General features: G+C 40.4%; 2 protein-coding genes across 2 annotated transcripts; one reads left to right on the forward strand and one right to left on the reverse strand.

Moving 5' to 3' along the window:
* Positions 1–16,536: 16,536 nt before the first annotated feature.
* Positions 16,537–20,679, reverse strand: LOC149182569 (uncharacterized). Its single transcript, XM_089414599.1, has 2 exons — positions 19,346–20,679; positions 16,537–18,691 (listed from the first exon to the last, which is right to left on the reverse strand). Exons 1-2 carry the CDS (start codon positions 20,677–20,679, stop codon positions 16,537–16,539), a joined length of 3,489 nt encoding a protein of 1,162 aa, XP_089270725.1.
* Positions 20,680–26,848: 6,169 nt separating this feature from the next.
* LOC149182570 (uncharacterized) lies at positions 26,849–27,631 on the forward strand. The gene has a single exon (XM_089414600.1). It carries the CDS (start codon positions 26,849–26,851, stop codon positions 27,629–27,631), a length of 783 nt encoding a protein of 260 aa, XP_089270726.1.
* Positions 27,632–72,089: the final 44,458 nt, after the last annotated feature.

Below are 72,089 nucleotides of genomic sequence, written 5' to 3' on the forward strand. Positions count from 1 at the left end.
TTTGGTCTTTATTTTTATATATCATTTAAGCTATAATTGAAAATATGAAAAAGACAATATGGTTTTACCATAGGCACATAAGTTCTCTTTTAAATGCGCTATGAAAAGTTACCACGGGCAATGAAAAGTTTATAAATTTAAATTCATGGTTTCCAATAACAATCATCATCGTTATGCGCATCGTTGTCATAACAATTATTCACCAACACACCCTTATTCTAAATCACTTCATAAATCTTTGTGAAAAGGTTATCAACTATTTTCCTTTAAAAACCAATTTAACTGAGTGAGACTAATAGAGTCAATTTTAGGTAGTGTTGATTTTATAACGACTTGTGGTAGAGTTGGCATCATTGATAGGAATTGAAATAAATCTTCGAACTTTGGAATAATTGCAACTTAACTATATAAATTTGGCCACTCATATTTCTCAAGTCATGTGACACTCTTACAAACATGTTCAAACCTGCATTACTATCAATGAACTAAAATTTAATAAAATTATGAACTTTGAGGACGTGCATTAGAGATGTCATCATTTTCTTGGTCTTTATTTACTTTGGAAACCAAAGAAAGGGCGATTGTTTTATATAATACTTTTTTCTTGATAACAAATCTTTGGTTAAGAGAATAATGTCTTATTAAAGTTATTCTCATTTAAATTGTTTATCAATTTGCACATTATGCTTTTCTTTCATGAATTTATTTTTCGAAATTTTGTGGTTGAATAAGAACATTAAACTGACTTAAGGCCTTTATGAAAATTTTAAAGAGAAAGAGTTAGAAAAAGACATTCTTTTATACCATACTTCTTAGGCTAGACTTTTATATAATACTTTCATTTTTTTGGTTAAGGATCTTTGGTTAAAGAATAATGTTATTAATATTATTAAATGGTTGATCAATTTGCACACTACGTTTGGTTGGTTATCAATTTAGTGAGAAAGTATAATTATCAATTTGTTTATTCAAGATTAAGAGGGTTTATATACGAAACATCTTCCGGAAGGAGATTCAATTAGGAAAAATTTGGTACTCAGATTCATTTGCATAATTGTCAATTAGAGATATGTATTTGCATAATTGTCAATTAGAGATATGAATGTCCGTTGAGCACTCCAGAAGTTGCAACATGGTCTATTAATGACATATCTTCATGATAGTCGAGAGATTTTTCGGAACAAATATAAGTTTCTTTTTATATGTTGGGTCATGATCTATTAAAGATATATCTTCATGATGGTTAAACTTGATTCCAAATGAAGCCAACAATGCATTCGAAATACCTACAGAGAATCAGGGCTAGCTTTGACACTCCAAAAACTCCGATAATAATTATAGCTCTCAGTAAAATGGGAATTGAGCTGTCAGAAGTTGAGAACATGGAGGCAAGTTGTTACATTGTGTTTACAAAATGATTTTCAAACTGTCATGCTAGTTTAGTTTCATTTTTGGAATGTATACTATTAACTGTAATGCTTACTTGGTTTAATTATTTCATCATTTTGCAGGCTTCATATTTCTTTAGGAAACCAACAAAATTTTCCCTCGAATTTAATCTTTTTATATCTGAACTTGCAACATTGGACATGTGCCAAAGTAGAGTTGTATTCAAGCCCATAACACAATCAAAGAGAGAAACTATGAAAGAAAGATGTAGAGGTTGTTGGAAGTTGGTATTGTGGTTCTTGATAGCTGGGGAAACATGCTACAGGAAGGAAAAGTTTCAAGCCATAACTGGTCTTGGTCAGTGTCGTGGTAACCAAGTCTGGTGTAGTTTATACATTCACCTCTAACACCTCTGGACATCTTGGCCATGTGACAACAAAAGAAGAATGACATCCAATTTCAAATTCATATTTCTTGAGACATATCCATGGTTGCTCATGCAAAGGTATGTTATAGGTACTGAGTGTGTTGTCAATAAACCATGACAAAAATGAAAGAACCATTTCTAGATTAGTCTAGGTTGCACACATAATTACACAAAATTTTAAGGGTTTGATGTATATGTTGTGTAAGGTTGGTGTCAAGCAATAGCTAGGATATTCAGTCCATACAATTTGCTGAGATTCACAAGAAACTGTTGCGCTTTCTTGGTTGGATTTCATTCTCTGCATACGAGCTTAGAAAATGCCACACTCTGGGATATTTGTCCTCAAGGAAGAAAACTTGAGATGGAATGTTGTATTCTGGGAGCTTCTTAGACCTACGCATAGGACTGATGAGTTGCATGATTGCCTTGTAGGCTGTCCTCTTAGATCCTGAATATGGATAAAACCGTGTGCTGGTGAGAGTATACAATGAAAAGAAATAACAAAATTGAGTAATTACCATTCCTTTAGGATTTGGAATTTTTTAAGTTGTTGAGGGATTGTGCTTCTCATTTCCCAAGGAGCCAATTTCCAATTATATCAGGTCACATCAATGTTGTTTTATCAGGCACTAGAATTTGGCCAACCTAAGTTAGTAAGGAAAAGGAAAAGGATAAGAACTTAGCAGTTGGAGTTCGAGTTCCTTTTTTTTCAAACTATCTGAGTAATGGTATAATTGTTGTCTTTTCGTTGATATATGTTTTATTGGGGAAATGAAATTGTGGCTTTGGGATGAAATCCTATTTTTGAGGATGCAATTTTGATGCTAACCTTGATGTCAACTACATATTTACATTTGACTTAAATTGGTTGCGAAACTTTAATTTCTCAAGGATAAAACAGGTAGCAAAATAATGGGGCCTAATAAATTTTCCATGAATGAATTTTGTAATGAATTGTGTAGCAAGTTTCTCTTTGCTGTGAAATTCATCCATGTTATATAGATATCGGGAGATTGTATACACCCGTGACTGTATGATAAGGAATAATATATTGGAAATTGGTTGTAGGGTAGGTGAAGTCGTGAACAAGGAGGTGCCTACAATAGAAAAAAACATTAGAAGGTGTGTGAATTATGGTTGGAATTTAACCACTCAGTTGGTCCCAAATGTCACAAAATAGTTGAACCCCTCCCACCCATCATAGACTCCTACCCTTCCAGATTGTATATACTGTGAGTTGTTTGCTTAACCTATGACTAAAAACTGGATTAATGATTAACCCCTGACCAAAAACTGGACTAAATACAGTAGCTCCCCACGACCTGATCTGGGTTTGAATGCTCTGTTAGAAATCTGCAGTTTCTAAATCTGAATGTGACCCGATTAATTAAGTCATAAATAAATCATTCTATAATTAGAGCATTAAAGCGTTAAAAGCATTAAAGCATTAAAGCATGCATTAAAGCATTAAAGCGTTGAATTGGTATATGATGGATGTACCAGATTAAGAGTTAAATGATATATATAAAGGATTGGGTCCTCTCTCTCCCACACACAAGAGTTGCATTCTTCTCCATCAAGAAGCACATAAAGGAAGTGAGGGCAAGAGGAGAGAAACCGAATTCTGAGAAGAAGACAGAAGACAGAAGACAGAAGATGGCAGCCATTAATTCTTCCGCTGTTAATAAAGGTATGTCATCTTAAACAAAGATCATATTAAGTTTGTCAGTGAAATATTTGGTATTGATGATCCTTGGGTTGCATAATGCAAACTTTTACATTTGGTATCAGAGCCAATCAATAACTGAATATTTCCTATGATTGCAATTGAGCTTTACTCATGATGTTAATCAAATCCGTAAGCGCCCTTACTCGCTCAGCATCGTTTCAATTTTCAAGCTCAATTCTTGCCTTCAAAATCCGAGCCATGTAATTGCGCTGCCGGTGTCAAAACACCATCCTTTAGGCTTTCGCCTGTAATGGGATCCTTCAATCCGCCTTTGGCAAACTCGTGCGAGATCGCTTCCCTCTCGTAGGTATGGCCATTTGAAATGAGAACAGGGTCGTCCATCACTTTACCTCTCAGACGGATCCGAATTCCATTGACTGAACTGTGTACTCTTATCCGAGTTTCTGAAGTGATGTCCGAACTTGTTCCTCCCATTATGCACATGATGTCATAGTTTATGCATTAATTTTTATTTTTGTAAATACGGTAATCTTGGGTTTCAATTGGGTTAAGATTCGTTTTTCCATTGGGGAATTTCGTCTCATTTTCTTTCTCTGTCCGGAATGGTAAAAATCAAGGCACAGAGTTAAGATCTTAGCTTTATGCGTAAATCTTTATTAAAAGATTGAGTTGTTGAGACATGAGTTCAACGCGTAAGTGTTTGATGGGAAGATTAAGATATTAGATTCCCGTGTAAATCTTTGATTAAGCGAAAAGATTATTCCATATAACACTCAACTTATATGTCAACACTCTGGAGAAATTATTCGTTGGTGCTCTGTACTATCGACAGAGTATATATGTGACAAAGCTACATCACGGGTTTCTTTACATGATGTGTTACGTTATTTATGTGGTACATTGATACTTTATTAATAGCTTTATTTACACATTAAGGATGGTGTGTATATATATTTTTAAGAGGAAAATATATATTTTGATATTTTGATAGAAACTCAATTTACACATTAAGAAGGGTGTGTATATATTTTGATCAATAATCAGAGTTTTTAGGGTCTTTTCGTGCATCATTTACTGTTTTGGCTTTGCACGATTAAAGTTTACTGGTACAAAATAATTGTTTGAAACTTGGGCATAAAAGTAATTGCTCTATGACTGATTGTTTTGCATAAGGTATGTGTTATAAATTATTTATGCACATGAGATTTATGATTTTGTTAATCACCAAAGTGGTCAAAATCAGAATAATCATTTAGTGCATAAGTGACATAATGATTATTGATAGAAATTGCCAGCTATAATAATACCAATTAAAAACTGGCGTCACTAATGATAGAACCTGAGAACTTACCCAAAGGAAAGTCTTGTTCTATAACTAGTTGACATGATGAGGTTTGATAGATATTTTGATTAAATAAATATTGATCATCCAAAGATGTCAGTTCTATTTAATTGAATATATTTATTACCTACTTATGTTTTGGTATTTAATTATGTTAAGTATAAGATAGTATCTACCCAAAGGAGTGCTATATTATACTATTATGTCTACATCTGAATCGCGTTAGTTATGAGCTTATAGTTCCCATGAATACACATGCTTCATCTGTTACATTGTTCACTGGTGTTAATTTTTCTGAATGGAGAGAACAAGTCAATTTCCATTTAGGTGTTCAGGATCTTGACTTGGCACTCCTTGAGGATAAACCTGCTGCTCTTACAAGAGATAGTACTGAGGCAGAAAAATCACACCATAAAGCATGGGAACGCAGTAACAGATTGAGCCTTATGTTTATTAAGATGACTGTTGCTAACAACATCAAGTCAACAATTCCACAAACAGAAAGTGCTAAGGAATATATGCAGTTTGTGGAAGAGCATTTTCGTTCAGCTCATAAGTCACTTGCTGGTACTCTTATGGCAGAACTCACGACCATGAAGTTTGATGGGTCGCGAACTATGAAAGAGCACATTATAGAGATGACTAATCTTGCAGCAAGGTTAAACTCCCTGGGACTTATCGTCTAATTCTGGAAAGTGGATATGTATTAGACTTATACAGTACCCTTTATGTACCTTCATTATCTAGAAACCTTATTTCCGCAAATAAATTGGATAATTCTGGTTTTAGATGTGTGATTGGATCTGGTTGTTTTGATTTATATAAGAATACTGATAATGTTGGTTCTGGTATTCTAATTAATGGTTTATATAAATTGAAACTGAATGACACTTATGCGAATTCCTTGTTGAATGTAGTAAATAATGTTGGATGTAAACGTAGCAGGTTGAATGAAAATTCTGCTTTCTTGTGGCATAAATGACTAGGTCATATATCCAAAGAAAGAATGATGAGATTAGTAAGTAATGAAATTTTGTCAAATTTGGACTTTAGTGATCTAGAATTATGTGTGGATTGTATCAAAGGTAAACAAACCAAACATAATAAGAAAGGAGCCACTAGAAGCAACCAACTTCTTGAAATAATACACACTAATATTTGCGGACCTATGGACACTCCAGCCTTTAATGGAGAAAAGTATTTCATCACTTTTATTGACGATTTTTCCCGTTATGGTTATGTCTATTTGCTTCATGAAAAATCTCAATCTGTGAATGTCCTTGAGACGTTTGTAAAGGAAGTTGAGAGGCAATTAGATAAAAAGGTGAAAATCATAAGGTCTGATAGAGGTGGTGAATATTATGGTAAATATAATGAGTCAGGTCAGTGTCCAGGTCCATTTGCAAAATTCCTCGAAAGTCATGGCATATGTGCGCAATACACAATGCCAGGTACACCACAGCAAAATGGTGTAGCAGAAAGGCACAATAGGACGTTAATGGATATGATTAGGAGTATGATGTCAGATTCTACACTACCTAAGAATTTGTGGTCGTATGCTCTCAAAACCGCTAATTATTTGTTGAATAGGGTTCCTAGTAAAGCTGTTCAAAAGACTCCTTTTGAGTTATGGACTAACAGGAAACCTAGCTTAAGACACCTGCATGTTTGGGGTTGTCCAGCGGAAGCGAGAATTTATAATCCACATGAAAAGAAATTAGATTCTCGAACGATCAGTGGGTATTTTTAGGATACCCTGAGAAATCTAAAGGGTATGTGTTTTACTGTCCTAATCATAGTCCAAGAATTGTAGAAACTAGTAATGCAAGATTCATTGAGAATGGTAAAGTCAGTGGGAGTACAAGAAGAGAAATAGTAGAAATAAAGGAAACAAGGGTAAATGTTACATTGCCTAGAATAGTTCCTCCATCTACTATTACTCCAAATGTTGTTCCAGCTGTTGTAGAACAGCATGATGATAATGAACAACATATAAATGAAGTACTGTACTTCCTGAAGGAAATGACTTACATAATACTGATATGCATGAACCACAACAAGTAGCATTAAGAAGACCTCAAAGAAATCGTAGGTCAGCTATTTCTGATGATTATGTGGTTTATATGCAAGAATCAGATTATGATATTGGAATCAATAAGGATCCAGTTTCGTTTTCACATGCTGTAGAAAGTAAAGAGTCAAAGGAATGGATTAATGCCATGAAAGAAGAAATGAAATCCATGCAACATAATGAAGTTTGGGATCTCGTTGAGTTACCACATGGCTGTAAAAGAGTCGGATGCAAATGGGTTTTTGAAACCAAACACGACTCTAGTGGTAATATCGAACGGTATAAAGCTAGACTTGTTGCTAAGGGTTACACTCAGAAAGATGGTTTTGATTACAAGGAGACATTTTCTCCTGTTTCGAAAAAGGACTCACTAAGAATAATAATGGCATTAGTAGCTCATTATGATTTGGAGTTGCATCAAATGGATGTGAAAACAGCCTTTCTGAATGGAGATCTTGATGAGGATGTTTATATGGATCAACCTGAGGGTTTTTCTGTAGAAGGTAAAGAACAATTGGTGTGTAAACTTAAGAAGTCAATATATGGGCTTAAACAAGCATCCCGGCAATGGTATATTAAGTTCAATACCATTATTACATCTTTTGGTTTTAAGGAAAATACGGTTGATCACTGTATATACCAAAAGATCAGTGGGAGCAAGTTTATTTTTCTGGTCCTTTATGTTGATGACGTCTTGCTTGCTGCAAATAATTTAAGTATATTGCATGAGACTAAGGAATTTCTCTCAACGAAAGATTACATGCTCATCCAATGAATCGGAAGTGATTGGATATAGCGATTCAGATTTTGCTGGATGCATCGATACTAGAAAATCGACTTTTGGTTACCGGTTTATGTTTGCTCAAGGTGCCATATCATGGAAAAGTGCGAAACAGACTATCGTTGCTTCATCATCCACTATGGAGGCAGAATTTGTGGCATGTTTTGAAGCCACAATTCATGCATTATGGTTGCGGAACTTTATTTCAGGACTTGCGGTTGTCGACACCATTAGCAAGCCGCTGAAAATTTATTGTGATAACTCTGCAACAGTATTTTCTCAAAGAACGACAAGTACTCTAAAGGTGCCAAACATATAGAACTGAAGTATCTTGTTGAAATATGAGATTCAGAAACAAAGAATGTCAATCATGCACATCAAGATAGAACTTATGATTACAGACCCTTTGACGAAAGGGTTACAACCAAGACAATTTAAGGAACATGTTCAAAGAATGGGTCTTGGTTGTATTAATAATAATTGATGTGTGACATTCTGAGCTCTTTTATGTGTTTCTGATATACAATTATGTGTCTCTTGTTTTAATGAAGTAGTACGTATTTTATGTAATTTTAAACAAGAGAGAGTCTTATAAAGATATTATGTTTAATCATTATGATATAAGACATTATGTGGACCATTATGCTGTTTTATATAAATTATGAGTATGAATTGATGGATTGCTGGTATTGTAGTATATGGAAGGGAATGCATTGAATTAATAGTGCACAACCGCCATAACTCTCAGCAATTTATCATAGTATGATGTTCAACGCTTAATATTATGAATAGTCGGGTCAAGTGGGAGAATGTTAGAAATCTGCAGTTTCTAAATCTGAATGTGACCCGATTAATTAAGTCATAAATAAATCATTCTATAATTAAAGCATTAAAGCGTTAAAAGCATTAAAGCATTAAAGCATGCATTAAAGCATTAAAGCGTTGAATTGGTATATGATGGACGTACCAGATTAAGAGTTAAATGATATATATAAAGGATTGGGTCCTCTCTCTCCCACACACAAGAGTTGCATTCTTCTCCATCAAGAAGCACATAAAGGAAGTGAGGGCAAGAGGAGAGAAACCGAATTCTGAGAAGAAGACAGAAGACAGAAGATGGCAGCCATTAATTCTTCCGCTGTTAATAAAGGTATGTCATCTTAAACAAAGATCATATTAAGTTTGTCAGTGAAATATTTGGTATTGATAATCTTTGGGCTGTTAGCTGTTAGTAGCTATATTTTACATGCTCTTCTTATTTGGTTGGTATGTCTAGTTAACCTTTCAAGGATTTATACTCACTGCAGACTACTTTTATTTACAAGTCAATTTTTGTTAAGTTGTCACCAGATTTCATATCATTGAATGACTGCCCATAAGGATTTGGCTATTAAACTGAGAGACCTTGATCCGTTAGGAACCCTGCAAGCGTATATACATAGAGGTGGGTGTCTTCAATTTTTTCCTTGGTTATGGATGTTGGAATTGTGGTTTTTACGTTGCCTGTACGAGATGTATTTTAATCACAGAATCTAGATTAGTTGATTGCCACGCATGGTATCAATGAAATATACTCCAATTCGATTGTGAGTGTATTAAACCCCAGTTATGTTCAACCATAGCTCCATGCTTTTTAGGCAACCCATTCTGAGCGTGGCTTGGAAGGTCCACAGTTGCTCCTTACAAAATTTCAATCACCGCAGTTTATATTTAGTTCATCTGCTTATAGCCGAAGGTTGCATATCTTTACCCCTTATGAAGTAACATGAAGCACTGTCGTGGTCTGCTAGATGTTTTAAACTTAAAGGTCATTTGCATTGGGATTTTCTATATGTTTTGGCTTGTATGTATTAGTATCACTATTTAGGAATGTATACTTCATTTGTTATCTTTGTGCATTTCGGACCAGGGGTTTCATTAGAAATTTGAGTTATATCCATGCCTATCTTGATTGGCGAAATCATCATCATATTCAGGTTATCAACTAAATGATTTTCTTCATCCTACATTATGCAATTTTAAAATTCAACCTAAATCAACCACCTTCTAAAATGTAAACTTAATTATCTTCTTCATTTGTTTCAATGCTAGTAACCATGGCAGATTTTATTTATCAGTCAGTTAAAAATTATTGCTTCAAATCTGTATTAGTCAGCAACTATTATTTAGTTTAGAAGTATTAGAAAATCAGAGAGATGCACAAGATGAAATCAAATCTCATTGATCAAAATTATTAGACAACCAGTATATTATATAGGCACACATAGACAACATCTAGGACAATCTAGATCCAAATAATTCGGATCACCAACTCACAACACAAACTACGAAGACACAACTCATGACAGATAGACTCAACACTAACTACGAGAATACAACTCATCAACTCTATCTGGACATATCATTTCTACATTATTCCAACATCCCCCCTTAATGGAGAAATGGATTTTCAACAATGCCTAGTTATTGTCTACATGTTTCAAAGTTCATCTTTCTAAGAGGCTTGGTAAAGATGTCATCTACATTCGCATTTGTATTACAATACACTAAATGAATCTCATTTGATTGTATCTTTTCTCTTACAAAATGATGCTAGACTTCAATATGTTTTGTTCTGGCATGATAAATTGGATTATTTGCCAGCTTCATGGAACTCTGGTTGTCACATTTGATGCTTGTTGGTCCTCTTTCCTTTTCTCCAACATCTTCAAGAATCCTCCTTAACCAAATAGCTTCACAAGTTTCATTGGTCAAGGGTTTGTATTCAGGTTTTGTGGATGACAAAGAAACAATTGGTTGTTTCTTGTTTCTCCATGATACGACCCCCGATCCTAAATTGAATGCATATCCAGAGGTTGATCTCCTATCATCATGATTTCTAGCTCAATCTGAATCAGAAAAACCTGCCAACTCAACATCAAATTCATCAGTATACAAAATACCAAAATAAAGTGTTCCCTTCAGATATCAAACGACTTTCTTTGCTGCTTTCTAATGTCTTTCACAAGGATTAGCCATAAGAATGCTCACAGAATATGCTATATCTGGTCTAGTAGTGGTGAGGTAGTTCAAACTTCCCACCAATTGACGATACAAAGTTCCATTCACTTCTTTAAATCCATCATCATTATACAATTTGTCATTCTGTTCCAAAGGAGTGGACATTGGTTTGCATTCAAACATATGAAATCTTTCAAGGATTTTCTTTGCATATTTTCTTTGTGTGATGATTGTCTTACCAGATTCCCTCCCAATTTCAAGACCCAAACAATAATGCAATTTACCAAGATCCTTCATTTCAAATACCTGTGACAACTGAATTTTAATTTCTTCAATCAACCTGAGTGCACTACATGTTATGATAAGATCACCAACATACAAAGATATCAAGGAAATGTTCCCATCTTCATCTCTCTTGATGTATAAGTTAGGATCACTCTTGATTCTCACAAAACCTGTTTCATAAAAGAATGAATCAATTTTCACATACCAAGATCTTGGTGCTTGTTTCAAACCATACAAAGCTTTCTTTAACTTGCAAACAAGATGCTCCTGTCCCTGCTTTACAAACCCTTCAGGTTGAACCAAATAAACTTCTTTTAATTCACCATTCAAGAAAGCAGATTTGACATCTAACTGATGCATTTTCCAATTTTGTTTTGTAGCTAATGCAATCATGATTCTAGTTGTATTCAATTTAGCTACAAGTGAAAAGTATCTTCATAATCAATGCCTTATTTTTGTGAATAACCTTTTACAACCAATTTAGCTTTATACTTATCAATACTACCATTGGCATTAAACTTTGGTTTGAACAACCATTTTCATCTTATGAGAACTTTATCTTTAGGCAATTATGTTAATTCCCATGTGTCATTCTTCATTATGGAGCTATATTCTTCATTCATTGCATCTCTCCATTCTTTATATTCTTTAGCTTCTTCATAACTTGAATTTTCTACAACATTCATTACATGAGACATCAATGCATAATCTTTATACCTTAGAGGTGTTTGAATTTGACGTGATGACCTCCTTAGAGTTTTACTGCTTTCATCCTTCTTCCAGCTTTGTGGAGTCTCTTGTTCTCTTCTTGGAGTGCCATGACTACCGAATGATTCCTTCTCTTGAACCTGTACCTGTTCATGTTCATGTCCAAAGCTTGCTTCTATTTTGACATAATCATCAATATCATGCCATACACGTGTTATTCATTTTATCACCTTCATCTACATTTTCATGAAACACCACATCCATACTTGCAAGCAATCTATGTGAAGTAGGATCAAACAACTTGTATGCCTTTTAATCATCACAATAACCAATGAATGTGCACTTAATTGATTTTGCATCAAGTTTTCTTCTTTCATCTTTTGGAATATGTGCAAATGCCTTGCATCCAAAAACTCTTAAATGATTCACTTTTGGTTTATATCCATAAAATGCTTCAAAAAGTGTTTTTAGATCTAAAATTTTGGTTGGATTCCTATTTTTCAAATAAACAACAGTATTAATGGCTTCAGCCCAAAAACCATTAGAGATATTTTTACCTTGAAGCATGCTCCATGCACATTCCACTAGTGTTCTATTTTTCCTCTCAGCAACTCCATTTTTCTGAGGTGTATGAGGCACTGTAAATTGTTGTAGAATCCCATGAATTTTGCAATATTGATTAAAAACTCTTGATTTGTATTCTCCCCCTTGATCAGATTTGAGAATTTTGATATATTTCCTAGTTTGTTTTTCCACCATGTTTTTGAATTCCTTAAAGTACTCAAAAACATCACTTTTCTTTCTTATGAAATAGACCCAAGTGTATCTAGATCTATCATCAACAAAAATAAGAAAGTACAATGCTCCTCCAAGAGATCTAGTTTGCATAGGTCCACATACATCAGTATGAATTAATTCAAGTATTTCTCTTTGCCTTTTTTCTTCATGTATAGGAAATTCCTCTCTATGTTGCTTGCCAAGTGCACATGCTTCACATTCAACATGATTATTATTCATAACAGGAAGACCTTCAACCATTGTTTTTCTTCAAAGTAACACTAAATCATTGTGATTTAAATGACCATACCTTTGATGCCATAACTTTTTTGTTGACATTGTTGTAGATGCCAATGCTTGATGCCCTGTCCTGGTTACATCTAGCTTATACAAGCCTCCAACTCTGGTACCTGTGGCAATAACCTTATAGCGATCCTGGATATCTTTAACAACACACTGTGATTTGACAAATTCCACCTTTAGATCTTGATCAACAATAGTAGAAACATAAATTAAATTCTTTTTTATACCAAGAACATACATCACATCATGGATCTGTCTCTCTTTTCCATTAGGTAACATCACACCTATTACTCCATATCCTTGAACTTGAAGGGATCTATTATCTCCTAGATAAACACATGTTCCATCAATGTTCTCATGATATTCATCAAACCAATCCTTATTACAAGACATATGGAGTGATGCACCAGAATCAATGAACCAAGCATTCACATCATTAGTCTCAGCAGACAATGCAACATCAGAAACAAACAATTTGAGATTTTTAAATCCATCATTGATTGAGGTGTATTTTTCCACAAAATTCCCATTATGCCTTTTGTTTCTCTATTTAGACTCATTATATTTCCTTTTATAGCAATCTTTAGCATGATGTCTAGGTTTGCCACAATAATAACAATCATCATTTCTTTTATCATGAATTGGAAATTTAGATTGTGCCATACCTTTTTGCTTTGCTTGAAACTTTCCTCCTTTGCTTTTGTCCCATGGCTTGCCTTTGTATGGCTGCTTACCCTTGGCTACCAATGCCAAATCTGAATTGTTTGAGCCCAAATTGAAGTTCTTCATCCTCTCTTCCTCTTGTAGAATAATACTTGTCAGTTCATCAAAAGTAGGAGGCTTCTCTCTAGTTGAAAGACTTGAAACAAAAAATTGATAATCTTGCACTAAGCCATTTAATGTGATGGTGACCAAGTCATTATTGGACACCTTTTCACCAATGTCTCCTAACTTTTCACTTATCTCTTTGACACGGGAAATGAAATTGCTTATAATTTCATTGGCCCCCATTTTAATTGACAAAATATTGGTATTTAAGAACAAAATCCGGTTAGTATTAGATGTTTCATACAAGCTTTTGAGAACATCCCATGTTTCTTTGGATGTTTTACAATCCCTAATATGAGGAATGATGTTGTCCTTAACTAGCATTCATAGCAACACCTTTGCTTTTGTTTCCCTTTTTTCCCAATCTGGAATAGCTACAATAGTAGTGCATTTGGGCTCCGTTTCACTCACTATGGACCACAAATTATTTCCCTCTAAAACTGTTAATACCTTGAATTTCCGATTTACATAATTTCCTCCATCAAGCCTTGTGGACTCATTCAAATAATTTTTAGCAAATTTTTTTTGACATAATGACAAAAAATTTGTCCCCAGTCAACAAAATGCACCCAAATCCACCAGATCTACACCCAAATTTACCATATCTACATCCAAATTCACCAGATCCAAAACCAAATGCACAGGATCTAAAAAAAACAAGACTTAATCTTGCTTCCAATAAAAAAAAGGAAGCCAAAAATACTTCTTATTTCTCTTTTTTTACCAAACCCTATTTCCAAAACTTTATTTTCCTTTTTTTAAGCAAATACACCTTTTTATCCACTATTTTTAACTTTTACACAAAAGAAAATATTTAACTCCTTATATCTGGTAAATTCTTTTTCACCATAAAAAATAACTAATCCCATACAACTCCTTTAATGTATCACACCATACTCTTCATAAAAAACCAAATTCACTTTATGATTGGCTTGGCTTTGTAAACCTAAAATCATTTTGGAAACATGAAATCGGACCTTCCACTCACCACCGTGGAGAGAATACGTTCGCAGAGGAGGTTTACAAACAACTTTCACGCCACCCCTAGTTCAGTTAAATGGATCAAAATGTCCACAATTTTATGCCACAAATCACACCTCTGTATCCAACGACCTTGTTCTTTTAAAATTTATGCAAATCACTGATCGCAACATTTAATATAACTGGCAGCAATGAACCATGACCAATAAGATCTCACTTCCCTCGATCTCACAACTCTCACAGATCTTGGCCCTCTTGCTCTGAGATCTGAGGCCACACTATATCTCCTTCTCTAGCTTTGATACCATATTAGTAAATCAGAGAGATGCACAAGAAAGGAATCAAATCTCATTGATCAAACTGCTTGGACAACCAGTACATTATATAGGCACACATAGACAACTTCTAGGAAAATCTATATCCAAATAATTCGGATCACCAACTCACAACACAAACTACGAAGACACAACTCATGACAGATATACTCAACACTAACTATGAGAATACAACTCATCAACTCTATCTGGACATATCATTTCTACATTATTCCAACAGATCAATCTAGATTTTATAGCACTATTATATTTCTCACTACAACATTAAAATGGAGTGCGAGATTCTTAACTTGGATTTAGCACTTGAATAGATCCTCAAACATTTATGGTATGGTTCTGTTCCTAAGCCAATTGCCTAAAATGGATTTATGTGCAATTTGTTACAACTCGAAGGTTTAGGTTATACAACCTGGCTTTTATCCCGCTATTATATTGCTTATTCCAAAATTGAATTGGAGTGCGAGATTCTTAACTTGGATTTAGTCCATGAATAGATACTTGAACACTTATGGTATGGTTATGTTTATAAGCCAATTGCCTAAAAGGGCTTGGAGTTTAATTTGTCACAACCCCAATGTTTAGGTTATACATTTACTCCAACAATGATAATTAGATGGAATGCTGGTTTATCAACATAAATTTAGTTCTTCAATGTAGAGTTCATCTCTTACCCTTGGGATTTTAATTGATCCATTGCGGTGCACTTGGGCATTTCATTCTGAATTGTAAGCCCAATCCAAATTCATAGCTTTGTTTTATTTACTTCCAATTTTCTTGAATGACTGTGTATCTAATTGTGCAATCAAGCATGAACATCCAACTCGGATGATGCTTAGAGTTGGCATTACCTTGCATTGCAGATATGATTGAGAAAATATGATAAAAACTATTTGTGTTTGCATTCTTCTAGGCAACTCAAATTGAGTGGACAAATTGATGCCAGAGTGTGGCATCCTATTGAATGCAATTAAGATTGAAAGGAATTGGTTTATCTAGAATATACGTTCTGAACTTTAATAATTTATGTTCTTTATTTGCATGCCTAGGATTTCAACATCTCTAATTACTAAATTTATGTCAGGACAAAATGATTTGGAACACGTAAATTGGAGGCCAATTCTCTTCTTCTTGGAAGGTAATAGACAGAGGAACCGACATGGCTTTTGGGTTCAACCAATGATCTTCTTGGGTCGGGCAAGATTAGGTTAGGTGCTCTACATTCAAAAGAATTAGCCTACTAATCTAAGGGGGTCAGTTTTGATGCTTATGTTGGCATTCATAGTTTAGGATTTAGTAATTTTCTTCTGAAACCGGAGTTACTTCGTGCTATTAATTTTTCTTCACTTAAAAAGGCATATATTACCTCTTTCAATGATAGTTTATTCATGACTTTAAATTTTTTTTTTCCCTCTGGAAAAATCAATATATATTTCTTTAATAGTGCAGTTACATATAAGTTGGATAGATACAGTATACTTCAGTATGCAGTCTGTGCAGTACCACGCAGGGCATGCGGTTCAGTTCATGCTGTATATGCTTTTCTTCTTAAACAAAAAATCAAAAAACCAAAAAACCAGTGATGTCTGTAGAGAGCTGTCATTAGATATATATATAAAAGTTTAATTTACTATTTGCTGATCCAAAGTTGGGTATCCTGGATCTATATAAGGCCGGTGATAGAATTTATACTCCCGCTGCTCAATAGTCTCTGTGATCTCCCATAGTCCTCGGTCCATCAACGCTGCCTCCTTGGAAAGTTGATCGGCACCCTTATTATGCTCCCTGTAAATGTGAGAGATAGAAATGAAGTTAAATTGCGCCTTGAGAACGAGAGCTTCTTGTAGAACAGTGCTGAGAGAGTGCATATGACATGTAGCTGTGCCATTCAACCAATTTACAATGATCTGAGAATCTCCATAAATGTTGATGTATGTGCAATGATGATTTAATGCAAAATGTAGAAGATGACGCAAAGTAATCAATTCAGCAAAATTGTTTGTGCCGACACCCAGGCCAGCCTTGATGCAGTAATGATGAGTCTCTGAAACATGAAGGATAATACCACCTCCGCAGCTTTGTTGGTTAGCCGCGCCATCAAAAAAAGCCCAGGGCGTGCTGGTGTCTATGATGGGCGGCGGGGCAGGCTGGCGAGCAGATGGAGGAGCGGGTACAGGGAGCTCATTTAGGGCAGCAACAATGCTGGCTTCGATAACAGGCCAGTGAATGGGCTTCTCGTCAAAGATGGCTCGGTTACGGGCTTTCCAAATAGCCCAGTTGATGATGATAGGAAGATTAATCAGTTTTGAACCCTTATGTTTCTTTTCCCAATCGATCCACGCCATTGTAACATTTTGACCCTCCCATTCTCCAAAGTAATTTATGTGAGCACGAAGGTGTTGCCATAGTTCGACAGTGGCTCGACATCTCATAAAAATGTGCTCTGTGGTCTCTGAGTCCTCTTTGCAGAGCACACATCGCGTGGGTCCGTATATAGCTCTCTTTGCCAGCGTTTCACCTGTAGGTACCTTGTGCCTTAGAATGCACCAATTGAACAGTTTTGTTCGGGGGGAGGCAGTACATTTCCAGATGTTCTTCCACCAGTGTGGGATGTCTCCTGGCTTTCTGTGATCAATAAGATATATATATCCTTCTTTTGGAGTGTATATCCCGTGTTCTGCGCGGTGCCAAATCAATTCATCCGGTCCCTCCAGTATGCGAATGTGGGCTTCCATCAAAGCTTCCCTGTATTCATCCCATATGAGGTGCCATCTTCTCGGGATGTTCAATTGCTCAGCCGTTTTCCATGCTTGGTGAAAAATATCAGATTGTGCTGGGTCAGCTAATTGGGAGATGACATTGATGTTTTGAGCAGCTAAATGAGCAATTAATTCCTGTGGGAGTATATGTCTGCCTCCACTGCCGGACCAGGGATCCAACCCTATTCTTGCACTGTTGCCATCCCTGATGCGCCATACAAGATTATCCCTGATAAGTGGTAAGGAGTTCAGAAGAGCCTTCCAAATCGAAGAGATGCCCACTTTATTCCAGGAGGGCAGTCTTGCCCAATCTAATATGCTGAGTGGCCAAATATACTTATGGTAAGTGATGTTGGTCCATAAACTGTGGGAAGTGAGGAGAGCCCATCCCATTTTGCCAGCCAGAGCTTTTGCAAATTGCGAAAGGTCCTTTAGACCCCACCCTCCCCACTTTTTGGGCAGGGAAATCTTGTGCCATCCAATCCAAGCAAAAATTCGCTTATCCTGGTTTCCTGCCCATAGGTATCGATTGCATAACTGTTGCAATTTAGCTAATATGTTGCGGGGTATCCATGCCATAGCCATCCAGAAAACCGGGGTGGCCTCCAAGACTGCTTTTATCAGGGTTAATCTCCCTGCTCTGGAGAGATACCTAAGACACCAACAAGATAGTCTTTTTTCGATCTTCGCCACGAGCCAAGCCCAATCAGCAATCCTCTGACTTGTTGGTTTGAGCCAGTACCCAAGATATTTTAAGCCTCTATCCAATGGCTGATGTGCATACGGGAAAGCTCTTCTTGCAGCAAGTGATTCATTTGCAGATATATCAAACATGGTGATGGTGGATTTAGTGCGGTTGACTTCCATCCCTGTAGCTGTGGAGAACAGATTGAGCAGTCGAGAAAAAGTCGATGTGTCCTGTATACTTCCGTCCAGTAATATCAGGACATCATCTACAAAGAGAAGATGAGTAATATAGCAGATGTCTGATATTTTGAGGCCACGGATAGTATTCTCCCTACTAGCATTAATCAAAAGTCTACTTAGGGCTTCAATTACCAATAAGAAGAGTAATGGCGAGAGAGGACATCCTTGGTGGAGGCCTCTTTCAGAGTGAAAGAAATGGGAGGCCGAACCATTGATCAGAATACTAAAAGTGGGGGAGATAATGCATGCCATAATCCAAGTTATTAAAGACATTGGAAAACCGACCTGAATGAGAATCATTTTGATATACAACCAGCTGACACGATCAAAAGCCTTTGAGAGATCAATTTTCAGCAGGATGCACTTGAGGCGCTTTGTCCATATAGAATGAATTGCTTCCTGTGCGGATCCGATGGCTTCATGGATCTGTCGATTTTCAAGGAAAGCAAATTGTTGGGGGGATATATGCCTGGAGAGAATGGGCTTGATCCGGTTTGCTATGATCTTGGATATGATTTTGTAGAGCACGTTACAGAGGGATATGGGGCGGAAGTCATCGAAAGATGATGGGTGGTCAGATTTAGGAATGAGGGCAATAAATGTTGAGTTTATGGCATGGTAGATACTACCAGTTGTTCTGCTCTCCTCTACCACTTTGAGAATGTCTTCTCCCAGGAGATCGAAGAAGGCTGAGTAGAATTCAATGGTCCATCCATCCGGGCCTGGGCTCTTCTCCTTTTTGAACCATTTAATTGTGCTCTCCAATTCAGCCAAGGTGACAGGGGCTTCCAGATCCTCTAGATCTTCTTCTTCAACAAATCTTGGGAATTTTGTAGCCACATTGATGATTTCCGCCAGGTTTGCACCCCCAGGACTCTTGTATAGATTCCTGAAGTGAGTGGTGCCCAAGTTAGAGAGCTTATTGAAAGTATCAGCTTGTCCTCCCTCAGGTAGTGGCAGGTTCCATATGGTATTCGCCACTTTCCTTCCCTTGGCGAAATTGTGAAAAAATCTGGAGTTCTCATCCCCCGCCTTTAGCCAAATGGCTCTACTACGAAGTCTGATTGATTCCTCCCTGCCCTTGAGAATAATATTCTTCTGATATTCCAATTCCACCAGTCGAGCCTTGTCATCCTGAGTGAGGAAACCAAGGTTTCTTTCGTCCGTAAGGTTATATAATTCATTTTCCACCTTAGTGAGCTGCTCATCTTCATTCTTCTTTTTTGCCTTTGCCCAGTTTATGACCAAATGTTTTAATTCTGTGAGGTTTTTTACGAATCCCCTAGCCATCGTGGATTCTCTGTCGATAGGATGATCCCTCCAGAAAGATGAAATAAGTGCTGTGAAACTGGGGTCTTGTAGCCACACATGATTAAATTTGTATGGCGCTTTAGGCTTCTGATCAGGTCCGCGAATTTCCAAAGCTATGGGAGAATGGTCGGAAATGCCCCCAGTACTAACCCACTGCTTGAATGAATGCAGCCGATGGATCAGGGGCTCTTTCATGAGAAATCTGTCCAATCTTCTGGCCAAAGCAGCTTCCCCCGTCCTTCTATTTCTCCAAGTAGGCTGCAACTTTTGTACTGGGGTATCAATGAAGTCATGCTGCTCCAATAATTGACTCATGTAGTTTGTGATGGGGTCAATCTGGGCTGCCTCACCCCATGATTCATTGAAACCCAGTGAGAAATTCAGGTCCCCCCCGATGATGGTGTGCTCAAGTGAAAGAAAATTGCAGCTGAACAGATTTCTCCAGAATTCTTCCCTCTGCTGGCAGGGTCCATATATGTTGATAATGCGGAGGGGGAGCCCGAGATCAATAGAGATGATGTCTGCACCCATGAAACCCCGTCCGCCCCAAGATGATAACAGCTTAATCGAGGTAGGGTTAATACCGAGAGCTAAACCCCCCGACCTACCAGTGGCATCCATAGCTGTGAATTGCCAATTAGCCCCTACAGAGGCTAGGGTGCGAGAGCATTGCTCTGCAGGTCCAAGAGTTTCTTGGAGCAATATGATATCCGGATTCTCGACCTCAAAAAGTCGTTTTAAGGCAAGCTTTTTTGGGGCGCTTGCCATCCCCCTACAATTGAAAGAGATGATTTTCATGGGGGCCCTTCCTTGAAGGGGTTCGATGCTCTAAGGACCCCTAAAATGGTGGCTTGTCACCCAGCAGCAACTTCTGCACCCGCAAGTTGGATAGCTTTGTTAAGGTTTGATTTGCGGCCTCGGGTGGTATGAGCTCCAATATCCGGAGGTACGATGCCTAATCCAGCACAGGATTCAGATGCCCCTGGGCGGGGTGCCCGGGGTCGGAGGGAGTAGGGGTGTGATGAGGATGACCGGGACGATATGGGGGGCGAGGGAGGAGAAATGGAGAGAGGCAGGGAGGGAGGGGCAGATGATATCAATGGGGGAGGAGGGGGAATATCACAATGAGCCATTGAACATGCAGTCGAATCAATGAACACAGGAGAGGTAGATGAAGTAGAATGAGAGAAAGAAAAATTTCCCGAAACCTTTGCAGCTGCAGGAGGCTCATTCGCTTTTGTAGGTGCACCCCTTGAATCCATAGCAGGCTTTTTCTGAGTTGTTGGTGGAGGAGTATTCCTTGGGGAAGGCGACGACGATGTGTTTGCCCTGACTGAGTCCTGTGGAGGTCGATGAGATTCTCTGTTCTGACTGATGATTAATGCGCAATCCTTATAAACATGACCAATTTGATGACAATAATTGCATCTGAAGGGGACTCCTTCATAATCCAGTATCTGCGTTCGGCTGCAATTACCCCATCTCAGATTCATTTTGCCAACGAGGCCTTCTCTGGTGTCCAAATGTACCAAAATTCTGGCCAGGAGCTTATCACTTGATTTCTTGAAAGATCTGTCATGGTCAAGATATGTTCCCAGAGCATTGCCAATCTTGATAAAGGTCTCCTCCTGCCAATATTGAAGAGGTAATCCAGGCAAGCGAACCCAGATAGGTCCGGCTCCTATCTGCTCCCGCTCCGGGTCGAACAAAGGGTTCCATCTCTTCAGGAGTACAGGGGCCATTTCGATATGCCAATACTGGGCTAGGACGGCGTTAGTATGCTCTTCTTTTGCAAAATATAGAGAGAACCAGCCTCTGGGAAGCCTCTCCACTTCAGGCAGCTCTGAAAACATATCGCCCCAGATCTCTTTTACCCACGATTTCAACCGCTCGGCTGTGAAAATGCGCCCTCTCACATGACCTACGAGGGTCGTTTGTGCTAGTGCCATGGATTCTGCAAAATTTGCAGGATCTCCGAAGGTTACCGATATATCCTTTGTAACTTCTCTGATACACTTCGTCTTTTTTGATCGCGGAGCGGTTGAATGATCCACTAGTGGGTTTGATGACCCGCTCTCCACCGAGGGTTTGATTGGATGAGGATGAATGGCAGGTGTGTCGAAACAGCCCGAGGGCTGAATGTCCACGGTATTCAGAGAAGGCTGCCTCGGCTGACCATAATCCCGAGGGCGGCTAGAAGGATCAGCTTCAGCGGAGGTCGATGCAGGTACCGCAGATTTGGGATGGTCGGCCCGAGCTCCCGCGCGATCGATGATAGGAGTGCTAACGGATGAGGTGATGGCTGGATTTGCCTCAACCCTGGTGTTTAATGAAGCAGAGAGATCGATTCTGTGGGGAGGGGAGGGAAGATTGATATCAAAATCCTCGGGCAGGTAGGATGAAAGGAGGGGAGCAGTACCAGGCGAAAGAGGGGGGGCCTCCAAGGCAAGCGAGGAAGGCGATCCTAGTAGGTTTGCCGCCGGAATGGATTGCTGGACGGCGGGACCAGGATCAGGCTGAGCAGAATGCAAATTTGGGTTCCCGAAAATGGTGAAGTCTTCGAGTGGGTCCGCAGTATAATCCACTAGCTCCAAATCCTCGGTATTCTCCATGCCGGTCAAACTGTAGAATCACCTTTCCATTTGTTGTATCGCTGTCGACCACCCTTCCTGATTCTTGGAACCTCTGTCGCCTGTCTGTTGGTTTGCTGCAGTGATCACTCTTTAAAATATTAAAATGCACTTCTTAAAGATTAGAATCATGAATCTAAATCATTTATATGCCCAACCCAAAAGTAGGACATTAGACCCAATGCCTCTTTTGAGATTCCATTAGCTACCTTTCTCTCTCCCCTAGCCGTATTAAATTATTTGCTGTGTAATTTGGACAAAGAGCATCACTGGATTTTTCTATGTTACAACTACAGGTGAGATTTCTTCCTTAAAAGTTGGAGTGGGCTAATTTTTTCTTTATTTCATCTATAAATATTTCGTAAATACAATGCACTGTTGTCATTATGTAATTTTTATTACTTAGGTATTTTTAATTGTTCTACTGCATATAAGTGCAACCATTATTTGTTTTTCTTTTAAAAAGAAGCTTGATTTTCTGCTCAGCACTTCTATGTGGTCTTTCAAAAAGATGAATATTATCTAGTCATTCAAATAAACTTATCAAAAGTATTCATCACTGTGGGCTGAGGATGGATATTATTTATCTGTCTGTACAAACCTGACCAAGAACTAGTTCCCATCCATATGCCATATGCACAGAGGGGGTCCCATTTTGTGTATGGTGCAAGGAATAATGTCAACATTATGAGGTGAAGCCAACTGTACATGTTTACCAATTTCATAGTGCTTGTATGGGGTGCCATACCACCCTTCCAGATGTAGCCATGTCCTGCATAAAAATATTACTGCTAAGATTGGGGATAGATGAGATTTATCTATCTCCATGGCACTAATGGTGCTTCATGTTGAATTGAAAATAGGCTCTGTTTTCTACATGAATCAAACAAGTTATTTCCTTGTGAGTAGTTTTGGATTTAATTAGTGGAATATTGACAACCTGTACCTAAGGAAATCCACCAAGTGCTAGGAAAACACACCACAAGGTAATGTAGAGTGGATGATATAAGAACATATTGCATTTATGAAGATTAAATAATAGTTTTCTTCAGCTACTTCAAAGTTCAAAAGGTAGGTAAACTATTGAATTGAAATTCTTCTGAGAAGAGTAACTCCTTTGTGTGTTAACTATTGCTTGTGTTAAACACACATGGATGGTAAAAACAATAGGAAAGATAAATCAGTGAGTGCGTTTTTTATTAACATAAGATACACATTTATAGTACAATAGGTGACTCTTGGGATTCAGATCCCAAGGTCTCTTGGACTGCTTAGTCTATTCGAATTCCACACTAACCCTTTAGGATTAGGTGTCCAACATTCCCCCCCTTAATCCGAAGGGTTATGTATGAGTCCAAGAAGAGAGCTGTAATAAAAAATGTGCAAAAAATGCATGGCAACACTAGGCTGAATGTGCTCTATGAAATGTTGGTATAAAAAGGGCGGTGGTTTAAGGATGACCACCAACACTGGAACGCTTAGTGCAGTTCCCGGAACTCTTCCAAAACTGGCAAGAAACTGAAGTTTTCTGCTAGAGGAAGTGATCCTATTGTTTTAAAGAGGGAAACCTTCAACCATAAAAGGGAGGTCTCACCCGCATAAAAGGTAAAACTTCAACCTGAAAAGGGAAGTCTCAACCTGTGATGGTTTAAGGATAACCAACAACTCTGTGATTCCTGAAATGCTTCCGAAACTGGCAAGAAGCTGAAGTCTTCTGCTAGAGGAAGCGTCCCAGATTGCCAACTGAAGGCATGTTCAGGCATCTTTGTCTCTGGCTACAACTCTGAAACTGGTGTGGCAGGTTGTGGCTCAGGCTCGCTTGATGTGACTTTGAAGCTTGTAGATGACCATCATTTCCCCCCCTGTCAGATACAAGGTGAGAAGATGGAGAAAACTCAACTGCAAGACTGTTTAATACTCTGGAACAAGTTCTAACATGTGTTTGGAATATCTTCTTGGCTGTTGATGCCCATTGCCAAGAAGTGATCCATCCAAGATGAATCTTTGTTCTTGCAGGACGTTTGTTTTTGAAGCACCTGTGTGAAGAATGGCTGGTTTTATGACAGTGCTCACATGGATGAAGATCAAAACAGTGATCTTTCATATGGCCAACTCGATCACAGTGTTGGCATTTCACGATCTGTTGTTTTTGTTGTTGTTGTTGCTGTGGAAGAGGGGCAGAATCTGGAACAGCTGAAGCTGAACTGTCATGAGGAGCAGGTGAACTGTCATAAATGAATCCAGCACTCTGAAACTGAATGGGCTTGGCATAGTCTGGAATATGAAAGGACAAGTCCTTGTCATATCCAAGACCAGTTCTGTGCTTGTTGTGGACAAGCTGTTCCCAAGGTCTGGTGATGGGCTTGGGAAGTGCAGTCTTGGTTTCTGCATCTGCATGTACAACTGCTGCTTTATTTGAATGAACAGTAACATTACTGACTTGCTGTTGATGGGTTGAAGTCTCAATGTTCTGAACAGAAACAGATTCAGAATGATGACTCCACTTGTGTAATTCTTCCTGCTGTAGCTTTGTTTCAAGCTGCAAAAACTCAATATTCTCATGTGCAGTTTGCAGAGAGGTTTGGATGTCAAAGAGAGTTTCTTTGTTAACTTTGACCATCTCATCAACAGTGGAATGAATTAGGATATTCAATAACTTTACTGCATCTTCAAGTCTGGCCATTTTTCTTCAATGTCACTTAAAAACACAACTGAGGCAACAGCAACAGAAAAATAATATTGTATTCTTACTACAAGATATTGTAAGGGCTTATCAAGTGGCAACAATGTCGCGAAAAAGGTTGATGGAGCAAGACCTGAGTAAGCTGGATGTTACCAAGTTAAGCTACAATAAACATTTCTCGTCAAGCTACAATAAACATTGGTACAATTGGGCACATGGTAAATCAACAGTCCACAGTTTGTTTTAAGAATGAACTGGAGCATAACATCACCAATGCAAAAATATATAAATGTGAAGATGAGCGCTGTCCTCAACTTCAAACTTCAGAGCATCTAGCTGCTATGGAAATCATGCAAAATCTCTACAAGAAACTGCAAAAAAATGACTTCCAAAAATGTCTTCAAAAAATGCTTCAAATTCACTTCACAATGCTGATCACTTCTCCACTTCAAATTGTTCCATGGACAACACCAAATCTGCTTCAATACTGCTCTTAAAATCTGCTTCTTGTTAATCTAAGAGGAAACCTCCAGATAATTGTACAGGCAACGGATTCACTTGGTCTGCAGAACAAAGAATGACGATCCCAACTCTCAACTTCACACCAATTATGTTCATTAAATCCCTTCGGCAATACAAATCAAACTAGGGCAAATAGCCATACAATGCACAATAACTACTCAGAATGGCATTCGAGGATCATCAGGACCCATGTGAAACCAATGGGAGATATTACGCACAGGTGAGTCAATATTCAGCTCCCACAAACAGTGACTATGTCCACGAGCAGTCTGAAATTATTGACATTTATTTTTCAGCAATATTAATACATATCCTTTTCTAGCCACAAGAATACTGTAAATCTGTACCCACCAGGGATATGCCCAACAAAAGGAAAACGTGGTCTTTTTCCTCAACCAATGCTACGCTCCAGAATTCAAAACATATTCTCTATAATAAATATTTTAGCACATGATGGCCAAACTATATAATTTCTTGGATGATTGGAGAAGAGAGAAAACTACTCTTGCAAATCGTTCTTCACATTGTCTTGCTTCGGACTTCGGAATATTTGCCGCAAAATGCAGAACAGAAGGCATAGCAAATCAGACCGAGGCACAGCTGTCATTTTGGTACACTCTGCATTTGTCTATTTATGGAACATCTCGCAGATTATGGAGACAGCGATGACGATTCGTTCAGTTATTCATGCGATAAAAGGCAGTGCTGCTCTGCAGCTCCTCTTCCAGTATCTTCGGCGTGCATTACAGAGGATAAAGATAAAGGAGAGATCATGCACAATAAAAGCGTTGAGGAGGCAAGCTCTTCAACTACTGGACACAATGACTTCAATATCAACTGATGGTGGTAGAAAATCTTCTTGGAATTTGTACTCTGAATGATAAATAGCTCAGCCCTCCTACTGCTGGTGAAAAACAATATATTCGACCCTCCTATAGGCTGATTGGACTCCTTCCCATGGCACTGTCACAACAAAATTGGATCTGGAAATTGCAGTGCAAGATTTAGAGCAGCAATTGGATCATATTGGTTATCAGGCGCCAGAATTTTGACAGAGACTTTGCTGGCAGCCAACATTTTTCTTGTTTCCATTTCGGCATCAATGGAGAGGAAAACCCAATTTTGTGGAAACTGTGAGAAGGCAAATTCCCCTTTACTTTGTGCAGCTTGCGTGGATCGCAATTTAAATGACAAGTATGAGCTTCTCAATGCCGCAAAACGTGATCGCGATTTGTTACAGAAAAAGTTGGAGGAGAAGCTTAAAGCTAACCGCGAATCTGTCGAGCAGCAGCACTGGAGACTGACCCATGCTCAAAACATTACTAACCTAAAGGAAACACTTCGTCTCAAGCAGCATCAACTTTGTCAAGCAAAATCTGAAGTAGTCGACCAAACAAATGAATTAAATACCAAAATGAAGGAACTACGTGAAGCCTGTACTATGTTAAAGGAGAAAAAAGCGAAAGAGTTGAAGTTGCATTCAGACAAAATTTGCGCCCAAAACTCAGCTCTCACAGCACTCCAGGCAGAGCTTCTGCAAAATCAGTCTGTTGCAGTAAAACAGCTTTGCAAGATTTTCCCACTTGAGCATCTACATAAACTTGAGGATGGGAAAAACAGAGACGAAGCGTCTAGTGGGGATCAATATTTCTGTGACCAAATTTGTAATGTTCCGTTGCCTCGAGGTGTTAATCCATATTCTGTTACACCACTACAACTTGGGGTATCATTGGGGTATATGGTGCAGCTTTTGAATCTTGTAGCCCGTTACCTATATGCCCCAATGCTTCTTCATTCTGGCTTTGCAGGTTCTTGTTCACGTGTGCGCCAAACAACTCCGCACTTGTGTAACTTGCTCAAAATGGAGCAGTTAACATTCTTTTAAGAAACGCATATGCAACATAGCGCCATATTCCTCCAGGCAATGAGATGACGGTCCAACAAGTGAAAATTTCACCCAGCAAAGAGAAATCCGGCCAAAAGGGTGCGTACGGCCAACGTTTAATAATGAGGTGTAGTAAAAATGGAATGCGCAGAGGTCGACAGGCGTTTCTGATGCAGAGACAGAATTTAATTATTCAAACTGACAGACAGGGCCAGCCAATAGACAGGACAGAGCAGCGATATTCAATTACTAGCATATCCCAGGCAGAGGCAGAGGCAGAGCAGCGCAGGACAGAGCAGTGCAGTGCTCAGGGCAGAGGCGTTATAAGGAAGCGCTTGAAAAGAATATGGCAGAGGGCCAGGACTGCTCACAACAGAGGAATGGCAGCGCTGAAACAGGTAGCTCACAATGGAGCAGGGCAGGAGATCGCCCGCTCTGATACCATGTTAAACACACATGGATGGTAAAAACAATAGGAAAGATAAATCAGTGAGTGCGTTTTTTATTAACATAAGATACACATTTATAGTACAATAGGTGACTCTTGGGATTCAGATCCCAAGGTCTCTTGGACTGCTTAGTCTATTCGAATTCCACACTAACCCTTTAGGACTAGGTGTCCAACAGCTTGGTTGGTCGGTTCTCAAGGAAAAGGTCATGAAACAAGGGAGAGAGATCACAAGTTTCAATTCTTGAATTACCATTCAAGAGTTTAAAATTCAACTAGAAAACTAAAAGGGTATGATCTAAAAATTACTTTTTAGAATTAATTAAATTTTTTTACCTCCAGGCTTCTTGAATGAGGGCACACTGATTGGTTGTGGTACATTCCCCTAAGGATTAAGCCCTTTTTGAATTTCTCTTAGCTTTGGGTTTATTTAAGGGCTATGTTATTAGAAAACTTTGATTTTTTTTTCCAAGGAAAAAAACGGTAACCTTTTATTTAAAAAATGAAAAGTTACACTAGCAGATGCATTGAAGCATTTCCATAAACTGCCCATATGGGCTCGAGTGCATTCGCACCCCACGCAACGTTAGAAGGTTAACGTGCATAAGAAAGAATAAGAAAAGAGAAGAGAGGAGAGAGAAGAAAGAGGCAAAAACTGAAATCCGGCAGTGAGTAAGAACTCACACTTCAAGCTTTTCTCCCCTTTTTCTTTTCTACCTTGCGCCACTCTCCTTGAGTGGGCTCGATCGAAGCTATGACTAACTGTGTTTCTGCTTTCTGTGGGGTTGTTTCCTTGTCTGAGTCTGAAGTATCTGAGTGGTGATGCCGTTTGATCCCTCCCATGCTTTGATCCTCGCTTGTCTTCTCTGCCTGATTTTGGTGGAGCTTTGTGATCTTGTTTTCTGATGTAGTTTCCTTCTGAGTCTCCATTTCTTGGGATACCTCTGCATTCTCTGCGGGGGTGTCATCCTCTTCTGCTTCTGATTCTTCATCATCTGAGTCAGGGGGGGGAAATTGCCATCCTTTCCTCTGCTTCCCTTTCTGCTTCTTTTTACTGTTTGCTTTTTTGGCTTCTGGGCATGTACTTTGCAGGTGTCCTGTCTGCCTGCAGAGCCTGCATCTGAAAGCAGTATTTTCATAGTCTAGTGCTTGCAGCCAGTTTTGTTGTTTGTAGATCAGCCTTATGTTGTCTGGCAGCCCTTTGCTTAGATCTACTTCCACACAGATGCATGCAAAAGTGTATACCCTTTCATCAATCCTCTCCAGATCTGTTTTGATATATTTCCCTATGTTGTTCCCAATTCCTTCCAAGACTCATTCACTCCAAAAGTGAAGGGGAAGGTTGTATAGGCGGACCCAAACCAACACTTTGGATACAGTCATGTTGTTTGGATTGAAATCTGGGAACCATGGGGTCATGAACAGCCCCGATGTTCCCCAGAACCAAGGCCCATCTCTGATGATTTTTTCTCTGACTTCCGAGGATGTGAATCTAACTATAAAAAATCCCTTGGAGCATAAATGTATATCACATTCCATGGTCCAAGTGGTGAAAATCCAATGGAATAGATCCATTGGTTTTGGCCAGAAACTGTTAAAACGACAGATTAGGGCCTGCGTTTCATAGGACTTAACGAAAACATCAAGCCCTGTAGAGTCAAAGTTTAGGGCTGGGGTTTGCCCTAACTGGTCTACTATGTATGGCCTCGGAGTATACCTGCTTTGATCTGGAGAGGACCCTGTATCTTTATTACCCTTAAGAATGTTTTTGTAGGAGGAACCTCCTTTGGGTTGCTGCTGAGATGCTGACTTTTTCCCCTTGTCCCCTCCTGAGGAGTTTTTGTCTCCCCCTGAGCTACTTGTCTGACCCTGAGGAGGGGCTCCTCCTCTCAGTCTGAGATTCAAGAGAATAGTTTCTCCTGGGCTAATCCCATAGCTTCCCATGGTTCTGTTGTCTTGGAGAGACCATCTGCCATTGACTAAGTGTTGGATCTGGCTAAGGTATCCAGTCAATGCATAGATTTGCTGCTTCAGCTACAACACAATACTTTCTGCATGTACCCATACTAAAGAAGATTTCGTCTCTGGGGTTTTAATGAAAATCTGAAAACGAGTTTTTGTTACCTGATGTCTGCAATTTAGCTGAGTTCCTGCTCTGCCTGAAACGGTGACGTTGCTGGTTGCCTTGTGATCTGGCTGTCGGCGATCTTCCAGATCTGAGCTTCTATTGAGGCATTCTACCTTTTGCCTGTCGCGATCTGCCAACCCTTTGTTGGATCGATGCATATAACCACCGATCAGCTGCCTGAGCTCCTGGAGGTCTTGCATCTTGCTCATATTTGAGAGATCCGGCCTGGATCTACAGGGATTGGGCCATGCAGATGTGTACATAGGCGTATCTGCCCCATGCAACCCTTCGTCTTTGCATGCATGAAGCGACTGTAGAGGGGTGAGCCAGACTATCACTAGGCTGACAGATCCTGTATATATCAGGCCGATTCCTAACAAAATTCCGCCCCCAAATTGAGTTCTGAGCCCAAAGACGAAAACATCTACTGATCTCTGGTCTCGGATGGCTCTGCAGTGGAGAGAAGTAGATCCGCTTCAACCTGCAGCAACTTCTGAAAATCCATCAGGTTGATGGCGCGTTTTTGGAATCAGAAATCAATTTGCAGGGCAGCGGCATCGATCCCTCCAAGATCCCGATCTCCCCGAAAAAAGGTTTCCAGATCTGACCAGAATAGAGGTCGATCTGTCAAACGGATGGCTGTAGTGATGAGCCTTAGGCTGGATCTATGCACCAAGCCTCGGATCAAGGGAAATGGTGCCTGATCAAGTCTCGATGGCGATCGCTTGAACCACTGGTTATCATGATCTGCGTCATAGAAATGCAGATCTGTATTCTGGCATGCAAAAAACTTAATAATTTCTCCATACCTTTGGCAGAGACTGCGTTTGTCCATTCCGCAACCTCCATTATTGCTCGAGCCAGCACGTTCGCTGAGCTCGGCCGCAGATTTCCTCGCGTAAACCCTCGCCATTCTTGCAGAGCTCGTCGTGTGCTTTTCTATTAGAAAAATTTGATACTGTGAACTATTGGCAAATATATGTATTGTGGTATGATTCAGGTTTTCTTTCCTATAAAATTTGAAATATGACATTTTAGTTGTGTATTTGGTATAAATTAAAAGGGTCATTGGACATGAACTTTAAATAGTGATGAGCGTCACCATTGGGTAATTATATGGGCCTTAATTGGCCTTAATTCACCTCCTAGCTTAGTCAAACCAACTATTCTCACAACTTATTGCATACTTTGATTATATTTTGTTTATGAGATGAGTTAGAGTTGGATATTTTGCTTTGTGGTCTAATGTGCATGTAATGCAGGAATAAAGGATAAAAGCAAGGAAAAATGCAGGAATAAAGGATAAAAGCAAGGAACTGTGGAAAATACCTTGGTCAAAACTCGAATGGGAAAAGGGAGAGGAATTATAGGAGGCAAATCCTCCTCATTTACTACCCATCCATTCGAATATTCCTCCATCAGCTTGGAGTGCAAATAGCCAAATCATGAGGACTAAAAGACAGCCGAGCAAGTGAAAGTGACAGAAACCAATTTATCTTGAGTGGGGAGCCAAGCCTCCCTAATGGGAAGGAAGTCATTGGAGACTTTAGATGTATAAATATAGAGGCTTAGGACCTTAGTAGGATCATATTCTTGTTGTAAAACACTCCTTTATTTCTGAGCTGCAAGACTTGTGACAGTTTGTTATGTAATCCATGGTTTTTACAATAAAGATGAGTTTTGTTTTGAGCCAGCACTGAGTTAACTCAGAGGGCTTAAGCTCTTGGGTTAGGGCCCAACCCGAGCAACCAAAGCTCCTCTTTATTGTACATGTATGACAACATATATTTCTGGTTCTGTTCATTTGCTTAAGTAGCTTCCTGGTTCTGTTCATTTTCTTAAGTAGCTTCCTGGTTCTGTTCATTTTCTTAAGTAGCTTCCTGGTTCTGTTCATTTTCTTAAGTAGCTTCCTGGTTCTATTCATTTGCTTAAGTAGCTTCATTTTCATTACAATAGTATAGCGTAGATTTATGGTTTTTTTGTTCATTTGCTTAAGTAGTTGCATTTCGCTTATAGTAGTGTAGAGTAGATCGATTGTGCTTTAGTTTACCTCCATTTGTGCCTTCTTTCAATTACCAAGTTAGCTAGGAGAAAAATATCACCATAAGGTTGTCCACAGGTGTCTTGGCCTCATATCCTCCCTCTGGGACCATGACTTGAGGAAGAGACCCTTCAGCAACCCCAAAAACACAGGTTTTTGGTTCTCGCATGAACTATGGAGTTTTTTGTTTGATGTAGTTACTTGTTCACCCTCACTGATTTTTCTATCATTTTCATTGAAACCTCCTTCAGCATGTTCTTCATGCATAATCCCCTTACCATCCGATCCACAACAAACCTGCCCAATCACCATCCGATTCATTAGTTTATCCAACTGCCACCTCGCGTGAAGTCTTCCACCTACTTTATGCACTTTAAATCCCCACCGTCGATCTGCCTTACCTAATTCGATGGCTATCGTGTCACCTCAACACTTTATGTGCTTTAAATCCCCACCGTCGATCTACCTCACCTGATCCGACGACTATCGTGTCACCCGATCGCCAACTAGCTTGGCCGATCTCCACCGTTGATCAGCCCCACCTGATCCAATGACTATCGCGCAATCTCACGCGGATTCTTGCACGACTATTATCCACCCGAGAGCACGTGAGAAAAGTGGTTTTCTCGTGCTACGTGTCACTTAGTTAGGCTAATCGTGTGAAATTCAGAAATATAACTTACAACTTTAAGGGCGCGTGAGAAACTGCTTACCGCCTTCGAAACCTGCTCCATCATTTCCGCATGTTTTCTTCCTGCGATACGATCTTCGCTGTCCATCCTCTGATTAATCCTATCCGTCCATCTCTTGACTTAATATCCACGATAAGATCTTCGTCATTCATCTGCTTCATTACCCTTTTCATCCATCCATTCACTTAATTCATCACGATAAGATCTCTGTTGTTCATCTGCCTCGTTACCCTATTTGTCCATCCATTCACTTAATTCCTCGCGATAACATTTTCGTTGTTCATCTAATTCGTTACCCTATTCATCCATCTATTCGCTTAAGCCCTTGTGATAATATCTCCACCGTCCATCTTCTGGTCATTCATCGATCCAACGGTCCCTATGCACTATTGTGTCCTTACGTCCTCCTTTCACCAATTTCGATCTTCGACTGTTCTTCCACTTGAAAACAGATTTAGTGTAGTTCCTTTGCTTACAACTTAGTATAGTTTAAGGCTCTTTACCTCTACAACTTAGATAGCAACATTAGGTTAGTGTTGATTTAGCAATTCTGTTTAGCATAGTTGTTTATATGGTTAGTTAGATTATGGTGTGGTTTAGCATTACATGTCGTTTTCTTCATTACTACAATAGAGTAGCTCTCTCTTAGAATAGATTTTCTCTTATTCCATTAAAGAATTAAGCTTCTTCTGACCCTATAGAAGTTTGGCTTGGAACCCCTGGGCTCTCTTGCTAGATAAGCAGTGACAACAGGCAAGACATTCACTTTTACTTGTGCATATAGCACTGTCACCTCCAAGTTTGTACGAACCCCGGGTTGATAAGTAAAGCTGGTAGCCCTGGGAGTTGTAGCATTCTTGTTGCAATACCTAGGCTCATCACTTTTTGGCGTCGTTGTCGGGGAGGTGTCTAAGTAGAATGTGATTACTGCTTTCTTCTATTTCTAGTCTCCAATTTTCTTCCATTAGTTTATTTCCGCAAAAGTAATCTAGTTTCTTCCTTTCTTTCAGTTGTCATTATCTACTTTCCTTTTCATTCTGCAAGTAGAATTTCAATTTAGCAAGTAGTTTTTCATTCAATCAACAATTTCCTTTCTGCAGAGTACTTTTTAGGTTAAAAAAAAAAACTTACAAAAACCAACCCAAAAACATTTCCTTTCATGCCTTATAGGAATAGGGACAATTTAGGGAAATTCTTGTCAACTACCCCCACTGCATCCAACAATCAACCTTCTCTCTTCTTCAGTGACGGTGAATTGGAAGACCCTTTAGGAGAGCAACCTTACCTATTTGAGGAACCTACAGGGGAAGAAGAAGAGGAAGAACCCTTTCCTACTGAACCAATGGCTGAAAACCGAAATGATAGAGGAAATATAGAGATAATTGAGGGTTCTTTCCCCATCAGGGAGACCAATGGGGACACTAAGATGAAGAATATAAGCCCCTCTGCTCTACTTCATTTCCATGGCCTGACCACAGAGGACTCTAACACTTTCCTATTTGAGTTTTCTGTTATGTGCCGAACCTATGACTATATAGATGAAGAGCAAAAGTTAAAATTGTTTCCATCTACCCTCAAGGATGCAACATTGCACTAGTTCACAGGTTTACCTGGAGATAGCATCTCAAAGTGGGCTTAGATGCAATAGGCTTTTAACAACAAATATAGGGACTACTGTAGGTCAAAGGATACTAAAGAAGAGATTTCCAAGATGACCATAGGCTAGGATGAATCCTTAGAAGACTATGAAGAAAGATTCCAGCTCAGTTACAAAAGGGCCACGTGCACACTTGACCCTGAGTGACTGAAGCTGGTCCTGCTTAGAGGAGTAAGGGAGGATCTTCTGGATACCTTACATATGATAACAGGAGGAGATATCTACCAATTGCCCTATGATGATATTAAGACTATCTTTAGAAACCATTCTAGGGAAACCAGGAAAAATACTAGGGGTAGTCAACCTATGGCCAGTACATCATCCTCCAACTCATCCATCAAAGGTGAAATTGGTAATATGCTGGAAGATTTCAAAAGTGATATACTACAAACCCTTGCCTTGTAATTGGACACCATGAACATCAAAAGGAAGCAGAGAGAGCCTTGTCCATCTTTTATCCTAGATGCATCAGGAGGCATCCTAGGAACGAATGCCCATTGAACTGTATTAAGATTTTCTCAGTCTGTGAAGAAAACCACTCCATAGACAAGTTCCCTTCTTTACCTGGACTCAAATCTGTATATCAAGGAGCTGAAGGGGTCACTGAGCAGCTTTGCTACATCAACCAAAGGAGACCTCCTAGGCCTAGACCATACCAGCAGGGTATGCAAGGGTCATCCCATGCATATTAAAACCCCAAAAAAACCACAACTATACCTTATTGGGGACCCCCTGCTCATCCTTCTTGGTCTACACCCCCTCCTTGGTCCTATACATCTTAGTATCATTCCTCGCCAGCCAGCTAGTCATTTCAACCTTATGTTCAACTACAACCTCAGTGGAATACCCCACTTTAGGGGTGGAGGCCCCATTTCAACAATGTTATAGCCCTATTGTCTCCACCATCTACCAAACCACAACTCTTGCACTCTTCTCCACCCAAGCAACCCTAGATGCCTGCCCAGCAAAATCCGAACCCAAACAATAGGCGGGCTCAACAAGTATACAATGGAGAGACATCATACCCAGCTTATGCTGTAGAAATCTAGGAGATCAACCTAATATCTGGGAGAATTCTCCCAGACAACCAACCTCCCTCTCCACATAGGGAGGTTGAGGAAGAAAGAGAGGAAAGAAACCTTAAAGTAAATCCACCCTTTCCTGAGAGATTATCCCAACCACTCCAGCCTACCCCAGAAGAAACTGAACTTTTTGGAGAATTGAAAAATCTATGTGTAAAGATCCCCCTTCTCCAGGCAATAAAATATGTTCCCGTTTACAATAAGTTGATTAAGGATAAATGCTTCAAGCATCCAAGAAGAAGAAAAATGGATGCCCTTACCAGTAATGTCATTGGGTAACTGTCTGAATTAATGCTGGGTCAGCTAATATGTCCAAAATATTTGGAACCTGGAAGCCCTGTAGTAGATGTGCACATCAATGGCACCATTGTCCCATACACTCTGATTGATCTTAGGGCTGCCATTAATGTGATGACCAAGGACACCATGCTCAAGCTCAACCTCCAAGGGTCATTGAGGAAGACCACAACAGTTCTGCAACTTGCAGATCATTCCACAGTCACCCCTAAGGTAATTGTGGAGGATGTGATGGTCTCCATTGACTCCTAGGAGTACCTTGTAAATTTCCTAGTTCTCCAGCCTAAGGCTAAGCTTATTGGTTACCCTCTCATCCTTGGGAGGCCATGGTTGGCCACAACTAATGCTTACATTAGATGCAGGGCCAGGAATATGACTATTAAGAATCGGCATATGTCCAAACAGTTAGTCCTAGACCCTCGTGCTCAACCTTCCCTAGAGCATGATTTGGAGGAGGAGGAAGAAGATGAGGTTTATTCTGCCCAACTTTATGCTTTGGAAGTAACCATAGGAGGAGGAAAGCAAGATGAGGATGAATTAATTGAACACCTGATCCAAAGTCAAACTCCTAGTTCATTACCATTAGAGGAAGAAATAAGGGAAACCCAAAACAATCATCCAATTGACTTATGCTTGGCCACTTCCAACCCACTCCATGTCAAAACCATAGAATTCGGCCCAGAGAAAACTTTGAAAATTAATCCATCTCTGTCTACTCTTGAAGAGGAAGAGTTATGCAACATGTTGAGAGAAAACCTAGAAGCCTTCACTTGGAGTTACAAGGAAATGAAGGGAGTACACCCCTCAGTGTGTACTCACCACATATACATCAAAGAAGGTTGCAAGCCAGTCAGGCAACCACAAAGGAGGATGAATCCAACCCTTAAAGACATAGTCAAAGACGAACTGCAAAAACTGCTAGATGCAGGATTCATTACCCTATCTCTGACAGTGAGTGGGTCTCTCCTTTAGTGTTAGTTCCCAAGAAAAATGTTAAGTGGAGGATTTGTGTTGATTATAGGGAGTTGAACAAAGCCACAAAGAAGGATCATTTTCCCCTACCCTTCGTTGACTAAGTGCTAGATGGCCCGGCAGGGAAGAAGTTTTTTTCCTTCCTAGATGGATTCAGTGGGTACAACCAAATACAAATCTTCCCAAAAGACTAGGATAAGACCACATTCACCTGTCCTTGGGGTACCTTTGCCTATAGGGTCCTTCCTTTTGGCCTATACAATGATCCTGCCACTTTCCAGAGAGCATCCTTGAGTATTTTTTCTGAATTAGTACATGATGTCGTGGCAATATATATGGATGACTTTACACCTTATGGCTGTTACTTTCAAGAAGCCCAGACTAACCTAGGAAAAATATTGCACAAATGCATTGAAATGAACCTGTCTGTCAGTCTAGAAAAATGTGAATTCTTAATGACTGAAGGGACCGTGCTAGGTCATTCAATATCTCAGTAAGGACTATAGGTGGACCCAAACAAAATAACAATCATCCAAAGGGTCCCACCTCCACAAAAGCAAAGAGATGCCAGGAGTTTCTTAGGGTTATCTGGACACTACCGAAGGTTCATAAAGGACTTCAACAAGTTGGCCTCTCCTTTGTTTGGGTTGTTGGACAAAGATTCTGAGTTTATATGGTCAAAGAGTTATCAAGAGGCCTTAGACATTCTAAAGGGTAAGTTAACCACTGCACCAATCCTTAGAGGCCCAAACTGGGCCCTCCCTTTTCATATTCATGCTGATGCTTCACACAAATCCATAGGAGCAACCTTAGGTCAGGAAGAGGAGAAATTGCCATATGCCATCTATTTTATCAGTAAGAACCTATCAAAGGCTGAACTAAACTATATTGCGATCGAAAAGGAACTCCTGGTTGTTATACATTCATTAAAAAAATTTAGGCATTACATTACAGGCTATCAAACATTTGTGCATACTGATCATGCTGCAATCAAATATTTAATGAACAAACCAGATGTGAATGCTAGAATTATAAGATGGTTGCTTTTGTTACAATAGTTTGATCTAACTATTATTGATAAGCCTAGTAAGGAAAATGTTGTTGTAGACTTTCTATCTAGGATGAATCTGCTACAAGTGAAGAAGGAATAGTGGATGACCAGTTACCATATGAGAATTTGTTTGATATTTCAGTTCTCTCCCCATGGTTTGCTGATATAGAAACTATTTGGCATCAACACAGTTCCCACCAAACTTGCCCTCCAAAGAAAAGAGCAAGATAGTCAGGAAAAGCGCCCCCTTTACCTGGATTGGGGGCAATCTGTTCAAACTTGGCCCAGATCAAATCTTGAGAAGGTGTGTAAGGGAAGAGGAAGTTTTTGACATCCTTTTGACCTATCATGATGGACCTTGTGGAGGTCACTTTGCAGTAAAGAGGACAACATTCAAAGTGTTGCAAGTAGGCTATTATTGGCCTACTCTTCATCAGGATGTGAAAAAGTACATTAGTCAGTGTGGTCGGTGCCAGAGGATGGGAAAGCCTACTCCAAGGGATGAAATGCCCCTACAACATCAAGTGACTTTCGAGCCATTTAACAAGTGGGGCATGGACTTCATTAGGCCTATCAACCCTCCTTCAAAGAAAAAGAAGTACATTATTGTGTGCACTGATTATTTGACTAAGTGGGCTGAAACTAAGGTAATTAAGGAAGCAACAGAAGAGAAGGTGGTTGAGTTCCTAAGGGAGAATGTATTCTACAAATTTGGGTACCCTAGAGAGCTAGTCATAGACCAAGGCAACTAGTTTACCTCCAACATGATTGAAGAACTGCTTAGCCATCACAAAATCAAGCATAGGACCTCCACTCCTTATCATCCACAAGCTAATGGGCAAGTGGAGGTGACCAACAGGGCACTGGAGAACATATTAACCAAGGTAGTGAGCAGCAATAGGAAGGATTGGGCAGAGAGACTAGTTGAGGCCACCTGGGCCTATAATACAACATGGAAGACCACCACTGGATTTACACCCTATGAGCTGGTCTATGGGAAAAAGGCTTTGTTGTCCATTGAGTTTAAATATAACACATTGAGGATGGCAGCCAACTAGATTTGGATCTTAGTCATGCATATAAAGAAATATTGTTCCATTTGAATGGTCTGGATGAATTTAGAATGCAGGCCCTCTTACATACAGAGGTAGTTTAGCTTCAGAGGAAGATTTGGCATGAAAAACATATCAAGGAGAAGCAATTTCAAGAGGGAGACTGGGCATTGTTATATGATTCTAGGTATAAAGACTTCAAGGGCAAGCTAAGGACAAGATGGCTTAGACCTTATGTGGTGGAAAGATGCCATGATAATGGTTCAGTGCAAATCAGAACTATAGATGAAGAAGCGATTCCATTGCTTGTTAATCGACACTAATTGAAAATGTACAAGAGGCCTTTATAAAAATAAGAGTTCATTGACAATATCAATAAGACAATGATGATGGTGGAGCAAGTTCCAGCTCCTCCCTCATCAAGGCACTAAAAAAGAGAAAAAAGAATAAGGATTTAGGTGAAAACCTCCATGAGGCGCCTGAGTCCCATATTTGGGTTGAAAACCTCGTAAGGCGGCCCAAGGATGAGAAAAGATGAAAAAGAGTAAGAAGATCCTTGGGTGAAAACCTTCCTTGAGCCACCCAGGGAAGATATCTAGGGTGAAAACCTCTTTGAGGCAGCCTAGTTGCTTTAAAAAAAACATAAGAAAAAAAGAAAAAAGACATAATTGTTATTTGCAGGTGAGTGAGAAAAACAATCAAGGAGCAAAGAGAAGATCCAAAGGGAACCTTGCCTCACATATATTCATCTCCTCCACTCCTTACCATGCATCCCTCCATCAATTCCATTGTTTTTTACTTCATTTCTTCAATTTAGGGTGAAGATTGTGTTTTCTACAGGGTCCCCTGTATTCCTATAGGATCCCCTGTATTCCTACAAGATCCCCTGAATTGTAGGTTGGTTAGGTCCCCAAAATTAATTCTAGACATGATCTAACCCCTCACCTCATCCATTACCATCATCTCTGCACTCACACACACTCCTACTCCCTATTTCCATTCATTAAAACATCCTCACATCACCATCCAGCAACATGATCAAGAAATTCTAAGGGAGACACCAAACATTGCCAAGTGGTAATCCAAGACCTACACAACAATGGCATCATCAAATATGTAGTCACAGACATCATCAACAGATAGTAGAGGAGGAAGAATAATGACCATGCAACAAATAAACAACTCAACACCTCTTATCCTCGACAAACTTCAGCATGGCATTGAGACCACAGGTAAGTATCCCACTCACTCACCCATATGCATCATTTGATCAAAATTTGTAAAGGTTACGAGGTAGTTGGTTTGTAAGTGAAAAGGTGGCTAGTTAACTTGGCCACCTTTGTTCAGTCATCACATACAAAGCAGGGTGTCCTCTCACACATGGCTGCAGTCAACTCAAAGAACAGAGGAGGAGTAGGACAAGAAGTGGTTAACTATGGATTTAACAACTATGGGAGCTGATTACAAGGAGTGGGAATGATGAGGTGGTATAAAGGGAAACAAAACATCATTTGCATGCATTCATGCATTCCACCTCCTTGAAACTCCCTCACTCAAGTAGCTCTCATAACTTTGGCCACCCATTGGAAGCAAGGATCCATCGTTCTGCAAGAGAATTCCTACAAGAAAAATCTACAGGAGCATTCTATAGGATACACAGAGGCAGTATATAGGATAGTTAGAGAGGGGTTCAAGAGGGAATATAAAGAGAATTTTCCATTTCCACCATTCTAAAGAGGTAGGGTCTAAAAATCCATCCCCATTTACAAGCAAATGAACTAGAAGTCCTCTAAAAAGCTAGTGGATTACATACACATGAAACTTTGTTTTCTCAAGAATTTGTTCATTCCCTCACTCCACATAACAGAATCCATGCCACTGTTATAGTTAGAGGGCTCACTATAGATCTCACCCCAGAGTTGATCAGTAGGGTCACCACACTTCCCCTGGGAATTGCATGGAGAAAAGAAGACAAAGCAGACAATCAAGTGGCAAAAAGGAAATTATTTTTAGTAGGTGAAGAACCCACAAAGGATAAAAATGGAGTAAGGAGGGACAATCTGCCATACCCATGGAGTGAGATAGGCTACCAACTCATCAAATATATCTCATATGAGGGTAGATACAGTTTTTTTTATGGCTACCATTTTAGGATGCTTGAAGAACTAAGATTTGGGGTAGAAACACCAGTTCACCAAAAGCTCAACATACCCTATTTTTTGATGCAATCACTTGTAGAATCTATAGAGCTTGGCGATTTGATTCCAATGCTCCAAAGATCACTCAAATCGAAGCTCTAGAAATAAAGTTATGAATTTCTGAAGTTGAAAAATTAATTATGGACAACCAAAGTCATGTAGGCTTGGTGAATTTGTCCAAAATACACGACTCTTCAAATGAATTCATGTAGCCCTCTTTATGTGAATATATAGGGGTGGAGAGGAGTCATTCTAATCTTCTAGTTGGTGTAACACAAGGCAAGAAAGATAACTCTGAAATTGCCCTAGCTGCAGCAAGAGAGGGAGGCTTTAAGACAGTGTGGAGGAGGTCTGAGCTCCTTAATGGAGGCCAAGTGAGCTGTTGGAGTAGCAGTTTGTTTTTGGGTCACTTTGGTGGAGGCCGAGAGGTTGTCTTAGAGGCCGCAGGCTATTCTTAAGGGTCGAAGGCATAAGGTGTTGTTTTGTGGGGTTAGACCCTTGGAAAGGGCTACCGCAACAAGGGATAGGCTTGTTGTAGCAAACCGCAGTCCCTAATACACCCATAGGTCTATGTTAAGGCCAGTAAGGAGGGCGTAAGCTCTGGTTGTGATTGTTGGGGTATGACAAGACAACGTGGGGTTTAGGAGTGCTGGAGAAGGGTGACCACAACCTTGGGAGGGTTGTTGTAGATGATGTGTGAGGGATGGTAGGACTGTCATTAATGCCCTAACTAGTTCATGAATGTAGCAATCAAGGAGACCACAACGAATGAGCAAAGGTATGATATTTATGACATTTCTTGTAGGTGTTGGATCCTAGTTTAGGATCATATTTGGATCATGTTAAGATATCTAGTGGAATTTAATGAGGAGAGGAAAGATCTCATGATTAGATGCCCTAGATTAGTGATTGTTTCCAGAGTGATTGGGATGCAAACTTGGAGCGAGAGTTTGTTGTGTATTGGGTCAAATTGTGACTTTTGTGTGGATCAATTGATGGGCAGCTTGAGGATGCCTTATGAGTTGCTTGGAGGAGCCAACGTCGATTGTTGGGAGGCTTACGGAGTAGCCAAGGTGAAAGCAGGCACATTAGATCGAAAGGGAAGATGACAACAACAAGGTGTGTTGCAGATGGACCTGTGTATGTTGGATAGATGGTGTCCTATGCGAGGACATATTAATGGTGGCTAGATTTAAACAATAACTCCTCTATTGCAGAGAAAACAATATCTGATCTGTTGCAGATGGACCCGTGTATGATGGATTGATGGTGTCCTATGCGAGGACATATTAATGGTGGCTAGATTTAAACAATAGGTCCTCTATTGCAAAGAAAACAACGGATTGGTGGAGTTTGTGGGTAGTTGTGTGTAAGGGTCTCCTAGGTGTGGACATGCCCTAACTAGGTTCAGATGTTATAGCATAGACTTGGTCAATTGTGGACTATTGGAGGGCAGTGTGAGGGTGGACCAAGTGTGGATGAGATTGGGCACTTATGGTTTGTCGGAGGACAACATGATAGTGTCCAATTTGGAGCCTGGTGAGAAAAACTTTGATTGAAAAAGGTAGTTGCGAGAGAGGCAATTGTTGAGCTCAAGGGTTGAGAAACCAGAGGAGCAGTTGTGGAGCCCGAGACTTGTGTGTCGAGAAGGACTTCTACAACAGATGATGGGAAGTCCTCCTAGCCCATGTTCATTGTGGGAGATGGACATCTTGCAGTGATAGGTGGCATCCCTCCATGCTCTATGTTGGTCTTCATCAGAGCAACACAAGAAGACCATACTGGGCTGAAGGCCCTAAGTAGCTGAGGAGCAGTAGTGGGCAGATTGAGAGTTTTTCACAAGTGGAGCTATGAAAAAATCAACAGGAGTCTCGATGCATTGTGGCCTTTGTGGACGAAGTCACAACTAGAGAGTAGATTGGATAACCGAGATTCAGTTGCTAGATGGACTTGGAGCACTGATAGAGGCAGGAGCTACAGATCGAAATCCGAAGGACCGGGTAGATACAGGGTATGACCTAGGGGAGCTGTGAAGTCGACTACATCAGCTAGATGGTCAGATCATCTTGTTGCAGGCAGATTGGTTGTTGATGGACTAACACCAAGCCCCAGTTTTGTATCTTGTACTAAGGGCCATTATTTATGGTATGGAAGCCCTAGACTGTTGCATTATATGTTGTTAATATAACGAAGTTGGGTTGAAAAAAAAAAAAAAATCTATGTTCTATGCATGTGTGATTTATTGCTTTACATTTCCGCTGTGCAAAGTAGTTTATGGTTGAGATTCTTGGTTTTGTAGCGTCAGTGATTTTAAGACTCTAACCTAGACCCAATATCATGGAAATTCAACAACACAAAGGCATGAAGCCATGAAAATCGATAATGTGCCTTCCTGCCAAGTATTATGATTACAAATTTCTTAAAGTATTATGATTACAAATACTAAATTTCTTCCTCCTTCCTCCCCCTTGAAATGGTGAAATTATTCCTATTTATACATGAGTTGCTTTGAGAAGAGGAGAAGAAACTAATAAATTTAGATCCACTTTTCTCTCAAGTAGGTACAACAAATTTTCTATAATTAGGAGATAATTATATATATTAATCCTCTCGCAAATCTCTAATATATTTGATAGGAAATCTTATCAAAACTTTGATGATTCTTCTCCATTGAATGTGCTTGAATAGTTATCTTCATATCTTCCTCAAATTTTCAAGAGTTGAAGAGGAAATTCAAATTTGAGTCTAAGTGGTCAAATAGGAATTTTTTGAAGTCTTCAAATATGCCTATAAACATCATAAACCTCATCTCACTTTTAGATATAAGTGAAAACATGTTATTTTTCTAATATATAATCATAAACTCACTCAAAATACTAAAATAAATGCTTTGGAAAATAATAAGTCAACCCATATATAATCATAAAAATGCTCTTAATGCTAGCTTACAGAGCAATGGAACATGGTTAAAACTAAAGGAAAAAAGGGTGAAAAAGATGAACTTTTGGTGAGCCAACAAAAGGAAAGGTGAATGTCCCCACTAACTTTAAATCACTGGTTGAGCGTAACAAGAAGGCAACCAATGCAAAGTGAATCATCATTGATTCAGTGAAGGACCATTTGACTGCTTACATAGCAAAGGAAGACCACTTGAGCTCTTGACATCTAGAAGACTCAATCTTGCATTTATTTTATCTACAGAATTTGTTAATGTTGTATTTTATGTCAGTACATGTGATGGGATTTCAAGCCTATTCGCCAAATATTTTATTTCTTCTTTCTGACATTATGTTGTTTTCTTAATTAGCCAGCATAGCTTTTAGATTTGAGAAATTCAAAATCTTGCATTCATTTAACACTATATCAAAAATTGCGGAAGACCTAGCTAGTAAGTATGTTTTGTTAGTTTTCAAATCTTTTGAAAACTATTTGAAGGAAACAAGAAGTGAGTTTCATCCAAGAAGGTATGACTCTTCTCCACTAAGAAACTTCTTTATGCTTCCTAACCCTTCTCTTGGAAGTGAAAGTGTGCATAACTAAAACAAGGGACTAGGAATCTTCATGGATCTATGCCCTTGGAGATTGTTGATCCCTTCCCAATATTTTGGACACCCTAGGTACTTCACTATAAGTTTGTCTAATGTAGGTTCTGTACTAGAAGATGATTGGTCACAAGTATGGGTCATTTCTTGAGAAAATTGACATAGTTTTGGAATCCTTAATGATAGAGATTTATTTATCGCAGATAACAAGATTGGTGGTTTTTGTTTGGACACATGGGTGAGCATTTGGTGTTTGATATTATAATACTTATCTTCCCATGTAGTTAAATATGAAATCTTGGTCTATTCAAAGGTGAGTAGTTGGGCTTACTTAGACTTATCATTTTTTTTTACGCTATGTAGTCGTGATGTGGTTTGCATTGAATTTTTTAAAGGTGGGATTCTATCATTCCCAAAGCGAGCAATCACCATAGATTTCAACTAGATAATGAAAGGATTTATTGACATGTCAAAGCTAGTATGGAGAATATAAGCCTTTAATAAATCATATATGTATGGATCATCGAGAGAGGAAGAACACTTCAATAATATTGTGGCAAAAGCAAGTTCATCATGAAGAGGGACTAAAATCCTCCAACCAAGGCATCAGTGAAGTTATTGTGACAGGGATCGATCACATAGCATAAGGAGGACACTTCTGAAAAGCCTTAAAATTCAAACAATTTTTAGACATGGTGTTAAAGATAAAATATCATGACTCAGAAAACTCTTAAAATTTTGACAATTTTTCAACCATGGAATTAAAACCAAAGACCGTGACTACAAAAACCTTAAGTTTTCAACATATTTCAAACATGACATTATGAAAATTTTCTATTACTATTTTTTTTAAGAAATGAATACCTAAATGAAAGGGTCATTATACAAAGAGTATTTTTTTTTTCAAATGCTAAAAGTATAACAACTTTAAAATCTTAGCCTAAGACAACTTGACACATTGCAACAAAAATCTAAAAGTCAACCATCAAATTGACACGCAGTGTATGCGAACTAACCCATTGTAATGAAAGCTTAAGGACCAACCATGAAATTGACACATCGTGGGGTGAGACTCGATCCATTATAACGAAAACTTTAAAATCAACTATCAAATTGACACATAATGGGATTAGGTTGCTAGTCGAGGATCAACACGAACCCTGCAGGGAAAAATAAAATAAAACAAAATAACAACTAAATATATAAATAAAAAAATACAAAAGAAAATAAAAATTACAACATTCAAAATAACAAAAACAAAAAAACACAAAAGATTAAAAAATAATAGCAAGTAAATAAAAAATATATTAATAAATAAATAAAAGCATGACAAAAAAAAGAAAACAAAAATTAAAACATTGAGAAAAAAAAAACTAAATAAATAAATAAATAATAATAAGTAAATAAAAATATATATTAAAATATGAAAAATTAAAAACATGACAAAAAAATAAACAAATATAAAAGATAGCCGTTAATTTTTATTTAAATTTTGGTTATTCCCCTAATCCTGTCAAATCTAGCCGTTGTAAATATAGTCGTTACTTGGTCATAGCTGTTGGGGTTTCTGCTCTATCTATTTAACATGCTTAGCCAGATCTGTTCATTCAACTTGTCTTGACGATGAACCACACTTGTTGGTTCGAAACGCATCGACAAATGAAATACCTTGTGATTTACGCCGAAGAATCTCGCTTAAAAATATAAAAGATATATATTTAAGGACAAAAAATAATGTAGAAAAAAACAAAATTAGCTTATAAATGATAATATATCTATATATATATATATATATATATATATATATATAAAAAAAAAAAATGTTTCCCAAAAATACATAATTTAAGGAAAAAAATAACAATATTAGATAATTTAAATATAAATATATAAATAAATAAATAAAATGTTATGAAACCAATTCACAAAAAGATAGAAAAGATAGTTGAACACCTTAGAATTCAACCTATTCGAGGGGGCAACCTCCTTTACATTACACAAATGAACAATTATTGGATGATACAAATGACAAGACCTCCTTTCTATATATAGGAGTCTAAAGGGGTCATAATATAATCAGAGCCGACATAACAATAATAATGTAAGGGCACAATAATAACAATAGTGGGCTTCCATGGGGCACAATAGTAACAATATGGGGACTACATGGGTACAACAATATAATAAGGGGGTTGTACTAATAACAATAAAGAGTTACACTAGTAGTATAGGGGCCTAACATGCCCCTCTCCTTCAAAAAGTGTTGTCCTCAACGCTTGAGTAGTTCTTGATGCTTCTGTATAAAATTCTTCTCCTCCCATGTGGAATCTTCAATGGGTAAATTCTTCCACTTGATGAGATACTATGAAATTGATCAATTTCGTAGCTGTCGGGTTCTTGTTTCTGTGACTGCTCCAGGTTCCAATATGATTTTTCCTTCCTCTTCAAGTTCTGGCAATATTGTTTGAATTGGGATCTTTTGCAACTTTTGAATGAGTGGCCACATTTCTTCATCCTTCTTCGATTCATCCCTTGCTTCATTTATCTAATGTGGTTGGATAATAGAAATAGCACAAAACAATGTTTCCACATCCTCATCCTTTCTTGAGAGTGCATATGCAACAAAATTTTGCTTCCCTTTTCCATAGATGATGTCAAAGTCATAACCCAACATATTTGTGACCCATTTTTTCTGTTCTTCTAAAGATAATATTTGTTCTAAAAAGTATTTAAGACTATCATGATCCAGTTTTACCTTGAAGTGTCTTCCCATTGGGTAAGGTCACCATTTCTTAAGTGCATGTAGTATTTCCAAGATTTCCTTCTCATAAATAGCTTGCTTGAGATGTAGCCGTAAAAATAACCAATCACCTACATCAAAACATTTTCACTGCGATGTTGATCTACATGTTGTTTCATTCGATTCTGCACCAAAGTGGCGTTATCCTTTAAAAGTTGGAGAACTTGTTGTTGACGCTCGATGTGATCTTTCACTGCTTGAACCTTTTTCTTCTTGATATGTCCTTCTATCTCTAGAGTTTGAGGAGTGGTAATTTCTTCCAATGCTTTACAAGATATGGTCGGATTCATTTCTTGATGCTCGATGTGATCTTTCACTTCTTGAACATTTTTCTTCTTGATATGTCCTTCTATCTTGATAATTTGAGGAGTGGTAATTCTTGCCAATGCATTACAAGATATGGTTGGTTTCATTTCTTCTTTCTCGATGTGATATTTCACTTCTTGAACCTTTTTCTTCTTGATATGTCCTTCTATCTTGAGAGTTTGAGGAGTGTTAATTCTTGCCAATGCTTTACAAGATATATTTGGATTCATTTCTTCTTTCTCTCGAGTTGGTTCCTAGTGTATATCCTCTTCTTTTGATGTTTCTTGATCATTTTCTTCCTCCTCTTCATAATCTATGTAAAATGATTTCTTCTCAACACACTTATGACGTTTAGTGCATTTGCTATCACAATTGTAACAAAGCCCTTTTTTAATTTTTTCTTCCAATTGTTGTGGTGTTATCCTTGTAGGTTGTTGAAGGCTAGGAGAAACAACACTTCCATGTTTATAGTTGTGAGGGGTATAATTCCTTGTTTCCATAATTTTTCTTTCCACTTTGTAACAAATCCCTTTTTCTCTTTTTTCTTCCAATTGTTGTGGTGTTGGTCTAAAGAAGGTGTTGCTCTTTGTATCCTCATAATGTGTTATCATTTCCTCCGTGAAAATTGACCACGTAACAAGTCGTTTACAAGAACAAAGCCCTTATACCATAAAAATTGATCCAGTTCTAAATATGAAGATGCAATACATACCTTTTGTAACAGTGGTACACCATGTAGATCAAAATATTGCTCCATCTGTAGTATCCAATTTACTGGATCCTTTCCATCAAACTTCCTCATATCGCTTTTTCTTGATTTCAGGAGCTTAATCTTGAAATGACTATAAATCTGTAATTTCGGCTCTTCCAATTCTGAAATTGCGACCTAAAGTAGCCCTCTGTGTCCTCTTTCCAATGCCACCAGTCTGATCCAAATTGGATTCTCCAAGGAAGAGTTATGCACAATCTTCCAAGATGACTTGATTATACACCTTTTCAGAATAGCGAACTTGTATGATGTGCCACGTGTCACTTTTTTGACCTTCGAGTCTGAAAACTACACACAAAAAACTACAGTCCGTCCTCTTTCTATAACTTCTTACAAAATTTCAATCTGATGCTCAGAGAGAAAGTTATGATGATTTTCCCACGGTCACTTGTTTAAGATGTAATTCGGGAGTCTGCAAAAACCCTAACTTCCTCAGATCATATATCCGAAAATATAACGAGCCAAGATCTAAAATTTGGGCGCGAGGTTTAGATTGATTTCTTCTCAAATGGGTTTTTTTTTAGCTTCTGAAACTTCTTAGCGAAAACGTTATAGAGAAAATTCCATGATGACCTGTTTGGAGCAGCGAAACCCTAGAATCTAGAGCTCTGGTACCAAATGTTATGAAACCATCTCACGAAAAGATAGAAAAGATAGTTGAACGCCTTAGAATTTAGCCTATTCGAGGGGGCAACCTCCTTTACATTACACAAATGAACAATTCTTGGATGATACAAATGACAAGACCTCCTTTCTATATATAGGAGTCTAAGGGGTCATAATATAATCAGAGCCGACATAACAATAATAATGTAAGGGCACAATAATAACAATAGTGGGCTTCTATGGGGCACAATAGTAACAATATGGGGATTACATGGGTACAACAATATAATAAGGGGTTTGTACTAATAACAATAAGGGGTTACACTAGTAGTATAGGGGTCTAACATAAAACCATTCAAAAAAAACTTTAAAAAGAAGACATTATTTTTTTTTTTTAAATAATTAAAAAAATTAACTAAAAAAAATAAAATAAAATTCGTTTCCCTGTTACCCAATGAGCCCTAGGGGTGGTAGGACCGATTCTCAAAATCGATCATGCCACCCTTAATGTCAGGCCCCCGAGACGAGTTGGGCGCACCATGAGTGCGACGACCGCCCGAGTTGGTTTTATGTGACGGGGAGAAGCCATCTTCGGTTATGTTCAACTTTATGCGATGGTCACATGGTTCGGTTAAAGGCGACGGGGGAGCGCACCTGAAAATATTCGATGAGTGGGAGAATTTGGTTAAATGTGCCCTGGTGGATGTGCGACGGTGCGAAAGAGTTGGACGAGCACGCCGAGGTGACTCGTGTGTCGAGCACCCGGGTGAAAGCGCGTGGATGAGCCACATGAGAGTCAAAAAATGAAAAGTAATTCGGCTAAGTATGGAGGCACCATGGTAAGTTTATATGATGAGGCGACCAGAGGTTGGGCTGACGTGTGGAGGAGAACACTTGGGTGAGCCGAACTAGCGGGCGAACGGGCAGACAGTTTGTGAAGGGCGCAGGTAGGAGGAAATGGGTGCACGAGTTGCGGTGGGCGCTGCTGAACGAGCGACCCGACTAAGCTGGGCAAACAGACTTGCGGGTGTTGCTGAACGACACAACCAGGCTGGGCAGTTTTGCACGACAAGCAGGGCACTACTGAACGACACGACCGGTTGGGTGGTTCTGTACGACAGGCTGGACGTTGCTGAATGACACGACCGGCTGGGCGGTTCGACACAACGAGTTGGGCGACCTATTGGCATTATGATACAAGTGTTGTCCTTGATGGCAACTCACTCAGAAGCAGGTACAAGTGATGGAAACTCAATCAGAGGACAGATCTTAGTACAGCAGGACAAGAAAGAGATATGCGCAGGTTCATTAAGGAAAATCAGCGTATACACGCAGGTTGGCTTCAGTAAAAGCACGTACATGTGAAAACGTACCTTTGGTCCGTGGCGATTAGTCCTTGGAAGTTGTGCCTATGGTTTTGGACCATGGTGTCTCGATGGTCGTGTCGATCCCTAGTTTTGAAGTTGATGGTATTGTGTTACTATGGTTTTGGACCGTGGTATTGTGAAGGGCCTAAGGCTATATAAGGAGAAGATCATTAGGCAAAGAGCGTGAAGTAAGGTGTGTCTGACGAAGTGAGAAGATCTGGTATTGCTGGTTATCTGTTCGGGACGCTTGGCAAGGGTCGGATCTGACAGCGAAGGTATAAGTAATTATTTCTAGATCTGCACGCGGTTTGCCTTTGGAGAAAGCGCGTATACACGCGGTTCTGGTATAGCGAAGTAGCATATGCATAATAAGATTTGATATTTCAGGTTGCTGTTGATTCTGGTGGTTGTTGCAGAGTTCTGGGCTCTGGTTTGTGTTCTGTGTTCTTGATGACAGGGTTTCAGTGATTCAGTATTGGGTGATCTAGAGAATTATGATGCAAGTATAAGTTGATGATTGTATTGCAGCAGTGTTTGTTTTGTACTCATGGATCCAGTCTGAAAATTGATGAAACGTGGTCCCTGAAGGAAAGAAGGTTGTAGCCTTCTGTAGGGTCAGCACCTACATACTAGTAAATGGATCGGCTAGTACAAGAGCTGAGGGGGTTGTAGCTCCCTTCCAGGAGAGACTGGAAAACGAGAGAGGGTTGTAGCCCTCTACAGGTTGTAGCCTGCGTACTGGTAAAGGACTGCACCAGTATATTGTAAAAGAAGTTTCTTATTAAAGAAGAAAGAGACAAATTGCAGCAGGTGGTTTTCACCCACATTGGGTTTCCACCTTATATCATAGTGTTCATGTGTGTGGCTTTTGTGTGATTATCTGTTCTGTTATACTGCACCTGTTTACTGTTAATATGGTTAATAATGTTCTGATGCATTTACTAAAGATAAGCTAACTGAATCATAAGATCTCTGGATATACGCTAGTTGCATTAGACACAGTAGCGTGTACACGCGGGTTCACTTAACTGAAGTAGCGTATATGTTTCTGAGCATGAAATTTGAAAAGTTTTATTGATCTGATAATACTGATTCACCCCCCCCCCCCCCCCCCCCCCCTCTCAGTATTATTTCCAACAATTGGTATCAGAGCAGGTTCTTCAAAGGAAGCTTGATCGCTTGAAGGAAAAGATCCATCAGAATGGCTAATCCAGAAAGAGAGGCACACATCAGGCCACCAGTCTTTGACGGGAACAATTTTACCCACTGGAAGATAAGAACCACTGCATATCTACAATCACTTGGAGCAGAAGTTTGGGGAATCGTAGAAGGAGGATACAAATTCCCATCAGCAACTCCTACAGATCCAGTAGAGAAAAAGCAATATGAGCTCAATGCCAAAGCTGTTACTGTCCTATTGAGTAGTTTGACACAATCAGAATTTATGAAGATCATGCATTTCAAATCAGCTAAGGAAATATGGGACAAAATCGTTACAAGCTACGAAGGAGATGATCAGGGAAAAAGAGCAAAGCTTCAAACTCTCAGAATCCGGTATGAAACTCTTAAGATGCATATTAATGAAAGCATAGCTAATTATTTCCTGTGTATGGATGAGATTGTAAATTGTATGAGGGATCTGGGTGAAGAATTTGAGGAAGTTGTCTTAGTTGAAAAGGTTTTGAGATCTCTGTCTGCTAAATTTGATTCTAAAGTATCTGCCATAGAAGAAAAGGAAAATGTGCAGAAAATCACCATGTCACAGCTTCACGGGATCTTAACTGCTTTTGAAATGCGACAAGAGGTACCATTAGAAGCCGCATTCGAAGCGTCAGAGGAAGAAGATGAGGTAAATTTTGTCAAGAATCTTGAACGGGGAATTGGACGGTTCAAAGGTAAGCTACCTTTCAAATGTTTTTTATGTGGTAGAGTTGGTCACTATGCTGCTAGATTCCCTCATAACAAAGGAAAGATATCTGAAGAAGATGGTAGAAGCTATTATACCCATATTAAAAGTTCATTCAATGATAGTGAAGATATTAGAAGTCTCATGGCACATGAAAAGAAGAATCCTTCATCCAATAATAGTGAAGATATTAGAAGTCTCATGGCACATGAACAGAAGAATGCATAAACTGAAGAAGTTACCAAATTAAATGAACAATTGGAGACAGAAACCAAGGTAAGGGAGCAATTGCAGGATATAGTAAAGGATCAGAGCATAACTATTCAGAGACTTGAATCAAAGATCCTCTCTCTAAAAGAAGATCTTAAAAAATCAAGAGAACAGAACATAGAAGCTCTTGAAGATCAAGAACATGAAGTGATCAAACTAAAGCGACAAGTGGAAGAAGGAAGAAGAGCTGAAGAAGACCTAAGGAATCAGTATCTGGAAAAGGAAGAACAACATCAAGTTGAGGTAAATATCTTGAAAGGTAAATTAGAAGAAAAGGATAAGCTTTTACGATTTCAAGATAGTACCAAAGTCTTGGACGATATTCTTAATAGTCAAAGGTCTCCTGCTATCAAAACTGGTCTTGGTTTTCATGAATATGTTGAAGGTGAATCTAGTTCACAAGGTGAGGCAAGAAACTCTAATGAGAAATCTGAAATGATGAACAAGGAACAACCAAGGAAAGAAATTCCTCAAGGAAGATCCTTTACTCCTAACTATGGAAGTGATAGACGATTATTTCCTCCTCTGAATAATGTTGAATGTTATGTATGTCATAATCTTGGACGTGTTGCAGCCAGATGTAGAAGTAGAATGGTTCAAGACCATTACAAAAGATCATCGCATCCCAGGTATTTCAGAGGATATTGCTTTGCCTGCAATGCATATGGACACAAAGCAATTGATTGCGATAGAAGGAACATGAAATATGTAAGATGTTATACATGCAACAAATATGGGCATAAAGCAAGGGAATGCAGGAGCAGATTTCAAAATTCAAAACAAGAGGACCATACATCATCACAGTTCCAGGAATTGAAGAAGACAGAGACATAAAGGTGTGGCATAACTCAGTCAGCTGACATAACAGACACAGGGGAATCTGAAAGTGATGAATTTCAGTATTCCATCTTGCATACGCTGATATAATGAAGACAAGTCGCGTATATACGCGAGTTACAGGCTGCAAAGTCGCGTATATGTAGAAAGGGCAGCAGAAAGTCATGGGTGGCTCAGGCTCAGGGGGAGCATAAATGGCAGCAGAACAGACTCAGGAAATGGTTCAGTCATGGTTGGCTCACGCTCAGGGGGAGCATATACTTCAAATAATTCATTGTTGGCATTATGGTTAGAAGTTGCTGATGAAACTAAATGATACATCTTGTTGTTTGATCAAAGGAATGGTATTGCAGGCTTATGCATATGGTACAAATCATATATGATAAATGATAGTTATTGTTGGTCTTAGAACCTGCATCTGCTCAGGGGGAGCATGGATGGATTGATACAACTTGGCATATACAAAGGGGATCCAAATCAGAAACTTCAGCATGTACTCAAGGGGAGTATGGACAGCAGAAGGTATACCAAAGAAGAGAATATCTTGGTCCGCCCTTTGCCCTTGATGTCAAAGGGGGAGAGTGACTTGGTGTGGTGGTTGCCATCAAGTCCAAAGGGGGAGATTGTTGGCATTATGATACAAGTGTTTTCCTTGATGGCAACTCACTCAGAAGCAGGTACAAGTGATGGCAACTCAATCAGAGGACAGATCTTAGTACAGCAGGACAAGAAAGAGATATACGCAGGTTCATTAAGGAAAATCAGCGTATACACGCAGGTTGGCTTCAGTAAAAGCGCGTACATGTGAAAACGTACCTTTGGTCCGTGGCGGTTAGTCCTTGGAAGTTGTGCCTATGGTTTTGGACCATGGTGTCTCGATGGTCGTGTCGATCCCTAGTTTTGAAGTTGATGGTATTGTGTTACTATGGTTTTGGACCGTGGTATTGTGAAGGGCCTAAGGCTATATAAGGAGAAGATCATTAGGCAAAGAGTGTGAAGAAAGGTGTGTCTGACGAAGTGAGAAGATCTGGTATTGCTGGTTATCTGTTCGGGACACTTGGCAAGGGTCGGATCTGACAGCGAAGGTATAAGTAATTATTTCTAGATCTGCACGCGGGTTGCCTTTGGAGAAAGCGCATATACACGCGGTTCTGGTATAGCGAAGTAGCGTATGCATAATAAGATTTGATATTTCAGGTTGCTGTTGATTCTGGTGGTTGTTGCAGAGTTCTGGGCTCTGGTTTGTGTTCTGTGTTCTTGATGACAGGGTTTCAGTGATTCAGTATTGGGTGATCTAGAGAATTATGATGCAAGTATAAGTTGATGATTGTATTGCAGCAGTGTTTGTTTTGTACTCATGGATCCAGTCTGAAAATTGATGAAACGTGGTCCCTGAAGGAAAGAAGGTTGTAGCCTTCTGTAGGGTCAGCACCTACGTACTAGTAAATGGATCGGCTAGTACAAGAGCTGAGGGGGTTGTAGCTCCCTTACAGGAGAGACTGGAAAACGAGAGAGGGTTGTAGCCCTCTGCAGGTTGTAGCCTGCGTACTGGTAAAGGACTGCACCAGTATATTGTAAAAGAAGTTTCTTATTAAAGAAGAAAGAGACAAATTGCAGCAGGTGGTTTTCACCCACATTGGGTTTCCACCTTATATCATGGTGTTCATGTGTGTGGCTTTTGTGTGATGATCTGTTCTGTTATACTGCACATGTTTACTGTTAATATGGTTAATAATTTTCTGATGCATTTACTGAAGATAAGCTAACTGAATCATAAGATCTCTAGATAGACGCTAGTTGCATTAGACACAGTAGCGTGTACACGCGGGTTCACTTAACTGAAGTAGCGTATATGTTTCTGAGCATGAAATTTGAAAAGTTTTATTGATCTGATAATATCGATTCACCCCCCCCCCCCTCTCAGTATTATTTCCAACAATCCTGCACGATGACGAGTTATGGGTGGGTGCTACTAAATGAGCGACCCGACCTGCACGACAACAAGTTGTGGTGGGCACTGTTGAACGAAGGGCGACCTGACCTGGTGAGGTGGGCGACCCTACACGGGAAGTAGGTAAACTACGATTTTGGCAAGTTGCAAGTTGTGACTTGGGAAGCTTTGTTGAAGGGAAATTTGGATTTTTTAGCAAAGGCTGAATTGTACTTGTACTTGTAAGATTATTGAACTATTATATTATGGGGCAAACTCTATACTTGGGAGTTGCCCCTCCCATTAAAAGAAAGTATTTTCGTTGTGCATACATATGAATGATATGATGACTATGTGAATGTTTATTTCTGCTGTGTAATTATAATGCTTAGAAGAATTGAAGAAAATAACTAAGTGTTGATTGGTTAGGCGTATTTCATACTCATAAGTATTGGTGAAAAGAAATTAGGTAGCGGTGCCGCACTTGCCTATGTGCGGTTGAAAGACCACTGCCAAGATTGGGGTGTGACAGTTGGTATCAGAGCTGAATTTGGAAAACGAAGTAAGATAGATACTTCGTAACAATTCATATCTCTTGAAAATGGTTGATATCAGAATTTTCACAGGGCTTTGGAAGGTTCGACATGGGCAAGTGAAGGGCCAAGTTGAACGATATAGAAGTGTATGGTCTTTACTAGATCACAAGCGAAGTTGATGGATGATCAAGTGGAAGAACCTCAAGTTATGACGAGGGAACCTAACTAGGATGCCGGGATAGTTTTCATGCATAGAGTATTGGACAAGATGGAGGAATTAGCTTCCGAAGTGGCTTCGATGAAGGCCGAAAATATTGAATTTCGGGATGGGTACACAAAGTTGAAGGAAGAATTTGAAGACCTCAAAATCCGATATGAGTATACAGAATGGTTGTATAAACAAACAGAGAGAGAAGTCAAGGACATTGGAACTACGGGAAATCAAGGTTTGGATGAAATCTCAAAGTTGCAGAAGGAACTTGGCAATGCTCGAAATGAGATAGCTATTTTGGCGAAAGCAGTTGGGCAAGGATCTATTGGAGGAGTTGCCCATGTGAAGGTCAAGGAACCTAAAGCTTATGATGGGATGAGGAGTGCGAATGCTCTTGGAAATTTCTTATGGGATATGAAGCAATACTTGGAGTGTTTGGGTATACCTAATGATGAGGCCAAAGTCAAGGTAGCTGTTCAATTCTTGACAAAAGATGCTAAGATGTGGTGGTGAAGAAAGATGGACCTGATTTCCAATGGTGATGCTGAGGAAATCTCTTCTTGGGACAACATGAAGAAAGATTTGCAGACTCATTTTATCCCACAATATGAGACTTAGGATGCAAGGACGAAGATTAAGTACATGAAGCAAACAAGAAGTCTACAAGCATATCAATGAGAGTTCTTGAGTGCGATCTTGGAGTTACCTAATATGGTGGAAAAGGAAAAGGTGTTCAATTTCATCATAGGATTGAAACCTTGGGCACACAATGAGGTGAAGAGGCAGAAGATCAAGGCACTAGAGGAAGAATTTGCAGCAGTTGATTGCTTGGTAGAACATTACAATGAAGGAACCGAAGAAGGAAAGAAGAAGATAGCTAAGCTGAAAGAGAAGACTACAAAAGAATAGCCTTCGAGATTGAATGAAAAGTCAAAGACGAAGAAGCCTCTGAAGTGTTGGATTTGTGAAGAACCACACACGGTGAAGAATTGTCCTTTAAGACCAAAAGTGGCAGCAGTAGCACAAGTCGATGTGAAGAAGAAGAAAGAAGAACCATCTGTTGGAGTGATGCAAATTATGGGAGCTGCAATATCTACAAAAGTAGTCTCATGATGGGATCCTAAAAGGAACAAGTTGGAATATGTAGAGATGAAGATTGGGCAAGGCACTGTACTGACTATGGTGGATAGTGGTGCAACTCATAACTTCATGAGAGAAGAAACTGCAAGGAATATTGGTTTGAGGTTTATACCAGCTCAAGCGTAGTTGAAAGCAGTGAATTCTCCACCAGATTCAATGATTGGTATAGTAAAAAAAGTGGATGTGAGCATAGGTGAATGGACTGGGAAAGTCGACTTCACAATTGTGTGGATAGATGACTATGAATCTGTACTAGGTATGGAATTTATGAAACAATTTGAAGCTATGATGGTACCACACTTGAAGAAGTTGTACATTTACGATGGGCATGATGATGATTCTATTGGTGTACCAACCATAGGGGCTACGACAACCGAATGTAAATTGACAACGATGAATGTGGAGGAAGTCAAGTGAGATGAAGAATTCTATAAGAGGTTTTCTTGTACATAGGCAAAACTTATGGAGCAGTCACAGGTGATTAGAGAATTCTTTGATAGTATCTTGGATCAATTAAGCATACTAGAGGTAGTGGAAGGAGATGGAGATGCTAGACCTGATGTTCATATGGAGAGTCGAGAAGCATACATGTAGAGATTGGAGGAGGAAGATCCAAACAGATGGATTGAGCTATTAGCTGAGGAAGAGGGAGAGCCTTCACCCTCCACTTCCTGCCTCTCTTCTTAGACTGACATGGGGATGAGGCTCATTGTTAGCTGCTCATGGAAGTGAGTCTCCTATGTTTTGAGAATACATTTGGGGTGAGATGAACATGATTGGCATAAGGATGCAAAGATGAGCCATGATGATATAGGGAGCATGTATTCTTATGGAGGCGATGTACAATTGGATTAGCTACCCAAATAGTCACCAACACGAGGGGATCTAGCACATGATTTTCTTGCAAGGTTTGGCATATCGATGGCATGAGGCAGGTCATAGGTGCATACATTTGAGTACCCATACTTACAGTCTTAGCGATGGTGGTTGCTGAGATGGTGACAAAAATTTTAGAGTGGTGGAGGATGTCAGTAGCCAGAGACGAGTTGGGTGCGCCATGAGTGCGACGAGAGCCCGAGTCGGTTTTATGTGATGGGTAAAATCCATCTTCGGTTATGTGTGATGAGTCGGTTTTATGCGACGGTCGCACAGTTCGGTTAAAGGCAATTGGCAAGCTTGCCTGACGATATGCGATGAGTGGGAGAGTTCAGTTAAATTCGCCTCAGTGGTTGTGCAACGATGTAGAGAAGTTGGATGAGCGCACTGAGGCGACCCATGTGTCGGGCGCCTGAGTGAGCGCGCGTGGATGAGCCACATGAGAGTCGAAAAACTGAAAATTAATTTGGCTAATTATGGAGGCACCGTGGAGAATTTATATGATCAGGCGACCGGAGGTTGGGCCAACGTGTGGAGGAGAACACTTGGGTGAATTGACGTGTCGAGGTGGACCTGAACCCGGTTGGGCCGATGTGTTGATGGGCGACTTGGGTGGAACGAGTGGTCGTCTTGGAGGTAGGACGACCCACTCATCACTTGGGCGACATGTATAAGAAGGGGTGAATGATTTGGTGAAAAGCAAGAAGTCATCTCAAGCAAGTTCGAGCAATACAAGGCACTTGTACGAGCAAAGAGAAGGGTGATAAGTCTAGGTGAAGGCGCAGGTAGACAGAGGGCCAAAGCGGCTAAGCCAAGATTTCTGATGTGAAAGGGCGAGCTGCGAACGAGTGCGGGTAGTCGAACCAATGGGCGAACGAGCGTAAAATCAACTATCAAATTGACACATAATGGGATGAGGTTGCTAGTCGAGGATCAACACAGACCCTACAGGCAAAAATAAAATATAACAAAATAACAAATAAATACGTAAATAAATAAAAATGAAAAATACAAAAGGAAATAAAAATTAAAACATTCAAAATAATAAAAACAAAAAAAGACAAAAATATTAAAAATAATAGCAAGTAAATAAAAATATATATTAATAAATAAATAAAATAAAGTATGAAAAACAAAAATTAAAACGTTGAGAAAAAAAACTAAAACAAAAAAACACAAAAAAATTAAAAAATAATAAAAAGTAAATAAAAATATATATTAAAATATGAAAAACTTAAAAACATGGCAAAAAAATAAACAAATATAAAAAAGTATATACTTAAGCACAAAAAAAAGTAAAACAAAAATGTAGAAAAAAACAAAATTAACTTATAAATGATAAAATAAATAAATAAATAAATATATATATATATATATATATATATATATATATAAATAAAAAATAAAAGAAAATGTTTTCCAAAAGAACTTAATTTAAGAAAAAAAAAAGAACAATATTAGATAATTTAAATATAAAAAAGAATGAAATAAAAAAACATTTAAAAAAAAAACATAAAAAGTAATAAAAATGTTTAAAAAAACTTTAAAAATGAAGATATTAAAAAAAATTGAAAAAAATTAAAAATAAAATTAATTACAAAAAAATAAAATTAAAGTTGCCACCCCACTACCCAACGAGCCCTAGGGGTGGTAGGATCGATTCTCGGAATCGACCTTGCCACCCTTAGTGTCACGCCCCTATCCTGGTGGTAGTCTTTCAACCACTCATAAGAGGTGCGACACCACCACCCGATTTCTTTTCAACAATACTTTCAAGTGTGGACTACGCCTAACATTCCATACTTAGTTTATTTTTCACTTTCTAAGTATTAACATTCATAACACAACGGAAACATTCAATTAAACATCTTTCATCATCATTATCATTTTACACATATGCACAATGAATACAATATTTAACGGGAGGGGAAACTCCCTGAAGATGAGTCTGCCCACAATAATAATGATAATTCTTCAAAATATACAATAACAGTCCTTGGAGAGGAACCCCAACTTCCTTCTCTCAAAATCTTCCAAAATACACAACTTGTCTTGCAACCGTGCAGCCTACCCAAACACCCGTTCAGGAGCACCCACCCTTCACTGGGTTGGGTCGCCTAACTCATCGGGCAGAGGTGCCCACCCCCGGGCTGCCCTCCGCACCGCTGGTCGTGCCAACCGGTTCAACCGTCGTCATATCATTCAATCGAACTCGCCTGTTCGTTCAGGTCTACCCACGACGTGTCACTCGCTCGATGCTCACCCGTAGTTCACCCGACCGTTCAACAAAACTCACCAATCGTTCAATGCTCACTCGAACTCCGTGTGCCCACCTGACTGTAGCTCGCCTGCTCGCCCTGCTCTACCGCAAACTTGTCTACTTGTTGCGATAACCACAAACTCCCCTGCTGGTTCTGTCACACCCGCACCGCAGAACAGCTCAACCGAAGACCGGCCATTCAGCCCAACTTGTTGGCGTGAAGCTCGCCCTCTGTGGGTCGCCTGCCCTTTGTCCGACTTGCTAATTCGCCCGTCGTGTAGCACGCCCATCGCGGGTCGCCTGCCCAACCTGTAGCTCGCCGAAACCTGCGTTCTGTTCACCTGACTCAGTGCTTCGATCAGGTTTCCCGCCTGCACCTTGCCACTCGCCTTATGCACCCAACCTTCTAGCTCACCCTTCACCCTTGAGCTCACCTATGTTGAACTTCCAAGACTTGAATGATTTCCTTTCTCCATCCAAAAACCCACCTATATATACGCTCCGCCATGGATGGTTCATGGGTCAGCCTACCTAGGCTGACTTGTCAATTTGGGCAACTCACCCACATAACATGTCAGCTTAGCCATCCTTCACGTCGGCTCGCCCATACCATTGCCTCGTCGGGTCCACATGCCGAACTCACACGATATAAGTTTGCCTTTGTGAAGTTTGCCATACTTAGCCAAATTCTCGACTTTTGGTTTTTCGACTCCTTTGTTGGCTTGTCATGCTCGTGCCCCGGGCACCTTTAACCAACCGCCCCAGCTTGTCACTCTCCTCTAACTCATCCCATCGTTGCAACGAAATGTCGCAACCAACGTGCCCGCTCGCTGACTTGTCACGTTTAACCGGGAGCGCCCAACCAACTCGTCGCACATTGCATCCGCAACTCGTGGGCTTGACATACTACACCACTCTAAATGGTTGTCGTCCTCGACAACTCTCTCTCTCTCTCCACATCCCGGCAACCACCATCACCAAGACTGTCAAACCACACAAATGTGTGTATGGGTAATCCAGATGTGTCCACCTCTCGACCTGCCTCACGCCATAGATATGCCAAACTCTGCAAGGAATCATGTGCTGGTACCCCTCATGTCGATGACTAGTTGGGTAGCTAATCCAACCATGCATCGCCTCTATAAGAACTCATGCCCCTACATCATCATGACTCTCCACTACATGCTACCTTTCAATCTGTGTCATCTCACCCCTATATGCCTGCTCAAAATGTTGGAGACTCACTGCCATGAGCAACTAACAATGAGCCTCATCTCCATGATAGCCTAAGAAGATAAGGAGGGATCAGAGCCTGAAGGCTCTCCCTCACTAATCAACTCAATCCACCTATCATGATCCTCCACTTCTAATCTCTGCAAGTATGCTTCCCGATCCTCCGTTTGAACATTCGGTCTAACATCCTCATCATCATCATCATCCTCCACTACCTCTAGCCTCCTTGATAGATCCAAGATTCTATTAGACAATGCCCTGATTACTTGTGACTGTTCCATAAGCTTTGTCTCTACAATAGACAACCGCTTATAGACCTCTTCATCCCACTTTTCATTCTCCATATTCATCGCTGTCAGTTTACACTTGGTCTTTATAACTCCCACGGTCGGAACACTGATACGTACATCTTCTCGTCCGTTGTAAATATATAGTTTCTTCATATAGGGAACTATCATAGCTTCACATTGTTTCATAAACTCTGTTCCCAGTACAGTTTCATAGTCATCTATCTAGACCACAGTGAAATTGACCTTCCTTGTCCATTCACCAAGTGTCACATCCACTTTCTTAGCCACACTAATCACAAAATCTGGAGGAGAATTCACTGCCTTCATTTGTGCCTGCACCGGTACAAACTTTAGTCCAATCCTTCTCATAGTATCCTCACTCATAAAGTTGTGAGTTTTCCCACTATCCACCATAGTGAGTACATCACCACTCCCAACTTTCATCTCGACATACTCTAACTTGTTTCTTTCCGGATCTCTTCGTGAGACTGCTTCCATAGCCACCACAGCTCCTAGAATCTGCATGACCCCAACAAAAGTTTCCTCTTTCTTCTTCGCATTGGATTGTGCTATCGCCGCCACTTTTGGTCTTGAAGGACGATTCTTCACCATATGTGGTTCCTCACATATCCAAAACTTCAATGGTTTCTTCGTCTTTGCCTTATCATGCGACCTCAAAGGCTCCTCCTTTGTAGAATTTTCTTTTTGTTTGTCAGTCTTTTTCTTCTTTTCTTCAATTCCCTCATCATAGTGTTCTACCAAGCGATCCACAACAACAAATTCTTCTTCAAGTGTTTTTATCTTTTTCCTCTTCACGTCATTGTGTGCCCAAGGCTTCAACCCTATGATAAAATTGAACACCTTTTCCCTCTCTGCCATGTCTGGAAGTTCCAAAACTGCACTTGAGAACTCTCATTGATAAGCTTGTAGACTCCCTATTTACTTTATATACTTTATCTTCATCCTTGCATCCCATGTTTCATCTTGTGGACTAAAATGAGTTTGCAAAGCCTTCTTCATTTCTTCCCACGAAGTGATTTCTGCAGCATTGCCATTGGCAATCTGGTCCATCCTCCTTTGCCACCAAATCTTAGCATCCTTCGTCAAGAATTGAGCAACTACCTTGACTTTGGTTTCCTCATCGAACATCCCCAAATGCTCCAAGTATTGTTCCATGTCCCATAGAAAGTTACCAAGAGTTTTTGCACTCCTCGTCCCGTCATAAGAATCTGGTTCCTTGACTTTCACATGATCCACTCCTCCAACTGAGTTGTGCCCAACAAACTTCTTCAAAACCACAATCTCATTCCAGGCATCTTCAAGATCTTTTTTCAATTTCAAGATTTCAGCCAAACGTTGATCTCTTGCTTCACCGATCTCTTTGACTTCTTTTTCTATTTGTATATACTTCCATTCAATATAATTGTATCAGACCTTGAGCTCTTCAAGCTCCCCTTTCACCTTCGAATAGCCATGTTGAATTTCAACATTCTCAGCCTTCATCGAAGCCATGTCAGAAGCTAGCTCCTCCATTCGATCCAACACCCTATCCAAGAAAGCATCTCCGACATCCCTACCAGATTCACCTGTCATCACTTGAGGTTCTTCTGCCATATCAACCATCCTCTTTCTTTGTACTCTGGTATAGACCATAAACCGATCAAAAGCCTTCGTCGTCTATTTGCCTTGAAGTGTAGAGACACACTTCTGCAAATTGTTCAACCCAATCAACACTTGACAACACCTGCAATTCTGAATCACCAAAGCCCGCATAAAATGGAGCTCTGATACCACTTTTCACGCCCCTATCCTGGCGGTAGTCATTTAACTGCTCATAAGAGGTGCGATACCACCACCTGATTTCTTTTCAACAATACTTTCAAGTGTGGACTACACCTAACATTCCATACTTACTTTATTTTTCACTTTCTAAGTATTAACATTCATAACACAATGGAAACATTCAGTTAAACATCTTTCATCATCATTATCATTTTACACATATGCACAATGGATACAATATCTAACGGGAGGGGAAACTCCCTAAAGATGAGTCTGCCCACAATAATAATGATAATTCTTCAAAATATACAATAACAGTCCTTGGAGAGGAACCCCAACTTCTCTCAAAATCTGCCAAAATACACAACTCAGCCTGCAAGCATGCAGCCTACCTGAACACCCGTTCAGGAGTGCCCACCCTTCACCAGGTCGGGTCGGGTCGTCCAACTCACCGGGTAGAGGTTCCCACCCCTGGGCCGCCCTTCGTGCCACTCATCATGCCAACCGGTTCAACCGTCGTCGTATCCTTCAACCGAGCTCGCCTGTTCATCCAGGTTTTCCCACGGTGTGTTGCCCACCTGACACTCACCCGCAGTTCACCCGACTGTTCAACAAAACTCACCGATCGTTCAACACTCACCCGAACTCCTTGTGCCCACCCGACTGTAGCTCGCCCGCTCGCCCTGCTCTACCGCAGACTTATTCACCCGCATCGCTAACCTCAGTCTCGCCCGCCGATTCTATCACACCTGCACCGTAGAATTGCCCAACCATAGACCATCCATTCATCCCAACTCGTCGGCGTGCAGCGCGCCCTCCACAGGTCGCCTACCCCTCGTCCGACTCGTCGGTTCGCCTTTCGTGAATCGCGCCTGTCGCGCGTCGCCTGCCCAACTTGCAGCTCATTGAAACCTGCGTTCTGTTCACCCAGCTCGGTGCTTCGGTTAGGTTGCCTGCCTGCACCTTGCCACTAGCCTTATGCACCCAACCTTCTAGTCACCCTTCACCCTTGAGCTCGCATATTTTGAACTTCCAAGACTTGAATGATTGCCTTTCTCCATCCAAACGCCTGCCTATATATACGCTCTGCCATTGATGGTTCATGGGTCAGCCTACCCAGGCCAACCTATCAATTTGGCCAACTCGCCCACATAACATGTCGGCTCGCCCATACTGTCGCCCCGCCAGGTCCACATGTTGAACTCGCACGATATAAGTTTTCCTTTGCAAAGTTTTCCATACTTAGCCAAATTCTCGACTTTCAGTTTTTCGACTCCTTCGTTGGCTTGTCGCGCTCGTGCCCCGGGCGCCTTTAACCGACCACCCCAACTCATCCCATTGTCGCAACCAACGCGCCCGCTCGCCGACTCGTCGCACCCACCGACTCGTCGTGTTTAATCGGGAGCGCCCATCCAACTTGTTGCACATCGCATCCGCAACTCGCGGGCTTGACACTTAGTAATAGGCCCACAAATTGAATCGGGCGCACTCATGTGTGATGAGCACCCATGCAGACCGACTTGGACACATTGTGCAACGACGGGTGGAAATTCGGTTAAACGTGACCGAGTTAAGTCGGGCGTGCCCATGTGTGACGTGTGCCCGTACTACATGACTCGATCGGATGTGCGATGAGAGCATGTCGGTTAAAAGAGACGGGCAGGCGCATGACCATAGCGACGGGTGAGTGCCTGACGAGACGTTTGGAGATTGTGTAATGGTGGAGGGCGACATGGGTGACCTGTGCGACATGGACGTGCAATGAGTTAGCTGAAGTGCGACAGAGGTCGAGTTTATAGATTGGCTCGATGTGCGACGATGGGTAGGATGACGTGATAAAGAGTGGAGGCTGACTTGATTATATTGTGTTGGGCCAACCCACACATGGGTGAAGGGTCGTGTCCTTTGGCTGAATTATGTGTGATGACACAAATATAAGTAAGAGGTGCGTGTGAGAACTTGAAGGCAAGAAAGAATCAATGCATTCAAGTATTGAGCGCATAACAAGAGGAAGAGAGATGCAAGGCAACGGGTGGACAAGTAGAAGCAAGGGTCGAAGTTAGTTGAGTTGGAAGTTCGGGGTTTCCTGGGTGAACCGGAGAACAGGGCGAGTTGCAGAACCGACGGGCGAGCAAAATTTTGCAAACCAGTGGGCAGACCGCAATGCATAGACCCGACCCAGCGGGCGACCCGACCTGAGGGTATCGCAGGTATCGCAGACCCGACCCAGCGGGCAACCTGACCTGGTGAGCGACCCGACCCGGTGGGCGACACGACCGACATGACAACTCGACCCATGAGTGACCCATAGTGTTGAACGGGTGCAGACAAGTGTGACCCGAGTTGCAGCAACATGTGGAGGAGGACCCCTGAGTCATCACTGTCGCACTTGGACGAGTCGGGTGCCCAACTCAGGCACATTTAACCGACGAGCTAGCGGACAAGCTGGCGGGCATGTTTAACCGACAAGCTGGGTGGGCGTGCACCTAACCAACAAGCATATGGTTGTGTTTAATCGATGAGCTAAGGTGGGTGCATTTGACCGATGAGATGGGTGAGTGCACTTATTCGACGAGCTTGAGGGTGCGCTGGGGGAAGCCAACATGGGTAGCACCGAAATCGGCTAAGTGTTGGGCGAATGTGTGCGAGCGGAAGTTATAGGCGGTGGTCATGGAGATTGGTGGGCCGTTGTGTTAAACATGTGGTTGGGCCGACGTGATAACATACAGAGGGGCACAAGTTGTGGAAAGGGTGGGTCGACTTAGTGAAGGCTGAGCCCCTTCCAAATCTGAGCAACCATATCTATGGAGAGTGGTGGCATAACCAAAAGGAATTCAACCGAACTCACAAATGAAACAGTACGAAAAGGGTGAACAGGTGCAACATATGAGCCTATGGGTCAGGCAGGAATAACGCAGCCAAACAACAATTTGGGTGGCTGCAAGTTGGGCAGGCCAACCCGACGCCTGTTTCGGGTGAGCGCAGGGCGGACAACGAGTGAGCGGAGGCACAGGCGGGTGGGCCTACAAGATGGGTTTACACATTGGGTTTGCGAGTTGGGTCCCGGGTGAACTATGTGGGCCACACGATGCGGTGGGCTGAGCGCCAAAGGCTGGGTAACGCTGAACGATGGTGCAGTTGCAGTCGGGTCGTGCAGCAGGGCCGATTGACCGGGCAGCGCACCGAACTTGTAAAGTTTTATGAAACGGGTTGAGACATAGTCTCCCCGAAAATTGTAAAAATTGCAGATTTTTATATAAAGACGAATTATTGAAGAAATGGTGTGTCTCTTACATTGATGTTATGTTGTGACTGTTTTGTTAAGTGATTCAACACTTAACTATTTAATAATGATGAATGAATAATTAAGTAGGCATAGTTTGGAAAACGTAAAGGAAAATAATGGTTGGAGTCATTTAGTCGGCGAGTGGACTCGGTGGGACGACGTGTGAGGGTGAGCTGACATGAAGTTTAGGGGTGCGATGGGCGAGTTGGGCAGGTCGGTTTGGAGATCGATGCCCCTCCATCTGCATGAATGCACACACACACACACACACACACACACACACACATATATATATTAGAGAGTTGGAAACACCAATGAATCAATCAATGATCAAGCAAGCATAAGGAACAAACATTTGGGAGTTTGTATGTTTGGGAGGCATAAGGAGGACGAGCAAACTATAGGACGGAAGAGGGGATGGGCAGATGAGTTGCAGAATCGACGGGCAAAGGTGCAGGTCACGACGGGCATGGGTGCAGAATGGGTGGGCAGGTCTGCATGAGGTGGGAAACCCAACCCGGACGAAACGACCCTGCGACTCGACCCGACAATGTTGTACGACCCGATGGCGACCTAACCCGAGCCAGTCTGAACGACGGGAAGAGCTGCACGAGGGTGTGAGTCAGGCTAAATGATGGTGGGCAGGGTTGCACGACATAGTTGGTAGGGCTGAATGACCAAGGTTACAACGATTTTTCAGAATTTGTATGAGGCAAGGAAACTTGGGGTTTCCTCATATTTGTGTGGGCAAAAAGTAGTTGGCAGTTGTGAGGTTGTGACACAACAATTTTGGTGGATTGTGCAGGCCAAGGAAATTGGCAGCACAAGACTATTGTAAAACTTGTAATTGTATATTTTTGTATATTATTGTTATATTACTGATACGGGCAGACTTTACGGGAGTTTCTCTTCCCAAGTATAATTGTGTATACTTGTATGAATGTTAATTTCTGCTACATACTGATAAATGAATATGATGAATGTTATTCCGCTGCATGATTGTTAACACTTGAAGAATTGGAAAATTGGCTAAGTGTTGAGAAGTAGGTGTAGTCCATACACTCTAGTATTGGTGAAAAGAAAAAGTGTAGCGGTGCTGCACCTGCCATGTGCGGTTGGAAGACTACCACCAAGATAGGGGCATCACAGATGGTATCAGAGCCCTCTTTCCATAGGGCTTTTATAGATTGAATATTTGAAGTAGAGATACAATGACAGGGTTGCAAGTTGTATTGAAGCTTGAACACTTTGATTTTGGACCAAGTGTGATAGGTTTAGTAGAGGTGAAGCATTGTGCTTGGTCCAAGCTAAACGATAGGACATGGCAAGTTGGGAAGAATGCAAAGGGAGGCTCTTGCTAAACTTATACAGGTTGAGGCATATGAAAGAAGAGAACCCATAGATTCGAGATGAACTTGAGGTCTTGGAAAGGAATGTTAAAGAAGATCTTCTTCGACTTGGTTGGGCAGTGGAGCAGGATGTAGCTGCAGATTGCGATGCAGAAGAAGAAGTCGTGATATATGAAGAAGAGGATGTTGAAGATGTGAAAATGATGGAGGAAGAACTTGAGGCACCTTTGACTTCTCAACTTGGACCTGGATCATACATATTGCAAACATTGATGGATGAAGGAACTCACATGGATGAGCCTCATGATGAAGTAAGTATTGCTATTACTTGTGTTTCATTGGAGCATTTGGAGGATGGGCCATATGCAGGGAAGGGAAAAAATACTTTGCCAATGATGGACAACCTTACCATGGATGTATATGATGAGACCTTGTGCGGAGAAGCAAGGAGCATTGATTGTTGCGGAGCTTGTTGGGCAGTTTGCGACCTCATGGCAGGAGGTGAAAATTCTCGTGACAAGGGAGGAACATGATGATCATTGCAGAGGATGGGTCATGCTTTAGCCATATGGAGAATTGGCTAAGTTCCCAACATGACTCATGGACAGATTGGAGAGAGGGCACACCAGAGTTATGATGATATGATACTTGGGTGGACTTCTTCATGGCTGAGACCAAGAGGTAGTCTTGGTGGACCTTTAGTGGGGGAGGCAACGATGATGGAAGGAACCTGTGATGTGACATATGATATGATGATATATGTGGTTTGAGTGACCGAGGGCACTAAACCTGATTGAGGACTAGGATGAGATGACCGATGTTGTGATGAGTCTACTTAGTTAGACAACATGGGAAGCTTGAGTCATGGACATCGAGTTGGATAGATGGAGCATGGAAGACACTATGCAGAGACATTATGTAGTAGCACTTATAGAGATGTCGCTTATGGGCATCCAAGGAGGAGTGCCAAGACATGGATGTTGTGCGGATGGACTTGTTGATTCTACATGGAGACATTTTACAGATGAACCGATGGGGATGTTGTGCACTTTTGTACAACAAGACCATGGACTAGTTGGAGTTGTGAGCATACTATGAGAGTATGCATACCACATGGAGTGCAGAGGCATCTTGAAGAGGTATTAGAGACCGAGAAATGTATGCTTGCCAAGATGTTGGATGGATATGATTCATGGGAGATCATGATGACTTAGAGAGTTGCATCCATTGGAGACTTCATGTTATGGTGGTCTTGGAGTATATGATTCATTCAGGAGATGAGGTTAGAGGTGTACCTGAATGTGATGCATACCTTTGGGCACATTTATGGGATGTCTTCATGGGGAGAGACTTGATGGATGCGATCAAGACGAGACACTTTGGAGTTGATGGTGTTACAACAATGAGGATGCCTTGGTGGTAGCACTTGGGCATGGGTTGAGTTGATGAGACTTAACCACTTTGATAGACATGGTGGCTGATTGGTTTATGACCATGGTCAACACATGGATGATGAGGTAGGTGTAGACTTTCCCCCTTGATAGGTTTGATGGTTAACATATTTCACAAGAGATGGGGGTTGCTTCATGGACCTAGATATGGCACATTGAGCCTTGGTTTGATGAGAGGATCTCTTCATTTTGAGGAGATGGACCTCACACACATGGATGATGATGTTTGGATAGATGTGACTGATTAATATGCAACACATTGACACCAACATCATGGAAATCATGTTAGAGATGAGATGGAGACCATTTCATGGACCTAGGCATGACTTACTTCCACTTTAATAGAGATGGGATGGATTCTTGATCGAGTTGATGCTTTGACGGATGCTGAGAGAAATGAATAATGATGGCATGAGGAGTTGCATTATCATGGTTTGAGCATGACAGTTGGATTAGCTACCCAACTAGTTCGAGTCATGGGTGCTAGCAGTGTACTGAGATGTGTTTGAGTTGAGTTGGAGGATTATGGCAGCAGTTCACATGATGACGATACATGATGGGGTCGACACGATATATGTTGCAGTGATAACATGTAGCTTGAGTTGGAGGCACTAACCATGCATAGTAGGGCATCATGTGGAGATTATGACAAATGTGGTTGATGATCATGGATTGAGGAGACTTTCCCATTCATGGAGTCATGATCCTTGATGGGTCATGCGACGATTGAGCAGAGGTGGACAACATGGACATTTTGGAGATGTTGAAGCTAGTGACACTTTGCGGTGATGTATGATGGAGTTGTCGAGGATGACAACATTATTTAGAGTGGGGGAGTATGTCATGCCCACGAGTTGAGTTGGGAGTGCCCACATGTGTGACAAGCACTCGAACTCGTTTATGTGTGATGAGTCATGCAAAGCGGTTATTTTCGATGAGTTGGCGTTTTAGTTTTGAGCAACAATGATTGGTTGGGTGGACGCAACGGACAAGTTGAACGAGTGTCGAAAAACTGAAGAAGAGCAAAAAATGACTAAGTATGGAAGAGTGTGGTGGATAGCTTATATGGGCGGATGAATGAGTGAGTGGACCCTTGGGCTGACATGTGAGGGCGGGCCGACGTGAAGTTTAGGGGTGTGATAGGCAATTTGGGAAGGTCGTCTTGGAGGCAGATCCCCCTCCATCCACACGAGTGCATGCATATATATATATATATATATATATATATATATATATATATATATTGGAGAGTTGGAAACACTCCAAAGAATTAATCAACGATCAACCAAGCATAAGGAACAAGCATTTGGGAGTTCGTATGTTTGGGAGACATAAGGAGGATGAGCGAAATGGCAGACAAAAGAGTGGATGGGCAAACGAGCCACAGAACCAGCAGCATAGGTGCAGGTCACAGTGGGCCCGGGTATAGAATGGGTAGGCAGGTCTGAACTCGACCCGAAGACTCGACCCGGACGACATGACTCGATGACCCGACCCTACAGTGTTGGACCACCTGAGAGTGTCGCAGGGCGACCTGGCCGGGTCTGCTACACGACTCGATGGCACCGCAGGGTGACCTGACCCAGGCTAGTTTGAATGACGGGCAGAGCTATATGAGGATGCGAGTCAGGTTGAATGATGCTGGGCAAGGTTGCACAACACGATGGGTATTGTTGAATGACCAAGGTGACCACGATTTTTCAGAATTTTTCCGAGGTAAGGAAACTTGGGGTTTCCTCATATTTGTGTGGGAAACAAGCAGTTGGAAATTGTGAGGTTGTGACACAACACTTTTGGTGGATTGTGCAGGCCAAGGCAGTTGGCAACACAAGACTATTGTAAAACTTGTAATTGTATATTTTTGTACATTACTATTATATTACTGATACGAGCAGACTTTACGAGAGTTGCCCCTCCCAAGTATTATTGTGTATACTTGTATGAAAGTTGATTTCCACAACATACTTATAAATGAAGACGATGAATGTTATTCCGCTACATGATTGTTAACACTTGAATAATTGGAAAATTGGCAAAGTGTTGATAAGTAGGAGTAATCCATACACTCTAGTATTGGTGAAAAGAAAAAGTGTAGT

The sequence above is a fragment of the Pinus tabuliformis genome, chromosome 3_2 (assembly GCF_031772625.1).
Source record: "Pinus tabuliformis cultivar Carrire ecotype Pingquan chromosome 3_2, CPIR1, whole genome shotgun sequence".
In the NCBI taxonomy this organism is placed as follows: domain Eukaryota; kingdom Viridiplantae; phylum Streptophyta; class Pinopsida; order Pinales; family Pinaceae; genus Pinus; species Pinus tabuliformis.

Bases quoted from the DNA above. Each gene is read 5' to 3' on its own strand.
- LOC149182569 (XM_089414599.1), bottom strand. From the start codon at position 20,679: ATGGCAAGCGCCCCAAAAAAGCTTGCCTTAAAACGACTTTTTGAGGTC. The intron at 18,692-19,345 runs GTTCAAAAAGGA...TAATGCTAGTAG, and splicing joins TTGGAGAGCACAATTAAATG to GGAGAATACTATCCGTGGCC.
- LOC149182570 (XM_089414600.1), top strand. From the start codon at position 26,849: ATGGAGAGGAAAACCCAATTTTGTGGAAACTGTGAGAAGGCAAATTCC.